Source organism: Podarcis tiliguerta, assembly GCF_965153285.1.
Source record: "Podarcis tiliguerta genome assembly, chromosome: 4".
NCBI lineage: Eukaryota > Metazoa > Chordata > Lepidosauria > Squamata > Lacertidae > Podarcis > Podarcis tiliguerta.
Genome location: NC_139537.1, coordinates 40,835,073 through 40,907,161, shown reverse-complemented (window position 1 = coordinate 40,907,161; position 72,089 = coordinate 40,835,073). Strand labels below are relative to the sequence as shown.

Here is a 72,089-nt window from a genome sequence, read left to right as displayed (position 1 = left end):
AGGAAACCAAACCTTGTAGTGCTACTCTGCCAGTGCCTCACCACCACTCCAAGTGGGTTGCGTGTAACAGTAGGAACAAGTACTACCTGCAACAACTTGGAAAAGGTCCACCATAACTGCACAAATCATGACAAGTATATGTGTCTAGGGCCCATAAAACTCATTTGGGAAGACCTTCCTGTTTAATGAAAGCCTTTGATTGTTAGTGATTTTAGTGCACTTCGACTAATGGGTTTTAATTGCTGTTCTTATGGTTTTATCTTTCTGGGTTTGGCTGCCCTGTTTCTCCTTTTAACTAATAATGCCTTGGTGATTTAGTGTGTCTTATTGTATTTTTATACACTGCATTTATTTGCTAGCAGCCATAAACTTTTTGGAAAGGAGAAATGTGAATGTTTTAAATAAATACATACGCATGTAATAACTGGTTCATACAGCTGGTGCCTTCTGCAGTTCCAGGAGAGTTGTGAAGCTACTGGCAACTCCACATAGTCCTTGGGGCAATTCTGCAGAGGTCACCAACTCACAGAGCGCATTTCCTGTTGCCAACTCCATTCACTGCCAAAGAAAACAGAATCATATAGTTGGAAGGGACCTCAAATGCATCTAGCCTAACAACCCAACAACACAGGAAACCCAGTTCTACAGCATCCCTGATAGGTGGGCATCAAGCCTCTGATCCATCTTTATCCTTTTTCTGGCATAGAATAAAAGTGATCAAAAACTTGTGATTTTCCAAGATTCAGGGAAAAGGGGCTCTATTGGGCTAAGATTGCAACAGTATAGGAGCACACAAAGCTGCCTTATACTGAGGTGGAGCGCTGGTCCATCTAACTGGCAGCAACACTCCAGGCAGCGGACCTTCTTAGCCGTACCCAGAGATGCCAGGGGTTGAACCTGCAACCTCCTATTGCAAAGCTGATGTGTTACCACTTACCTACAACCCTTTAAACAGATCTATTTCAAATTGTAGGATCCAAGCCGAAGTATGTTATAAACACATGCTCCTCTTGGATATAAAATATAATAGTTGCCTTGTTTAACTGCAAATGGATATTTGTATTGAACTCATTTTGTCCGTGCAGTATATTTATTTTTATTTTATTTTTTGCCTCATGAAACCCCCATAGTGTTTGTAAATTGTTTACTGCCAATAAAATGATCTTTTGTTCACACACGAAAATGAAAATAAATGGTGGGTAGAGAAACTGGTTGATTACAGGGAACAAGGCCATAAGGCTGTTCTGAGGTAGGTACAAATTAACTGCTCTTGAGGACCCCACAAATTTAGGGGCCACTCTCACTGTCAATAAAGGATTCAGTAGTAGAGGTGAACCAACATTCTCTTCTACAACACTTTTCAAAACAAGACTGTGTTCTGTGGTGAATTGCACCTCATCGCCATAACTATGCCAAAGGAATAATTTAGGAGGAGGCTGTTCTTACACATACCTGAAGATGGAAGTACCCACTGGAATTCTCCCACCTATGGCAGATGTTTGGGTTTACTTAATGGGTGTATGGGATGCAGTTTCCATGTTCAGCATAGCTGCACAGATTATCAGAATGCTAAAGGAAAGTACAGACCCCCAAATTCATCGTAAGAATTCTGGACGAATATTACAGATATTGTACTAAAGAGCATTGCAATTTACAGCAATCAGTAAACCGTTTCTCTCCCCATGAAACTCATAAATCATGAATCTATAAGCGGGAATGTGACTTGATTAATATGGTTCTATGAATGTTTTATGATGCTATAACTGCGAAAGATGCAACAGAATAGGAATCATAAACATTATTAAAATACGAATTACAACTAAGTGCTTCCAACACTGAAAATTATATTAATCCTTTGGAACCTAAATAGATCATGAAACCAGCTTGTTGCCAGCACCAAACAATGCAAAATAACTGTCATGATCTCACTGCTTAAAACTGTGTTTTGGTTCATTTGGTCTGCAATGAAGGAGTTCTAAGGTTCAATTAATTTAAAAATCAAACCCTCTCTCTTAGAATTCCCTTTTCTGGACCATAGAGAAGATATATAGCCTCATTCTATTATGAACAGAAGACTCCACACGTTTTCTGAGGGTGTTGGACTTGTATTGCTAGGGTTCTGGAGCAAATAAATAGCTGATTACTATGTAAGTGATATAGGATTATCAAAGAATTATATAGCAAAGGCTTGCTTGTGTTATTTTGGTACTTCTGGCTTACTTCATATATGAAGTGCTTGAGGCCATGGTAATCTTATTCCAGTTCACACAGGTGACAGGTACAAGTATAGGCCCAGCTCAGGCTGTTCAGTCTGTGCGGCTTGTATCCCTCAGTGAGTGCAGGGTGTCCTGAGTAAAAACAAAAAACAAAACTGTCTTTCCTTGAAAATCTTCTGATACACCCTGGCCATGCGCTACAGTGCCAAATGCAGAAGGCATCCATAATCTGAATAGGCTTACTTCCCTGTAGAATTGCACAATGACTTTGGCTTTCGCTATCATCAACCTGTAGTTTTCTGGGTATCAGGAGAGGGTGCTGATAAAAACTATTCTAAAAGTACTCCTTGGGGAAGTGAGGTTCATGTTCACAACTGCTTCCATTTTCATTGGTTGACTTAAAATAGACTGCATTAAGTAAAGGTAAAGGACCCCCGGATGGTTATGTCCAGTGAAAGGTGACTATGGGGTATGGCACTCATCTCGATTTAAGGCCAAGAGAGCTGGAGTTTGTCCACAGACAGCTTTCCGGGTCATGTGACCAGCATGACTAAACTGCTTCTGGTGCAACAGAACACCATGACAGAAACCAGAGCACATGGAAATGCTGTTTACCTTCCTGCTGCAGCGGTACCGATTTATCTACTTGCACTGGTGTGCATTAGAACTGCTAGGTTGGCAGCAGCTGGGACAGAGCAACGGGAGCTCACCCTGTCACAGGGATTCGAACCGCCGACCTTCTGATCAGCAACCCCAAGAGGCTCAGTGGTTTAGACCACAGCGCCACCCACATCCTACCTTAATAGACTGCATTGTAGAGGGTTGGACCAGATGGCCCTTGGTCTCCCTTCGAACGCTATAATTCTATGACACCATTACGTATGTTTTGAGAATGTGGGGTTGTCTAAAAACCACTCAAATCCTCTGTTTCTTCCACCTCTTGGGGTGGGTTGCAGGAGGAAGGTCAGAAATAGGAGGAGAGGATAAAGCCCAGTGGTATGCCATTGTCAATGGAGTTAGATTCCTAGTCAGCTCTCCATGTTACTGTTGTGTTGGCACCTGCCCTGGTGTCACATTTCACAGGGTCACTAGAAAACATGAGTGACTCTAGTGGTGTTTCTTCTCAATCACAGCTTCACACAAATATTTTTAGGAGTCTTCCAGATGGGAATTTTGTATGTGTCTGATGAGTGCCAATTTGACATGTTGTTTGACATGCACAAATTGTACAGGAACAGCTGCCAATTTCCATGCTGATCCTCTGTGCTGGTCCAAAGAGCTGATCATGCTCTAGTGCAGGGATTCCAAAAGTGTGGTACTCATACCCTTAGGGATATGCAAAAGGGTTTCAAAGGGTACATGACAGAAAATTTAATTTTACTTTATCATATTTGTTTCCGCTGCAGAAAATATTTCAAATATAAAACAGTATTTTTTAAACTACCCCAAATTTTATCTTCACCATAGAAGGTGTATGCTGGTAAGACTAATCTCTCAAAAGGGCCATGTGATTATTGTAAGTTTGGGAAATATAGCTCTAATGATAGGGTACCATCTGCACTATGCATTTGAAGCAGTATTATACTACTACTACTACTACTACTACTACTACTAATAATAATAATAATAATTTATTTATACCCCGCCCATGTCTGGTTTTCCCCAGCCACTCTGGGCAGCTCCCAACAGAATATTAAAAACACAATAAAACATCAAACATTAAAAACTTCCCTAAATAGGGCTGCCTTCAGATGTCTTCCAAAAATCAGATAGTTGCTTATTTCCTTGACATCTGATGGAAGGGTGTTCCACAGAGTGGGTACGACTAGAGAGAAGGCCCTCTGCCTGGTTCCCTGTAACCTCACTTCTCACAGTGAGGGAATTGCCAGAAGGCCCTCAGAGCTGGACCTCAGTGTCCAGGCTGAACAATGGGGGTGGAGACGCTCCTTCAGGTATATGACTTTGACCAGTCATGGCTTCCCCTCAAGAATCTTGGGAACTGTAGATTGTTAAGGGTTCTGAGAGTTGTGAGGAAACCCATATTTCTCTCTCAGAGCTAAAATTGTCAGAGTGGCTGGCAATCAATCCTTCTTCCCTGGATACACTGGCTCTGTGAGAGGAGTAGGTGTCTCCAAGAAGCTCTCAACACCCTTTACTAACTATGGTACTCAGGATTCTTTAGGGGAATCCATTACTGGCATGATACTGCTTTAAATGTATGATGCAGATGAGGTGTAGGAAAAGCACAGGCGGCCTAGTAGCAAACAAGGAGGTAAACACAAAGATCCTTTGCTAGTCAATACCTATTCCTTGAGGTAAAAACATAGGAAGCTTGCCTTATACCAGAGCACACTATTCATCTATCCCAGTTTTATCTCGTCTTATCCCAGTATAGGCAGCAGCTCAAGGTTCTTAAGCAAAGGTTTTCCCCCACCCCATCATCTTCCTAGCTGGAGATGCTAATGACTAGACTTGGTGCCTCAGAATAATAGAATTGTAGAGTTGGAAGGGACCCTAAGGATTCTCTCGTCCAATCCCTTGCAATGCAGGAATATGCAACTGTTCCATGTGGGGATAGAACCTGCACCCTTGGAGTTATCAGCACCACGCTCTAACCAACTGACCTATCCAGGCTCAATCTTCTGCAAGCAATGCATGTGTTCTGCTGCTAAGCTAAGCCCCTTTCCTATTTCCTACCAATTCCAGCACAACTTCACAGCACTAAATGAGCCATGAAGGAACTCGTCTAGATGAAGCTTTAGGGCAAATGTTGTGCCTGCTGTATTGGCCTGTGTGACTTCCATGTAGTTGAGCCCACATATTATACCTGCAAACCACCCCTGAATTTGCTAATCTCTCTGCAAATCAATGGCTTGAGGGTCAAGCCTATCATCTGGAAAGTACATCTTCCTGTTTAATGTCCTGTGCTAGTGCTATAGTCACGGGAGAAGCTGCTATCGAGAAGCATCCTTACAATGGCAGCAGGCTGCTATGCATATCCTGTTTTCTGAGGGAAAACACCAAATTAGGAATTGCCTCATGGCCTAGTAATGAGAGCAGTTCATGGCCTATCGAAAAGGAAAGGAATTTTTGGGTAAGCATAAATATTGAGAAGGGGAGGGAAAAAATGTTTTTCTTTAGCAGAAAATTCATTAAGTCTAAGAAACCAGTTTCTTTCCAATCTATTAGACTATGCAGCTGCTCTCAGTTCAGCACTCAGTAATGGCAACACACTCTGAGGTTCCTTTAATCTCGAAAGAAGAAAACATTTTCAAAAGAAGAGGATTCAAGTCAAGCACATTGGGAATTGGGTGAGGGATGATGTAGCAGACTAATGCCTATAGCTGTTCAGCTTGATATTAGACAGAAAGTAGGATCTGCTTGGTTTTTGTCACCATAGATGACTATTATTTACTTAATATGTTACAATTTGTTTCTTAATTCACTCAATTTATGCATTTTTTACAAGAAAAACCTGTAAATATTAAAACACACATAAAGACTTGGGTTTAGCCGTAGAGTTGTTGTTTCTGTTGGTCCCCATTCAAATATCTTTCTTTGAAGTCTCACTTGAAAATCTGGCAGCCCTATCTAGCAAGGAATGGAATAGAAACCCAAGGGAAAACAACTTCAGTAATTCTGGAAATAGTTAATGCTTGACCATAACTTGGTGAAAACTCAAATACTAGTATAGCTCACACTAATGCCCAGCGATATAGACCACATAGTTGTCATGAAGTGGCTGGATGCTGAGCAGTACAGTGGTACCTTTGGTTGCGAACGGGATCTGTTCTGGAGGCCAGTTCACAACATGAAAAGCCCGCAACCTGAAGCGGCATATCTGCACAGGTGCACAGTGCGATTTGGCGCTTCTGCACATGCACGAGCAGCGAAACCCGGAAGTAGCCCTTTCTGGTACTTCCGGGTCGCTGTGGGACGCAACCTGAAAAAACGTAACATGAAGCAAACGTAACATGAGGTATGACTGTAGTGGGAGGCACTAGATGAGGGACCCCCCAAGGAAAGAAACTGAATATCTAGAATGCTAGGAAACATTTTGGAAAATGAAAATGCCTCTCAAATGGCATTAAAGTATTACTCTGCCTTTTACACGGTTTCAGATTTGTGGCCTTTACTTCAGGAAGGCTGTGTTTACAAGACCTCGGAAAGTCAGAATGCTTTTATGATGGTATATCCTTCCATTGTGACATTTATCTACACTATACATTACATGAAGCTTGAATTGTGCAGTTCTTAATAAACTGCTACCCAGGCTTAATACAATCAATCAATCAATCAATCAAAAATAAATAAATATTGGGATTGGTCCTAGAGAACATGGCACAGGGGGGGAATGCCAGTTATTCAAGGCATTTGCAAGTGGATCTTTTGCTGCTTGTTGATTTCTACAAAGAAAAAGGAAACTGTCAAAGGGACTCTTCTGGCATTTGTGCAAACCAGAGAAGAGCTGTCAATACCATTTTCAGCTTGACATTTCACTCACTGTGCTTTCAGAGGAGGGTCCATAATAAAGTTGGTCTTCTTTTTCTTCCCACCCATTCATGTAGATTCCTAACATTTTCTACTCGGGCACCAGCTGATCTTAACGTACTGAACATGTTGACTCCACAAGAGGTCATCATTCTGGTGTGTTGACAGCTCTTTGGGAACACCTGAAAAAGAAGTCCCAAGGCAACTGTGATGCATGAAGCCACTACAATGAAGGTTAGGGGGCTTCTGACATCTCCTAGGGTACTGTCAATCATGAAATTCTGAGCTAGAGCCAAACAAGAGAGAACACTGTAATCCCACTGGATTTTCTTAAAGGAATAACAAGGCTTCGCCTTTGCCTTTTGCACACGACCCAGCTCTGTTTTCCTCTAACTGCTGCAGGCTAACAGCATAACGTTGTTAATTTGAACCTAATGGGAGTTGATACAAATTGGATGTTAATTACGTTGTGGCTGGTGGTATTGTTCTGGTGCTAAGTGAAGCCAGGAGAACCAAGTTAACTTTTCACACACAAAAGCCCTCCCACTGCCTTCAAATGCTTGTTTGGTGGCATCTGAAAGATGCAGGCTTCATAACATGTGCTCAGTCGTACAGCAAAATCATCTGGTTTATCAGCGAAATTTCCCTTAAACTGGCAGGCAAAAGTGTTTCTAGCTTCTGCCCTGAGGGGGGCTGGAAGGGCGCTGTTTGGTGCACTCTAGTGATTGACAACTGTTAAAAAGAATGACAGGAAGATATTTTACATCTGTTTAGTGTCTTGTCTTGCCTGTCACCCATTCTTGCCATGCTGGCCATTGTCCTACTTGGTATATAGCCAGGAATCCCACTTACCCCAATGTAATTCCAGACCACTGTGGAGCTATAGTACTATACGCCATGCCATACATTCTATGAGAAATAATGGATCAGGGTCATTGCATAATGGAATTCAATAGCCCTGATCTTTCGAAGGCATTTTTTCTGATCATGAGCCTCCAGACTGTAATGCTAAAAAGTGGACATTCTGCCACAGAGCAGCAAGTGTATCAATTAACAGAAAAGATATAAAAAGGATATGCACTCCATTTTGACTTGATAATGATCGCATCAGCCATTTGGAATTGCAAAGCTATTCATTTAAATTTGTTGCAATTCACAATTCTCACAGCAAGGTCAAATGAAGCTGGTGTACACAATGGAGCTCAGAATCACTCCCTTTCTTACAAGATACAAGAAAAGTCTCCTCTGTTGTCAAGCCACCTCGAGGGGAAAATAACATTTACATCAAAACTCATGAGAGAAGCAGGAGGAGACAGATCTGTCTAATTAATCTTAATGATCCTTGATTGTACAAATGACCACATTCCAGAAAATAAAAGTCAAAAGCTCTTGAAGTCCAGCTTACGATCTGATATAGGCATGACCCTGGGGAAAGTTCTAGAAAGAACTTGAACAATTTGTGATGCTCCCAGGCAAATGTAGCTGTCCATGCATGTGCAGGCAACCTATCAGGGACTGGTTTTGTTGCCTTGCTGCCTGGAAACTTCAGAGAAGGTGGCTTGTCATGCCCCCAGCAAGTCTCAGTACATAGCTGGCTCTATTCCTCTTGGTGAATTTGTGGACATTTGATATTAGGAAAAGTACCTTGGGTTAAGTACTTAATTTGTTCTGGAGGTCTGTTCTTAACCTGAAACTGTTCTTAACCTGAAGCACCACTTTAGCTAATGGGGCCTCCTGCTGCTGCCGTGCCACCGGAGCCCGATTTCTGTTCTTATCCTGAAGTTCTTAACCTGAAGCACTATTTCTGGGTTAGCGGAGTCTGTAACCTGAAGCGTATGTAACCCGAGGTACCACTGTATGTAAAATAAGTAAAAAACAAAAGAGCAGATGGTCAGGATTATGTGAACCAATATAGAAGAAGATCTAAATTACCAGAATAACAGGACAAATGCATGTGCGGAAGAGTAGAGGTTATGTGAAGAGGAAGCAACACCCTACCCTGATTAATCTTCACAGTTGTGACACTTCTGTTTTTCTCATAGATGGTTTATTACTGTACAGCTTTATGGATTTTCTTTTTGCTGCCAATACAATATTCTATTATCCAGCATCTCAGAACTCTGACTGACTTACAAGATGGCACCTGATATAAAGAAGGAAGAGCCCTTTTCATATGCGTATCAAATGTACAATGATTCTCAGGGACAGAGCATCTGTTTTGCATGCTTTACATAGAAACAGACCATTGGTCCATCTAAGTTCAGTAATGTCTGCCCTGACTGGCAGCAGCTTTCAAGAGTGTCCAGGCTTTTCAGGCAGGGGTATTTCCCAGCCTTATCTGAGAAGACAGGGATTGAACCCTGAGCCTTTTGCATTGAACAATGACCCTGCCCAAAGCATTTCAGAGTTGTTTGCAATCCACAAACAGGGTCTCTGCTTTCCTTTGTGTTATAAATAAATTACATCTTATTGAAAATGAATATGGTATATGTTGGAACTTTTTACCTCATTTCATGTTTTGCAAGTGCTGAATAGCACCTCACTTTATTGGTGTTTTTCTACACTATTTTATTTTTTAATTGTCTTGTTTTTCTACTTTGGTGTTCACTGCCCTGGAATGCTTTGAGAGGAAAAGTGGGATAGAAATGTGATAGACAGATGAATAAATGCATAATAAAACACCACTACTACAAATAAAAAATAAAACTAAAAATGTTTTTTTTTGTTTTAAAAAAAATCTGTGAGGAACTTCCACAGAAAAACATGAGTCAACAAAACACACAAAAAGAAAATCCTCTAGAGTTACTCAGTAATGTCATTTTGGAATCCATGTTGGCTTCCATCTGCAAAATATGTCCACCCCAAAATGGTCCAAGGCTGAGCTTTCAGTGGAACATTTGAGCTTCCCAAACATTGAGGCCTGCAGTACATTAAACAGTACAAGCTGCTTTGTAATACCAAATCAAGCTTTTAATGTTAATGTATCACCAAATGATGCCATCATTCCAGTACCGTTCCAAAACATGCAAGATAATAGTACTGAAGAACAATGGAAAATAATTATAATTCAAGATGTAATTCCTTCCATTCAGAAGAGACAGCGATGGTGCATTAGTTTTATTTTGGCAGAAGGGGTATTGTTACATCTACAGGACTGCTGCATTTATCTGAACAGCTTTGAAAACATCCAAAACACACACAATATTGAATTTAGGAGCATGATTATTTATTAAAAGTGGTCTCAAAGAAAGTAGACTACATGGGCGTCAAACACAGTGCCATTTCAACACCACGAATTAGTCCCCCGGTGAGTTTGTAGGCAGCAGGTGGCAGCAGCCACGCAATCTGGGTGGGCGGCTGCAAGCTGTCTCTCACTGTAATTATTTATGTCATTCACTTATATCTCACCTTTCTTCCCTCTTATGTGCATGGTGCAATGGGCATCTGCCATCCAGGCATTGTCCAGACCCACTTAGCAAGGCACCTTTCTGTGGTGCACTAAGACCAGTTCAGGGGCCAGCTTCCCACAATGCCCTAGTGCAATGTTTCTCTCTAAATGTTGCGGGCAATTTAAAATGATGGCTTCTAAGCTGCCTGTTACTGTCACTCAGAAATTCAGGATTCTGGAGTGTGACTGAGGGGATGGGTCCAGAGCAGGTGTCAATTCAATTCCAGTGGACCCCAGCAGCTGCCTGAGGATGCTGGGTGCTAACGCTAGACCCGCAAGCACTTAACAAGATGGTTAAACATTTGGCTTTGTCAAAAGTTGTACAGACCTGATATAAACCACCTGTGTTAAAGCAAAGGTGGTGGCAGACTTCTCTTTCGACCTTTGTCCATTCATCACAAAACTCTGAAGAGGGCTTCTATGGATTGTTCAATACACTTAGAAACTTCCCCACAGTCAGGAAACCTGATAACCCTGTACAAGCGGCCTGGGACCTGTGTAAAAACATGTTGTGGTACAGTGGCACCTCGGGTTAAGTACTTAATTCGTTCCGGAGGTCCATTCTTAGCCTGAAGCACCACTTTAGCGAATGGGGCCTCCTGCTGCTGCTGTGCCACTGGAGCACGATATCTGTTCTCATCCTGAAGCAAAGTTCTTAACCCAAGGTACTGTTTCTAGATTAGCGGAGTCTGTAACCTGAAGCGTATTTAACCTGAAGCGTATGTAACCCGAGGTACCACTGTACTGTTAATTCAGATGTGTCAGGAAGCTGTAAACGTGTTCAGGTGTTTGAGCTGTGCAACTTCACACTTGCCGGCCATTATGGAAACTTCTGCTAGGCTGGAATTCTATTAAATACAGCAGTTGGAACAAATACAGCAGTTGGAACAAAAGTCACAGCAATATTGAGCAACCCTGACTTATCACATGTTTTCATTAGAAACATTTCATACCACGTAGGGAGCCCCTGAATTCTCATACATGAAGTTTCTGGCAATGCTGGTGACTGTTTACAAGTCAATAAGTTTATCAATAGGGTATAGATCAGCGGGGAGCTATGCGTGCCAAAGACTGTGGGTATGTAAGAGTGTGAATGGTCACACCCACTGCTAGCAAGTGATTGGTCAACTCCACCCTCAGACAAAAAAAAAGAGCCACACGTGGTTTAGAGGCAAAACTCATTTGGTCTTATGGCAGTATCTATGCTGTTCCCATGGACAAACTGGGCACATAGGTCCTTAAACTCAGCTTCGATTTTTACCTTTAAAATGGGAATATGATCTTTTTAGTAACGGAGAAGTGAGACTTTTATCTTCTACCAGTAGTACTATGTAGCTTGAAAATAAATGCTACTGACATATTAGTGCCACACCAATTAGCCTTCATTTTGTTTTTAAAAACTGCAGAACAGCTGGCTTCTGTACGTTTGTCATCCACAAATCATCCCATGCTGAGACACGTCATGGTCCAAAAGACTTGGGAGAAAAATAGGATTTAAATCCAAATAAATCAATTGTACAAATCTGCAAAAGCAAATTTTCCCTCAGAGATGGATTTTACATTACAGCATTAATAAACACAGTAGGGTTGGCTCTTTCCATTGGGCTAGCCATGCTAATTTGCACAATCTACACACAGCCACATGGCACCTTAAAAATGTGCCATATGATTTTGGAGAACAGACCCCAATTGATCTGATACATGAAGTACATCATCAGTTAGCAGGTAAGATAGTATTATGCCCAGTGAAGTCATACTAAAAGTAGACTGATTGAAACTGATGGAAGTAAGTAAGCCAGGGATTTCAGGGGGTCTGCTCTGGTTATCAGTACCAAAGCACCCTATCTGTGTCTGTAGAGTGTCCTGGCAATGACGGTATGTCATTGAGTGACCAGGTTTCCCAAGTGTGCAACAATATGCTACTGAGCTATGGCTTCATTTGAACATTGAGGGGAAAGAGAAAATGGCAAACCCTCGGCCCTCAGAACACCTTGCAATACAGTAAGTAAATCACCCTTCTGAATTTCAGAGAACTCCAGACTACTCCACCAAATGTCTCAGAATTTCTCCCCTCACCTTCATTTCTGTGCAAAGACCTGGCGAGGGGGAGGAGGGTTTGTCACTGCCATAGGATTGTATTCAATGCTGTCCTTCCACTCACACAACAGACTCTTCCTTCTACAACAGAATTTCCCCTCGTCTCATCTTCCCTGCCCTCCCCCTGCACCCCCTCAAATGATTCTCTAGAGGGTTGGGGGCTTTGGGGTTCATAAGGAGAGGAAAGGAAATTATCATTGCACAAGTGGAATGGCACACCAGCATTTGATACAACCCATAGAAAATTGTTTTTAAAATTCATAAAGATAGATAAATAGTAGTGGGGGGTTTTTTCCATTTCTTTGAGCTATTGATTTCATTTTATTTTTATGGTGATGACGACTTTCTGAAAGTCCACAGATTCCAAGGGGAAATATTGCAAATCTAATATTATCAGTGCCACTTTGATTAAAAAGTTCAAGAAATATGGAACTCCTAAAACTGGGGAGAAATTGGTGAGCATGTCTAGATGGGAGGAGTATAAAACCACCCAGTGAAGCTCCAGGACCTTTTTTTTTTACAGTTAATATATTCTGAACTCAGGTATGACCTTTCCAATTACTACAAATGAATTTGAAACATACTTAGAAGGCAAATAATGAAGGTAGCTTTGAGTTAGTACTTGACCTCTGATCCAAGTTCAGTAGTTCATTTAACTGCATTGAGAACAAAAATCTACATCATGTCTGGATCAGGAAAATATTCAAGGAGATAGTCGAAGCCCAGCATTAGAATAAATATAGTGGTTATGAAATGTCATATTTCTTATACTTATGATATTCTGTTATGGACAGGCAGAAATATTACATCAGAAGGAATAAGTTGTTCTAAAGGTAGATTAAAAAAAACCAAACCAACAGGTGACTGCAGTTGATAGGAACTGATAAGTTACATTTCTCCCTTTTAGATCCAAATGTACAATCTGGCTTGACACAGAAAATATGCTAGGAACAGGCAACAGCTGTGCCCAAATATCAGCAATTTGCTGTACCACTGAAGTGGAGGCTGGGCATTAAAAGCTGCTCAGAAAACGTTCTCCATGATCTGAAGTCATTGTGTATCCCTACTGAGAACTAAGACCAACAGGGTTCACTTGGAGGCCAAGTACATAGGACTGTAGCTTCACACAACAATATAAAGCAGGTTTATTTGGAAATTAGTTCCACCAAACCAAACTGGATATGATGTTAAATGTGTTTGGTGCGTGTGTTTGTAAATGCAAATAGCACCCACTGAAAGACCCCTGATAATTATTCAGATCTTAGCAGGTTGGTGTGGAAAACTTAACCTGTTCTGCCCAGGCTAAAGTCTTTGCATTGAGAAAATATTTAATTATTGAATGAATTTAAATGCCTCTGTATTTTCTTTCTGCAGTGACTTACAACAAATTAAAAAACATACAAAATTTACAACCATATAAAATATACAATGCAGTCTGTTCTCCAAAAAGCGCTAGATTAGCTTCAAAGGATGGGAGTGAAATGATGTTAATGAAAATGAATATTAGGATATTGGCTACTACAATACCAGTCCAACACATTGGTCACAAGTTGATCTGGAGAGAGGGTGTAACCTATTAGAGGTGGAATGAACATTACTCATTAAAGATTTACCAGTGCTTTGGGTAAACCCTAAGCATATTTATTTGGAGGATAGATAGCGGCTAACAGAACGAGGTTGAATTCTGACAAGACAGAAGTACTGTTTTGGGGGGACAGGGGGTGGGCAGGTGTGGGGGACTCCCTGGTCCTGAATGGGGTAACTGTGCCCCTGATGGACCAGGTGCGCAGCCTGGGAGTCATTTTGGACTCACAACTGTCCACGGAGGTGCAGGTCAATTGTGTGGATCTGGTTACTCCCAGTACTTTCCCAAGCACAATTCAAAGTGTTGCTGCTGACCATTAAAGCCTCGGCCCAGTATACCTGAAGGAGCGTCTCCACCCCCATCGCTCAGCCCAGACACTGAGGTCCAGCTCCGAGGGCCTTCTGGCAGTTCCCTCACTGCGAGAAGCAAAGTTACAGGGAACCAGAGGGCCTTTTTGGTAGTGGCACCCGCCCTGTGAAACACCATCAGATGTCAAGGAAATAAACAACTATGTGATTTTTAGAAGACATCTGAAGGCAACCCTGTATCGGGAAATTTTAAATGTTTAATGTTTTACATTTTTTATGCATTGTAAGCTGCCCAGAATGGCTGGGGAAACCCAGCTAGATGGGTAGGGTATAATTATTATTATTATTATTATTATTATTATTATTATTATTATGTAGCCATTGAAATTAATGTGACAACTCTATTAAGTAAATGGGCTGAGGGTGAGGACATAAGTCTGGTTTTCTAGTGGTAAAAGGGCTGTCTTCCATGTACAGAATGCTGGGTTTTTGTCTTCTCTTACCATCTGTTATGAATCTCCTTCAGATGCAAAAGAGGTGGAGCAGATTCTGTGGTCTGAATGAGAGAATAACTTCATAGCTGCCAGCTCATTCCTAAATAAGCTTTTTTTTCTTTTTACCCATTTCTTCAAAGCGGGCGTTTCCCTTAGTGTGCAAGTAATTAACACACAACCAGAAATACTTTTCTTTCTTGCTATGCCGTGGCATTAGAGTGACATAAAATGTATCAGAACACTTACAGTTAGGCAACAGATATTTATCCCTGCTGACAGCACTTCAGCCCAAGGGCCTGCACACATAAAATGTTATACTTACAGTTGAACTGACACTGAGAGCGGCCTCTCCATGGTGAATCATCCCTGACCCTTCAGAATGACTGCAAGTACTCACCAGGTGGACCAGTGCCATCAAGTTACAAGTCTCTATGGGTACCATTTCATCTGTCAATTAAAGGGGACAAAGAAAGATATTTCAGTGGGAGGCTGGGGTAGGGCTCTCAAGAAAATGCTATGGCCTGCTCTTTGATCTTTGTAAACCTAACAAGCCAAAAGGAGTGTGTATTTTTTAAAATAAGAAAATGTGTTGTGGCTACTTTTCATAATAATAATAATACAGTGGTACCTCCGGTTATGAACTTAATCCATTCCAGAGGTCTGTTTGTAACCTGAAACTACTCATAACATGAGGCGCGCTTTCACTAATGGCTCCCCCCGCTCAGCGGTGGAGGAACCCTCTCCGGCACGCGGGGCGAGGCAGCCAATATGGAGTGTGCAGGCAGCATCCCATATGGAGTGCGCATGTGCGACATCCCCCACGTGCACAATCCATACGGGCTCATGCCCTCAGCCACTCTACAGCTGGAAGAGGCAAGGGCCATCTTGTCACACACACAGAGTGGCACCTGGGATGGCCTCCCCCCTCTGCCCCCCTTCCTACGCTCCTGCTCCCGCTGCTGCTGCTGCACCACCAGCGCACAACTTCCACTCGCATCCCGGGGCAAAGGTCGCAACCAGGAGCATCTACCTCTGGGTTAGCGGAGCTCATAACCCGAAGCATTCGTAAGGGGGACGGTACGTAACACGAGGTACCGCTGTAATAGTAATAGTAATAATAATAATACCTCGCCCATCTGTCTGGATTTCCCCAGCCACTCTGGGCGGCTGCCAATAGAATATTAAAAACACAATAAAACATCAAACCTTAAAAACTTCCCTAAACAGGCTGCCTTCAGATGTCTTCATAACTATGGCAGTGCTATCAATACAAATCTAACATGTGCGCACACACCTTTTCTTTTTGAAGGGATTTGTGTCTTTGAATGGGTAACTGGAGCCTAGACTAATGTTTGAAAATACTAGTTATGTGCCAAAGATTTTTCTCCATTTTGCATTTGAAAAATATGAAATGGGGGTGGGGGTGGAGAGAGAGAGGAAATAAAAAAGGAAATAAAAAAATTAAAAAATGCCCTTTAGCACCTTATAGACCAGCTAAGTTTGTTCTGGTATAAGCTTTCATGTGCTTGTGTGTCTGGTGACTTCTGCTTCAGTGTATCTGAAGAGGGTTTTTGCTGTACTTACTTTACTTTTGAGGTGGCTGAAGGGTGTTTGTGGGTGTTCTACAAATCATCTAACCAGCTGCTTGCCTTCCTGGGTGCCACTGATTCAATTAAAGCCAGGGGAAGGTGTCATGTGATAACTCCTCCTTTGGGGCTTTTTCAGATCAGGAAGTGTGGGCAGCCAGGGAGGCTGCAATATTTAGTATTTACTGAAAAGAAAAAAAACACTTCTCACCCTCAGGTACCTAGCAATAGTAAGGTGAGCTCAAAACCCTGCAGCAACTGAAATTCTAAATAAATTCTCAAGTGCCCTGAATAGAAAAATGGAAGCATTTTATTTATTTATTTTTTTACAAAAAAAGAAAACTTTGAGGAAATCTAAAGATGGATTTTGGCACAGAACCAGAAAATACACACTCAGTGTGTCAAACCTGTGAGTTGTTAGGAGCTATTTGTGCTCTTGGAAAATAATCAGATGTGGTCTGCAACATGTGGGAGGATATCTGTATGAAGATTCTGAACAGAACATGGCATGGAGATGTGGACAGTCACAATATAATGGTGCAGATCTAATATGTAACCAGAAGTTGTAGAGATACTTGTAGATGCACTGCCAGATGGTCAGGATGGAAAGACATTTGGAAGGGGCTAGGTTTGTCGGCCTTCCCATACCATGTGTACTCAGGCTCTAAGACTGTGTGCACACCATATATTTAAAGTACATTCTCCCCCCCCCCCCAAAAAAAAATCAAAATCCTGGGAACTTAGTTTACCTCGTACACAGCTCACAGTCCCCAGTACCCTTAACAAACTAGAGTTTGCAGGATTCCTGGTGGGGGAGGGAAATGTGCTTTAAATGTATGGTGTGCATGCAGTCTAAATCTCCCTGCCACATTGAGCTTCTTGTTAGCTAGCTATTCATACTTTCCCTTGGGGCTCAGCTGGCCAGTCTGGCTTAAGTTCCAAATATCTGAGGGGACGTTTTTCTCTCGAAACAATCTCTGGCTCAGCAGTAGTGTTCCCATTCCTTAAGAAAGGACAACACAGCTGGACAAGTCCAGGATTCAGTGTCTTGGTGTTTAAAAACAAAGGGATGAGAGGCAAACACAGTCATACATACCGTATTTTTCGTCCCATAGGACGCTCCGTCCCATAGGACGCACCTAGTTTTTTGGGGGGGAAATAAAGGGAAAAAAAATTTCCTTTATTTTCCCCCCAAAAGCAGGTCCGGGAAACCCAACCAGGTCGAGGAACAGCGGGGTGGCGGCGCTGCGCCTCCCTGCTGTCCCCCGAGCTTGTGGGGCTGGCCAATGTCTGCCCGGCGTGAGGGGCGCCCTGAAGCAGAGCGCCCCTCGCGCCAGGCAGCAGGCTGCTATCTGCAGCGTGGGGAGCGCTGCGGGGAACTCCTGCAGCGTTCCCCATGCTGCGGGTGTCTGCCTGGCGTGAGGGGCGCCCTGAAGCAGAGCGCCCCTCGCGCCAGGCAGCAGGCTGCTATCTGCAGCGTGGGGAGCGCTGCGGGGAACTCCTGCAGCGTTCCCCATGCTGCGGGTGTCTGCCTGGCACGAGGGGCGCTCTGCTTCAGGGCGCCCCTCGTGCCAGGCAGCAGGCTGCTATCTGCAGCGTGGGGAGCGCTGCGGGGAACTCCTGCAGCGTTCCCCATGCTGCGGGTGTCTGCCTGGCGTGAGGGGCGCCCTGAAGCAGAGCGCCCCTCGCGCCAGGCAGCAGGCTGCTATCTGCAGCGTGGGGAGCGCTGCGGGGAACTCCTGCAGCGTTCCCCATGCTGCGGGTGTCTGCCTGGCGTGAGGGGCGCCCTGAAGCAGAGCGCCCCTCGCGCCAGGCAGCAGGCTGCTATCTGCAGCGTGGGGAGTGCTGCGGGGAACTCCTGGAGGGCTCCCCACGCTGCGGGTGTCTGCCTGGCGTGAGGGGCGCCCTGAAGCAGAGCGCCCCTCGCGCCAGGCAGCAGGCTGCTATCTGCAGCGTGGGGAGCGCTGCGGGGAACTCCTGGAGGGCTCCCCACGCTGCGGGTGTCTGCCTGGCGTGAGGGGCGCCCTGAAGCAGAGCGCCCCTCGCGCCAGGCAGCAGGCTGCTATCCGCAGCGTGGGGAGCGCTGCAGGGAACTCCTGGAGGGCTCCCCACGCTGCAGGTGTCTGCCTGGCGTGAGGGGCGCTCTGCTTCAGGGCACCCCTCGCGCCAGGCGGCAGGCTGCTATCCGCAGCGTGGGGAGCGCTGCAGGGAACTCCTGGAGGGCTCCCCACGCTGCAGGTGTCTGCCTGGCGTGAGGGGCGCTCTGCTTCAGGGCGCCCCACCCGCCGGGCGGCAGGCTGCTATCCGCAGCCTAGACATCCCTGCGGGACCTCCTGCAGGGCTGCCTAGGGTGCGGATGTGTTCCCCAAGCGCCGGGCGCTCTGCTTTCAGGGCGCCCGACGCTCCGGGAAGCAGGCTGCTATCCGCAGCCTAGACATCCCTGCGGGACCTCCCGCAGGGCTGCCTAGGCTGCGGATGTCTTCCTGAAGCCTGGAGAGCGAGAGGGGTTGGTGCGCACCGACCGCTCTCGCTCTCCACGCTTCAGCGAAAGCCTGCATTCGCCCCATAGGACGCACCCAGATTTCCGCTTCATTTTTGGAGGCGGAAAAGTGCGTCTTATAGGGCGAAAAATACGGTATCTATTTACGTGAGGACATATTTTCATATGAATTCTGGAGCAGAATGTAGCTCTCTCACCTCAAACACACACCTCTTTTGTTAGGCTTATCAAACAGTGTGAAGATTCTGAGTCAACCGTTTTGGTGAACCATTCTGTGAAGTTAAAGCTGGTCCTTTAAAATGTAAGATACAGCTCTTATTCCCCCCCCCCACTGTGCATTCCCCCCTCCCCGCCAAGCCCCCAAACCTTTTATGCAAATCAATCTCAGATTTATCTGAGACATATTGCAAAAACTACTCTCAGGAAATATTTGTTGTTGATTAAAATTCTGTGATTGAATAAATATGTCAGATGGTATCTTTGTTATTCACTGGGCCTTTTCCCAGTATGAAAGCTGTGAGTTTCTGGAATGCCTCCAGAAAAGATTTCCAAAACATAAAAGTGGTCCTGTTTGCTTTCGCAGTGGTTTGAACAGTTTTGTGAAATGGTGATTGCAACTGCTAGATGTGGGGGTTGGGAGGAAATGGCAACACAGCATGTTTACTTACATGTGAAAACAGCCTTCTCTACAGTCACTTCCTTTCCTCATCCAGCCTTATCTGGATGAATTCATTCAGATGCCGTTGACTTGATGACATGAGTTTGTCATTGTTACATCCCCAGTCCCCCAGTGATCATACCTTTTGGGTAGCAGGTCTCACCATATGGCATCCACTTAAAATATCTTGCCCGTCAACTCTACCTGTGTCAGGAATTGATAGTGTGTATAACCAGCTCTCCACTTGTTTAAAGTTGACCAAGGCTCTGCTGATATTTTTGCCCCATTTTTATTGGACCGTGTGCTGCAGGAAGGGTTGAAAAGGCGTATTTCCGCAGATAGGGGCATAGCCGGGCCACCAGCTGAAGAGGATGGAAGGCACTCCATGCCACCAAGGCCACCTGGGCCTCAAGGGACAGCAACGGGCCTAGGAGGAGCCCCCCCCCCAGCTATGTACCTGTTCCTTTAGAGAGAATGTAACACTATAAAGAGCAGGCCACCTCCAATCTACCTGGTCTAGGCGACTATGCACTAACAGTGTGTCAGTCTTATCTGGACTGAGCTTCAGTTTGTTGGCTCTCCTCCAGTCCATTCCTGAGGCAAGCCAGTGGTCCAACACATCTACTGCCACACCTGCAGATGCAAATGACAAATATAACTGTTTGTCATCAGAATATTTGGCCCACCAGGCCAAAGAGCACTCTCCAAGCATCACCCTCTGGAACCTTCTATCTAAGTAGGACCAGAACCCTCGCAAAGCAGTGCTGCCTACCCCCAACTTGGAGAGCTGCTCCAGAACGATGCCATGGCTGATGGTATCGGAAGCTACTGAGAGGTCAAGCATAATTAACAGGGACACATTCTCCCTGTCTCTCTTCTGACACAGGTCATCTGATGATACAGGGAGACTAAAGTAGTTTCTGTGCCAAAACTGGACCTAAATCCTGATCGAAATGGATCCAGAAAATCAGTTTCCTTCAAGAGTGCCAGGATCTGGTCCATGACCACCCACTCAAGAACCTGGCCCAAGCAGGGAAGATTGGCAGCTGGCCAGTAATTACTTAGATATTCTGAATCCAGGGAGGGTTTCTTAAGGAATGGTCTTACCACTGCCTCCTTCAAGCAGCAGGGACCGCCCCGTCTCATAAGGAGACATTAATCACCCCCCTGGCCCAGCCAGCTTTCACTTCCCTGCTAGTTTTAATCAGCTAAGAGGGGCAAAGGTCCAGTGCACAAACCCTGACTGATCCAATCACTTTGTCCACATCCTCAAGCCTTACCAACTGAAGCCCATCCAACACAACAGGACTAGCCAGTGCTCTGGATACCCCTTGAGATTCAACTGCTGTACCAATGGGGTCAAAGTCCTGGAGGATGCAAGCAATCATATCCTCAAAATGCTTTGTGAACAAATCAAGCCAGGCTACTGTGAGTTCTGCTACCTGTTCCAATCCATCCAGCCTCCAGTTCCGAGCCAAAGGTATGTGTTTGAAATCTTCAGACAAGAAGCTATGAAGCTTCTGGACAAAGTGCAACAGGAAATAAGTCACTGTGGTCCTGGGGTGCAAATGCAGTGTCACTTTTGCTTCAGTAGACTTTGCATCAGCAGACTATTTGGAATTGGGTAGCAAATGCCTTTCTCTATGAGAATATTATTCATGGGTTTCGTAGAGAGATGTTGTGTGCAAAATACTATCCAGCTGGCATAAAAATGAATCTTTGCACCCAGGGAAATGCAGTGTAAAGAAAGTCTTCTGAAGACAGCATCCAAAGAGCTTAAAATTAAAAAGGCTCGGAATCCAATGGAGGAGATGGATCTTTTTCCTGTAGGCAGTCAGGCTGCTTCAAAAAGAGTAAACAAAGAATATTTCTTACTGACGGGGTCAGTTACAGTTTTCTGTAGGCTGAGAAGGGGATTGCAAAGCCTGTGAAACTGCAGTAGACTTTTGTTCCTCTTCCCCCACCCCCAGCCCAGCAAACACACATGGCTTGACAAAATGCCACCAGAACATGCTTGAAAACAGTGAGCTCATTGTGAAAGCTCAAGCCTCAGCCGAGTTGGTTGATTGAGAAGCACAACATGCTCAACAGATGTAAAAAAGGAGGGGGGTGGAGGGGAGGATATAATTCATGATTTTCTCAAGTGCAGAATGAGTTTCTACAGCCAGTTTCTAAGCCACAGCAAGAGGTGTAAAATATCTAGCGATTTCCTATATGAGTGCACCAGCTATTCCAGACATATGCTTGGGTAGTCTGGGCCACCAGGATTCATTTCCCCTGCTCTGCAGCTTACTTATAGTAAGCTATTTTAATGAGTGCATGGAGACTTCATTCACAATTTTAAGGCCCGTTCAAATGAAGACTTTGAATTATGGGCCCGCCACCTGCCTGTAGGTCTTGCACGTCAGCGGGAAGGTCTGGCTGGCCACACGAGCTCACTTTTTGGAGCTCAGTCTCAGACCTCCCTGAGAGAAACTGAAATTTCCACAGGCTGTGGGACCATTAACTCCATTAAGAAATCTGATAGCTAAAAAAGAAACCCTAAAAAGACACACACACACACCCGCAGTGTTATGATCTTCTAAATCTGAGAAAGAGAAACTCTTAAAAATGTTTCTGCTAATTGCAGAACTGAAACAATAATGTACAGTATTGTAGATCCTATACAATACAGTATTTGGCAGATACTTTTGCAGTATCTGCAAAAGTCAGATATCAACAATATTATTATTATTTCTCTCCTAATGCTGAAACAACACTGTGGTTCCTTGCTCCAAACTTTCCAGCTGCCAGAGGTGCAGCAGGCAGTGATGAGGAGCAGGGGCTTCTCAGTGGTGACTCCCACCTTGTAGAATGCAGTTTCACTTGAGATCCATATTGTCCCTTGACTTTTGCTTAAAACTTGTTTTTTAAAAAAGAAGGCTTTTGATTAAGCACTGTATTTCCTGTTTCATCTTATTTTGTCTGGTATGCAAAACAAATATTATAGCATATTTCCTACCCTCTTTTGCCTGCTGTTTCCTTTTCTGATCATTGTTTTATTAACAGCTGTTTTCGTTCTTGAATTGATTTCTTGTTATCTTAGCTGCTCTTTGTTGACCATTTTTATGTGTTGTAAGCTGCCTCGGGTTCTTTTTTTGGAATGTGCAAGGTATGAGTTTTTAGAATTAGTACAGTGGTACCTCAGGTTAAGTACTTAATTCGTTCCGGAGGTCTGTTCTTAACCTGAAACTGTTCTTAACCTGAAGCACCACTTTAGCTAATGGGGCCTCCTGGTGCCGCCGTGCCGCCGGAGCACGATTTCTGTTCTTATCCTGAAGCAAAGTTCTTAACCTGAAGCACTATTTCTGGGTTAGCGGAGTGTGTAACCTGAAGCATACGTAACCTCAAAAGTATGTAACCCGAGGTACCACTGTAGTAGCAGTATTGGTAGTAATGGGGGTGGTAGTCGTAAAACCGTATTGCAATCATGTCTTAAGCATGCCAGTGCACCAGGCCCATAGATCAGTTGCTTAACTAGCTGTGTCCTCTAGATCACCAACAGTCTTATTTTTTTATTTTTACAAATCTAATAATTTTGGTGCATTAGGGAACAATTAATTAACCAGTGGGGGGAAATGCTATTGTAGAAGAGCTAAGAAACAGTGACTTGACATTATTCAACATTCATTGTTCCCAGTATTGAAATGAGGCCACTTAAATGCAGCTGTTTGAATGTCTACGTATTCCCATGCTTCTCATCCAGTAAGTACCATAACAGGAATTGTTACTCATGTGACAGGAAAGATTTAAGAAGTCAAAAGGGCATGGTGAACAACAGGAGACCCAATACCACTGGGACTCTAATTGATCTTTATTAGTGAATCCAGATATCCTTCGTAGTCCTAATCCATTTTTCCCATAGCAAATTAATACTTGCTAACAATTGTGAAATTGTGCCATTCCGCAACTAAAGGATGTACTAATGTGTATCTCTCTGTGTGTGTTTAAGTTAATTAGTATACTGTTTGGCACATACTTTCCCTCACTGAAACATTTCACATAATGATTGGGGTTGGGGATTACGGGTGAGGTATCTCTCTCTCCCAGGGTGCTATTTCATAAAATAAAAACTCATGCTTTGAAATGTAGGATAACTGCTCCCCTTCATAGTCTTCCTGCTTTCCCATTTATCCCCATCTCAAAATACTAGTGATGCAACAGCTGCCGGTTGTGTACCATTGCATGTTTTACTGCTTTGTTTTTGAAGATATTATTAAATAGGTTTATTAAACAGATACAGAAGATAAATACAGAGATGAATATAGCAAGCACATTGTTAGTTATGGCATAGTTTGTGCTCATGGATGTTTGATTTGCATAGCTGACACTGGGACAAGATTCTACTTGTGGTTTTCTGGATCAAAGTCATTCCTGAGTAAAGCCTTCGTGCATGCAAACACAATGGTCATAGGACTTATGGTCTTAGTTTAGTATGGTCTATCCTTCTCTCTCTCTCTCTCTCTCTCTCTCTCTCTCTCTGTGTGTGTGTGTGTGTGTGTGTGAGAGAGAGAGAGAGAGAGAGAGAGAGAGAAATTATGACTGCCAAAAGGGGAGGGCATTTGACTATGGAACACATGTTACCTTTTAGAACATACAATTGTATTCAGTTAAACCCTACTCAGGCACTGACAGATTTATAGGCACACACAGTATGTGCAGAATTAGGGCCTTGTGCAGCGTAACTGGGAGGATACTTTTAAAATGTGTCTACAAACAATGAATTGTCATTGCTGCATACTAGCATTTTAGTTGGTCCATACTGTGTCAAATATCAAGCACGTTTTTAAAAGGTTTTCCCTCAAAATCCTCCACAAACTACAGAGGCTGAGGAAAATATTTCTGTCAATCTCTAATCAATCAGTTTTCTGCACTACTCAGCTAATCTCAGTCCAAACATTTGCTTGGGACAGGATGTCTCACCCACCTGTCTCCAAAACAGTAGAATAGTAAATTCGTATGTTAATGGAGCTACTAGGTCTAAGTCCTGGTTGTGCAATTTCTCCTTCCCTCCCATTGTTATGATGGCAATCTAGCAAGTCTAGTTTTCTGGTAGAATCAGTAGCTAATACATCTGTTCTAAGCATGCTCAGAGCTGTTTCCTTGAAGGCCACACCTACAAAGTAACAAAGCTAGGTGATTAGCTGCCTTGCCCGACCTTGTTGTTTGATTCTATAGCCTCTGGGGATTGTATAGCCTCTGGGGGTTTTGCTGATTGGTGAAAGAGATTTGTGATTCCATATGGTAGGGGTAGAATCTTGTGAAAGCAAGAATTTGAGGCCTCAGCATTCTAGTCTCCCCAGTCTAACCAAAAGTTCTTCCATTATCCCAGGGTATACACTCAAAAGGTTTCCCAGCACTTGGTTTAGTTTTATGTTCCAAAAAGGAACATGGCTACAAACAACCCAAAACTAATGGAGACCCATGGAATGACACTTTCTTCACATGACTGTGTGACCTCTTTTTTCTTCTTCTTCTTGAATTCTTCTGTAACAATCAACTATGTTAAAGCTTTGTTGGTTATAAAGGGGTAGAGGAACCAAGCTGTCTTGTACTTACTTTTTGAAAAAACTGATAATAACATTTTTAAAAATAATTATCCCGGGGCATAGTCTAAAAGCACATGAAGCCAAAATTTTGCTGAAGCTAAGCAGGTCTGGGTCTGGACAGTGTCTGGATAAATGACTGCTTGGGTTATCACATGTCTTACCAACTTGACTTCCATGATGGAAGGTAGACAGAATATAAATGTAAGAAAATGAATAAATTGTACCAGGCCATACTGTCCACAATCCCTTCAAACAAAAACTCCTCTTCCTGCCACCTCCCCACAACCCCAAACAAGGTTGAGTAATGCTGTTTTGTGCACATGAAAAACAAGAAGTACAGGCAAGCCTTATCTCAAAAAATGACAAGTATATGTAACCTGAAATATCTTTCTCATTACTGAATATCACCATGTTCAGTTTTTGCCCTTAGCTTGGCAACACCTTTCTCTATATATTGCTTTTTATGCACTACACTGTTGCACAAAACAATAAAAAGAAAATTAAGCAAATAAACAATTACATATCCTCTGTGCAGAGCAGGTTGTATGCTCACTGAGCACAGAGAAACATAAATCATCTTTATAGCAAAGTATTTATGTCAAAGCTGCAAATAGGGTACTTCTGCATGTCTCATCAGTTTCTGTAAAATTAGCCCTGATCCAAGTATAAATATTTCAGATGTTTGCACAAATACCTTCAAATATCTTTTACATGTCAGTGGCCTAATAAACTCCCATTTATAAATAGGGAGACACATGCACCAAGTGACCAATTTCATTTCAGGAGTACGTATCATAGTGTAATACCATTAAGCCTCAGCTTAGGTTGGCTACCATCACCTAATGAGGCTGAAAATATCAGACAATTTACCTTAGAGTAATTGTGACTGCACAAGCATAAGCAAACTATGGCTGTTTGCTTCAATCTGACTATAAGGTGCCCTAGGCTTTGCATTTCATTTTCTTGTACAACAAGGATAGGGAGCAGATGACCTGTAGGTTTTAATGAAGTACAACTTCCATCTACCCAACCATGGGCTATGCAGGCTGTGGCTGATGGGAGTTGGTCCAGCAACTTCTAGAGCAGGGGTCAGCAAACTGAGGCCCGGGGCTGGATGTGGCCCCCCAGGCTCGTAAATCTCCCACAGACCCTGCAGCCCACTTGGTCAGTCCCCACGCACTGCGGATGCCTCGGCTTCTGTGTGGGCGGCAACGCTGGCGTGGCTTCGGATTGGCTGCAGGAAGCTCCTGCAGCCAATCCGAAGCCGCGCATGGCTTTGGGCAGGCGGCGACACTGGCGCGGCTTTGGATTGGCTCCAGGAAGTTTCTGCAGCCAATCCGACAGTTCGCTGCCCGCGGCTGAGGTAAACCCGGTGCGGTCATGGACGGAGAAGCCGGCGGGCAGGCAGCGGGTCTGGGCCGTGCTGTGGGCATCATGACAGGCATGTCACAGGGCTTCAGTCGGAGCTTGGTGCACCTGCTGGCCCCGCGCCTGGTGCCCAGCTCAACACTACTGCTGGTGGTGAAGGACACAAGAATGTGAAATAAAGGTCAGGGGCATTGCTTGGAACATGCAAAGAGAAGATAAGAAAAATGGCCTGAGTGGAAGCATGTATGGGCGGTGCCTGCCTTAAACAGATTATATAAAATTTGCTAGGCAAGCTAGGCAAGTGCGTATGTTCAGAGAGGGTGGGGTCAGGGACCAATGAACAAGGGCTAACAGGGCACTACACTAGCCAGATAAGAGAATGAGTTGAATTGTGTAGTATGGTTGGATAAGGAAAGGGATGATGATGGATGGGGTGATGAGGAGGGTATAAAAATGGCTTGCCAACATGCTGTAAGGCCTGCCAGCCTTTGGAAGCGATTCCGCTGGCTGCCTCTGTGCAGAGCTGAATAAACTCTTTCTCTGTGAAACCTCACCCTGGCGTCCATTGACTACTCTATCTTCTCACCCTGGGGCAACGCTCAGAAGGGAAAATGGCTACAGTGGCGCGCTCAGCGGCTGCGCTGGAGCAGATGGAGGGCAAGCTGCGCGCTGCCTGCCCGTCACTCCGCGTGCGCAGCCTGCCCGCTGACCAGGCCACGGTCAATGGGCCCAGCGCATGGTGCATGCCATCTGGGAGCTCTGCAGGGACGGGCCGATGGAGCGGCTGCTGCTCGTCAACAACGCCAGTGAGCGTGCAGTGCCGACATGTGCTTCTGAGCGTGTGCAGAGTGTGTTCCTCCTCCAGGTTCAGAGGCAGCTGTGGGACCGGCTTGCAGGGTATTTATATTTTTTAAAATATAGTCCAGGCCGCACAAGGTCTGAGGGACAGTGGACCGGCCCCCTGATGAAAACGTTTGATGTTCTAGAGGGCCAGTTTCCCCATCTCTGTTGTGTAGCATCCAAAATGTTTCCAGAATTCTTTTTTTCCTCCAGCACACTTCCTACTTGTAGAATCATCAGGAGAGAGGTAGATATATTGTATTTGATTTCTATGTGTGTGATTTCTAAGCTTCTTCTACCTATGCCTATGTATTGCAAATTTTATGCAAATCGGTGTCCCATTTTCCCTATTTTTGTGATACATTTCTTTTTACTGCAGCTAGATAGTCATCACCAAAACTTTCCTATTCAACACAAGAAGGTTGGAAACAGAGAGAAGAGGGGCACTGGGAGGTGGCATGTGCCGCCTCAGGTAATTGTTCTTGCATAGGCATACGTAATAACTGTGTAGTGCTAGAGAAATATACAGTTCTGGAAATGTCCTTGGAACCAGAGCAACAGCCACCAGATAGGCCAATGATGTGATTCAGTAAAAGGCAGCTTTTGGTGTTCCTTAACAGATGTTTGAGGCAAGCAGAGTCGTTTCACATTTATACTCCAGGAAATTTGGGAATAGAAGGAGTGGTCAAGGAAAGAAAGGGGAAAGGACGTTAAAATGACATGAGAGAGACAAATAGCTAAAGTGTTTGTTTAATCTTTCTTTTTTTAAAAAAAAAAAGAACTTCTAACGGCTTTGGCATCTGAACTGAAGTGTCTAGCATAGCAACACAAGGGGAGAAAATGGAGTATCATTACCATATGTCTTAGTTGTTGTCAAAAGAAAAGCTGGTGAAGCTTAAGGAGTGCTGGGCTTCAAACAGCTGTGGCTGTGTTTGTTGGCCTAATCAGCCATCTAATTATATTGGAATGCAGCTTTAAAAATTATTATTTTTTGACAGCTCAGGGTTCATGTTTCCCAACAGGCAACTAATTAGGCTACAGAGGAAAAGAAAGTTACCTTTAAAAAAATAATTATCTGCAGGATAATGGAATATATGGACTGATTTCTGTCCTTAATTCCAGCCTTACTGATTGCTACAACCCAGGGAAATTATTATTTTTCTTAGGGCATATGAGTGAACGATCCTTTTGTCAATTGCTACATTCTGCTGCTTTGGGATTTGAAATCTTAGACTGTGCAAACACCATTCATAAATATAACATGTAGCCATTAACTTCCTGTTGATAAGGCCTTAAAGCTAAACCCTGTATAAATCAACTGAATGTTACTGAAATGTGGAACCACACTGGTTGGCTTCAGATGAAGTATCACACAGTTTTTGCATATTGATTTTCTGATAGCAAAATACAGTAAGTACTGAATAATAAGAGTCAAGGTCCCCATGAAAAGAAAAGAAAGAAGGCGGCAAGCATGACTGTGGAAGAGTGAAATTATAATGGGGCCATAGCTCAGTAGTAGAATGGAAGCTTTGAATGCATAAGATTCCTGGTTTTAATTGTTACATCTCTAGGTATGGCTGAGAAAGACTCCTGTCTGAGACCCTAGAAGGCCTCTGCTACCAGTTTACACAAGTGGTCATGGTGCCCTCCAGAAGATGTTGAAATTGCAACTATTGAATTATTACTATTGTGCCGCTTGAAGCAATAGGATGAATAAAAACTGAATCCTCTTCGAATAAAAATTGTTGTGATGGCCTGGGAATTCGATTCAGAGGCTGAACCAGAGGAATCCCAGCCTGCACAGGAGTCCCCGCCTCCAGGGCCGGCTGAACTGGGGCAGGGCCTTGATTCTGAAGCGCCTGCACCTGTGCCGGATCCTCAGGAGCAGGCACCAGGTGAATCCACTCTGGCTCCAGAGGTGGTTGAGGACACAGTGCCTACAGGTGCGCCTCTCCCAGCCTTGTCAGGGGAAGGTGATTCTCACCCTGGGTCCAGTAACCCTCCAGCCTCTCCTGAGCTGCAGAGGCTCAGGGCAGAGAGGCGGAGGGAACTGGTTTCTCCCAGGAGAAGTGCTCGCCTTAAGGCCAGGAGAGGCGGGTCTCCTGGGGGCCAGGACCGCCCCTGGCCTCAGAGAAGATAAAGGCCAGTCAGGCCGGTCCCAGGTTGCGGGAGCAACGTCGTTGAAGAGCTGTTTCGGCCATCACCCAGTCCTGTTCCTCCAGAGTTCCTGTCCTTGCCAGGCTCCTCGCACTGGACCCTGCTTCACCCGTGGAGGACTGTCTGCCGACCCTCGACTCAGGTCCTGGACCTCGCCCCACGGTAACCTGCCCCCCCCCCCCCGGGACCAGCACAATTGTCCAGACCATAAATATGGTTCAAAAGCTTTACTAACGGAACTTATTCCAAAACAGACACAAAAACAATCAATGTAACAAACAGATAGTTGCATAAAATCATGTGCTTGTCCAAGCACAGGTACATCTTCTTAGTAATATTAAATTACTCCAAACAGACCTAAAATCAAAGGTCTTTCTCTTCTCACAGAGACTCCATTAGCCTGCATTCCAGCCCGAGGCTGTTTTCTCCAACAGAAACTCATTTGCACACCTTTCTTCTATGGTGTCTGAGAACAAAGGCAACTCCCTCAGAATGGACATTTGCAACTGAAAACTCCTCCCACTTGATCTAAGTTAAATACCACCTGAGAGAGCAGACCAGCGAAACATCCTAAATTAATTATTAACCCATTAGGCACTCAGAAAGTTCTTCTTCTGGAATTTCCCCTATGTTCCCTTTACTAATAGGGTCATTTTCCATTTCAATGTACAATTAAAAACTTATACTTAATGGCAACTCCCATCAGCCCTAGCCAGCATTACAAATGATCAGGGATGATGGGACTTGTAATCCAGTAACACATTGGGCAATTCTGGGCAGGATGAACGAGTGGTCTGATATGGAAGAAGGCCATTTATTGCATTCCTAACTGTATTATTTTGAGGGTATACTAAGAAATGGAGAGGTCATTGCTCTGCTCCCTATGTTTCTGACCATTTATATTAGGGATTGCAATTACCCAACGAGCCGCTCCTTATGTAACTTAAAAATTGAACTGTTGTATAACTCCTTGAGTAGCAATGCAATATAGCACTTTATTATTCCCAGCTTTCCCCTCCACGGGAAAGCAGATAAGCTAATAGCAAATAATAGCCCCAATTTCATGACTGCTTGTGTCTGCCAGTGCTTTTTGACAGTTAAATTCAAGCACACAGTGCTTGACACACACAAAAACCCAGTCAAAACAGTAAATGAAATTGACCAAATACTCTTGGCAGATTAAAAGTATTCATGGGAGCTTTGGTCTCAATAGCAGTGTTGAAGGCAGGGTCAATTTTCATCAGAATCTCTGTCAGGAAAAAGGGCTAAGCCACCCTCCATGCTAACTACTGTAACAATCTTGGTTATGGGGGCATGAGGAAGCCATTTCATTTAAAAGCATGAATGTTAATTGCAGCAACACATTTATTGTCATGTCTAGTTTGGTGCATAGTGGTGACGTAAGGATTTTGCATAAAAACTTGGCAATGTCGCTAAAGTTTAAAAAGACCTGAACAGAAGGACATACAAATACTGAGAATGTTTCCAGAATTACAGACTTCCGGGGACTCCATTACCTAAGTTATGTTTTCCTCCCACACTTGGTATGATTGCCTTTAATGGAACAGACACACATTCTTTTTGCAAACCATAGATTTGTTTTCTGAACTCTGCAGAATTAATGGGTCTTAATGCAGATTCCATTTAACTTTGGATCAGGATATGAAAGAGTCCTACAAAAACATTTACCAACAGTTAAATGCTAGAAGAAAAGAGAAGATGGACACAGGGGTGGAGGAAGGGGGGTGCGTTAGGTACGGACTGCCCCGGGTGTCACCACTGAGGGGGGTGACAAAATGCCAGGCAGCACTCACCGCAGGGCCTGCAGCATGCCCAAGCCACACGTCTTTCCTGGGAGAGACACGGTGGCTTGGGTGCGCGCAGACTCTGCGCTGCCCAAATGGTCCACCCCCTGCTTCCTCCCACCAGCTGTAGGGCAGCTGAGTGGGAGGAGGCAGGCAGACTCTGGAGGCCCCACCCTTGCCCCACCCCTATGGGCAGCTTGCCCTGCCCCTGGGCGCGCCGCCCCAGGCGCCCGAGTAGCTTCCTCCACCACTGGATGGACCACATTTAATCTGGACAGTGAATTGCCAGCCCCATGGCTAGAGGAATATACAACTGGAATCTGAGAGTCTGATTCAACTGCATGGTTCCATTAGCAGAAACCAGTGTGTGGACTCCTGCTAGTGCAACAGGGCATCCTCCTCACCTCTCCAGAGTTCCCTCAGAAGAGGGATTGATGGTTAACCTACTCTAAGAATTGTAGCTCTGGGACAGCAAGAGGGGTCTTCTAACCTGTATGGGGAAAAGGCAGGGTATAAATGAATAAACAACAAGATCAACACTCAGTACCCTTAACAAACTACAACTACCATAATTATCTGGGGGAAGCCATGACTGTTTAAAGTGGTACCATAGCACTTTAAATGTATGGTGTGAATATACCCTAAGAGGAATGTCTTGAGGATTGCAGTGAAGGATAAAGAGAGATGGAGGTTCCTAGCATATGCACAGCACTTCATACTTTAGCTGTCGCTTGCTCTAGCTGCTGGCTTCACTGTGTGAGCCTGGCTAGAATATGAAGTATAGTAAGACTGTCCCTGGTGGGGAAAACATCCTACTAGAAAGCATTTCAGTGTTGTTCAGCAATATATTTTTTCACCTCATTTAGCCCCATCTTCTCCAAATAATAGCTGGCGACTTGGAGCTCTTCTGCTGCTCTTACACCCAGACGGCACACTGCGTCCAGCCATTGTTTCCAGTCATCAGGACTGTTTCATACACACCCTGACAGCTGCAGAAGTTTTCAGCAAAAACAATAATTTGACTTTTCCTTTCCATCCGCTTGTAAATGGTTTAAGCCTGATCTATCAAAGGAGATAGCCAGCGGTTTTGCAGAAAGGAGACGGGGAGCGGAGTGGGGATTCCTGCTGTGGTAAAATTTTAGCACCACTGGTTTCCTATTTTAAAAAATGGGACACTTGTGGCTCTTTCAGGAGGGTTTGTGTCATTGTGGAACATAGTGAAGCCACGTAGCACTTCATTGCCTGCATTTTCCTTTAAGAGTTCTTCATGCTGTTCTTTCAACCAGAGGAAGAATCATCAGAAGTGCCTGAATTTGGCACTGCTGGAATCTTTAGGATTGTGACTGTGAAGCCACTTGCCATATAATTCTCCTTTGCTCACAGTCACTGAAATACAGTGTAGGGTGAAAAAAGGAACTACAAAGAGGCTTAATGTGAGGGTTGTATTGTACCTGGCTGAACTACTTGACTGAGATATAAAAATCCAATTAAACAGACTGCATTTTGCAACACTGCCATCTTGCATACATTGCTAAACAAGTTTGACAATGAAACCACAAGGCCGTAGATTATGAAAAATTACCATTGTGTTGGACATACCCAGAGAACGACAACCCAATCATGGGGGCATAAGCCATGAGGCAGGTAATTAAATAAACTTGGTGGGGTGTGTAGGATGTTTTGATTTAGTTTAAAAAAACAAAACAGAATGGTCTTTTAGATTATTTTTCATAATGCTGGTTTTAATGTAAGTTTTTGTTATTTATAATAATTGTTGCCATGGGGTACCATAGTGAAAAAGTGACCCAAAAAATATAATAATAAAAAACTTAAAGAAGGGTTAGCTCTAAGTTTGAGGGAGCTCTCATCAAGGTGACCCAACATCTGCTGTTCTGTTCCAGTCATGGGCTTAACTGGAAGCATGTATGGGTGTGGGAAGCTACTTGTCATGCTAAATTTCTCACAATTCCCCACAGTATCCAAGTAGCAACATAGGGAATGTGCAAATAAGCTCTTTCTCCTTTGTAGGAGGCCGTATGCTTTGGAATTCCAGCTGCTGGAAACTGCAGGAGTCCTGCTCATTTCCTACAGGCATCTGGTTGGCCACTGTGAGAACAAGATGCTGGGCCACTGACCTGATCCAGCAGGTTCTTCTTTTGTTCCTGCATAGGCAAGAGGACCAGGCACATTAGCATTGATGGGCAGCTACCAAAAACTGCCAGGTGCATTGCTTGCCCAGGTAGATGTTCCACACATATTCTGTTCTATGCAAATGTTCTTATCTTGTGGGTCGGTTGACTTGAATGTGATACATGGAGACAGCCTTCCCCAAATTGGTTGCCTCCACGGGACTACAGCTCCCATGATATCTGACCACGGGCCATGCTGCCTGGGCTGATGGGAGTTGTAGTCTAAAGCATCTGGGGAAGGCTGACATGAGGAATTAGCAAGCCAGTGACTGATGTCCTGGGCAGGTGCACCACCAGAAGACTGTGCATGGGACAGCTTATGTGATAAGTGCATTTATATGCAATGGAACACCACATGAGAGCATTACATGAGCATGTTCCATGTTTCTTGGCTGCTGTCAATGTGTTTTGGCTCCAACTCTGGCTCCTGAGAGAGCACAGCTGTGATGAACCCCTGCATCTGCTCTGTTGCTCTAATTCTTCTCTGAGGAAACCAGGCACGGGCTGATTAGGCTCTGATGTATAGGAGCTAGTAGGACAATTACTATTATTATTATTAGTCAACTCAATTTCTCTTCTGTTCAGTTATCACCATACATTCAATCAGTGCATTGAGTGCAAGAGATGTGAAAATAGGAATCATTCAATTTTAGAACTATTCATTTTAAAGAATTACAAGACTAAGGAAACTTCTTGTGTATGCAGGAATTCATGCATGTGACAGAACTATCATGCAGGTAAGAAAGTCAGACTGGGCTGCTGAGAGGTGGCACTTTGGCTTCTGTAGAAGGTCGGCTCTCTTACACTTTACAAGCTTCTCCTGTGCTTCCAAAATGGAGAATTGCTCCAGAAATAAAAAGGTCTCTCTGTTACATATGGGGATTTGCATCATTTAACCTGTTTTGAGAAGGTAGGTTCTGTTTTACAAGCATGCTCCATCCTGCTTCCAGGGCAAAGCTGCTGTGCCATCATCTGTCAAGCTAAGTGTCTGCCTGTTTTGCAGGGAAACCAGTGGAGAATTACGCAAGCCCTTCTCTTGTCGACTGAGAGAACATCCCACAGCTGTTAGCCTTGTTTTGCATGTTTTGCATATTTACATACCCCAAATATTTCCAAACATCCCATCCCAGTGTTTATTTTAAAATCCATCACTAGTATGTCTGGCAATACAGGCCTTTGTGGATTACGTATTCCCAAGGTGAGATTTTCTGGAAACTGATTTCTTTCTTTAAAAAAAAAGGAGTAGATTCAGCTTTGCTTCCAGTAAAGTCAAAGTCAAAACTAATGCTGGCATTATAAGGCAGTTTTACTCAGAAGAAACATGTTTGTACTAAAGAGGCTTTCCAAACCAGCCTCAGCAAAAGTGAAGATGCAATTATCTGTTCCAGTGATCAGGCTCCGGTTCAGCTTCTATTCCTTATCAACTTCCATTATCCCCTCTGATGGAACAAGTTGTAGCCTGCACCTTCAAAAGGAAGGAAGGCAAACAAACAAACCACCCAAACAAGCCTTTCCTTTTTCTTCACTGTTGCTACCAAGTAGATACCTTTCTTTTTCTTTGGCTGTCTCCACTAAACAGCCCAACTCAGGCCTTTTGGACTCCCAATAAGAGCCGAGTGGTATGACACTTTAACATGGGGTGAGTGCACGTTTCTGTAATTTATCCCAACACAAATTACACTATTTAGTAAGTACTGTACTTAGTAAGGCCAAATAATAAGCAGTTTTCCAGTAATTATTATTTGGGTAACTACTTTTTTCTAAGATTCTAACCAAATCTATACTTACCCATTTGCATTCATCACTTCAGCTTCTGGGTCCCTTTGTGGTCCTCTCCTGGTTCCATCAGCTTCAGTTTCTGACTTCTCAACCTTCTGACTTCTCCACCACTACCCTATATAAGTCTAGCTTGACTTATTTACAAATATTTTCCTGAGCAAAACATTTTATTGTATTTTTAACCTTCCTGTAAATGTTTGACCCTCTTAAGCAAGACAGCCTTTGAAGCAAAAGCAACCAGTTGACAAGCCAAATTTGACAATGGAAAATTCAAACCCCCCAATGTTCAAAGTCATGAATCTTCTGAGGATTGCTTCTTCTTTTTTTAATGAACAGAGACATAAGAGGCAGAAATCAACAGGCAAAGTTTTTCCTGCCATAGAGGTGCCATGAAGAAGAAGTTCATTTCCTGGTTCCTGCCTGTTATGTAGTCACTGTTAGGCACAGAAGTGATATCCCTATCCTCATCTCAGTATGAGGAGATAAAAGGGCTGTTCAAAGAGGCTTTGATGGGTGGGAGTTGCTTAGACTTGGTGACTAGATTGCTTCAGTATTTCAAAATTCATATTGGGACAATACTTTTCTTAGGCCAACCAAAATATCAGAAAACAGTGTGCATGATCTCAAGGCCTGCTAGAAACAAGAAGCATGGGATCAGCCATCACTTTGCTTCTTGTTTGCTAGCTCCTCCTTCATTCCACTGGAAGACTGCAACCAGATGCAGATTTCATGGTTTAAACATTACCCAGTGTTTTTTCTCCCCCTGCCTCCATTGCTCTATTTATCATTTAGTGTGATGAAGAATACTGGAGATCTCAAAAGCTGGCATGCTTTTTTGGTTGGCTTAGTGAAATTATTGCCTTAATATTGATTCTAGATTTTTTTCCCTTATTTGCCAACATGGCTACTTTTACATTTTAGATAAACAATGTGTTTTACCTTGGGCCCAAATCTCCAGAGTCTCAGACATCTTCCTCCTGACTGCAGGGGGGAAGGGAGGAATCAACAAATGTCTTTAACTTTTTAATTGGGGGGGGGCAGACTTGGAAAAAGAAATTACGTACCCTCCAACATTTCTCCGATGAAAATAGGGCCATCCCGTTCCATAATGATAATTTTACTATTTATACCCCACACATCGTACTGGGTTGCCCAAGCTACTCTGCCCCAGCTACAACATATATAAAAACATAACAAAACATTAAACATTTTTTTAATAAAAAAAAAACCTTTACAGGAATGCCTTCAGATGGCTCAGGGGTCGGATGACTTCATACTCTCCAACATTTATCCAATGAAAATAGGGGCATCCTAAGGAAAAGTGGGACATTCTGGGATCAAATCAGAAGCCAGGATAGCTAATCAGGGATGTCCCTGGAAAATAGGGACACTTGGAGGGTCTGAAATTGCCCATTACAGTTTTCAAACACATAAATGAAGAGGTTCTTATACTACATGCCTTTAAAGTTTAAGACTTTTTATCTATGTTTGACGCAAATCCTTGTGGTTTTATGAGACATTTGCATAAATATGATGTATAACATAGATGTGCTCCTAGATAAATTTCAGAAGAATAGGCTCAGGGGTCAAGGAGCTGTAAATATTTTGTTAAGTACATTAGCTTTTTAAAAGTAATTATTTTATTTTCTGGTCAATCTGCACCTACGTAGCAAGAAGTGCAAAGTTGACTATGTTCTTTCAGGGAATGCCTGAGCCTAACCACAGAGAAGAATCCCAAACAAACACAGTTCAGATGTTGGTGAGATGTAAAGGAGAGCATCTCAAAAATTTGAGAAAAAGAGCACAAGAAAAGAAAAGAAAAGAAAAGAAGAGGGAAGCACTTCAAATGAACAAAATGAAAAGGGGGACAGACTCCATGACTCAATGATGCAAAATACAGTGGTACCTCTAGTTACGAACTTAATTCATTCTGGAGGTCTGCTCTTAACCTGAAACTGTTCTTAACTAGAGGCGTGCTTTCGCTAATGGGGCCTCTTGCTGCCGCTGCGCCGCCAGCACACAATTTCCGTTCTCATCCTGGGGCAAAGTTCTCAAGGTAACTCTTCCAGGTTAGCGGAATATGCAACCTGAAGCGTTTGTAACCTGAGGCATTTGTAACTCGAGGTACCACTGTACTACAGTTGCATCAGTGAGCAACAGAGCCTGTTCTCCAATTTGTTTTGCTTGACTCATTTTTTTCCTGCTAGCACAAAATAACAAAACCAGTTTCAGATGTACAGATATTGGGTACAATCCAGCATACATTTGAGCATATGCAGGTCCTGTTGAAATCCATGGATTCAAAGTGCACGCCCATTATCAAGGGCAGAAGCTTTCTATCACAGATCCTTAGAGTATGTAAACAACTGATTATTTGCCGTCTTTGAAAATTCAGAACATACAGGATGGCTATATATTCCAAAGCAACAAATCAAAATATTCCCCAAAGAAAACACAATTGGACTGGGACGAATTCTTACCAGATGTCTTGGTCTCCATTTGGCATACTGTTTTAGCAAGTTAAAGGCAAAATGGTGTTTAAATTATGGACTATAACCCTAAAAAGAATCATTCATATCTTAGGCCATTAAATAACCTTTTATTGAGGGTGAAAGAGAAGAGCACAAAATATGGTCAACATCAAAAAAATGAAGATCATGGCCACTGGTCCCATCACCTCCTGGCAAATAGAAGGGGAAGAAAAGGAGGCAGTGAGAGATTTTACTTTCTTGGGCTCCGTGATCACTGCAGATGGTGACAGCAGTCATGAAATTAAAAGACGCCTGCTTCTTGGGAGAAAAGCAATGACAAACCTAGACAGCATCTTAAAAAGCAGAGACATCACCTTGCCAACAAAGGTCCGTATAGTTAAAGCCATGGTTTTCCCAGTAGTGATGTATGGAAGTGAGAGCTGGACCATAAAGAAGGCTGATCGCCGAAGAATTGATGCTTTTGAATTATGGTGCTGGCACCTATCCATTCTGAAGGAAATCAGCCCTGAGTGCTCACTGGAAGGACAGATCGTGAAACTGAGGCTCCAATACTTTGGCCCACCTCATGAGAAGAGAAGACTCCCTAGAAAAGACCCTGATGTTGAGAAAGACTGAGGGCACAAGGAGAAGGGGACGACAGAGGACAAGATGGTTGGACAGTGTTCTCGAAGCTACCAGCATGAGTTTGACCAAACTGCGGGAGGCAGTGGAAGACAGAAGTGCCTGGCTTTCTCTGGTCCATGGGGTCACAAAGAGTCCGACACGACTAAACAACTAAACAACAACAACAACAACAAAAGGCCATTGGGATCACAGGGAGAAAAGATGTCTCTGATGTCTCTGAGAGCCTAACAGCTTCTGAATCTTCAAGATAAAACTGCGTAATTGTGAAATTTAACCTTTCTTCTTCTTTTTTTGGAAAACATAGTTTCTGAGCTGGCATAGCCCAGTCCCCAGTTTGGGAGTATGCCAGGATATCAGGAAGGTGTTAGATCTTTTGGATCTGAGCCTTTTCTGGTCTGCATTGGCACATCCCAAGAAGGCCTGTGCCACTGGAATTCCCTGCAATCTCATCTACTCATATTATGCATCTCTTTATGTATGAGATGGTGATAGGACATGAATGAGTTGAAATTCAGTTAATTCCACAATGGCATCTCTGGGTAATAATTGTGTTTTAGTCTGTTCCTAGAAATAAATGATGTGCATTAAGGAGACACCTTCATGTACATGGTGCAGAACATGTCACACATACAAACAGCAGCAGCAGCAACAGCAACAACAACATAAGGTGGGATTCAGATACAGTGGTACCTCAGGTTAAGTACTTAATTCGTTCCGGAGGTCCGCACTTAACCTGAAACTGTTCTTAACCTGAAGAACCACTTTAGCTAATGGGGCCTCCTGCTGCCGCAGCGCTGCCAGAGCACAATTTCTGTTCTCATCCTGAAGCAAAGTTCTTAACCTGAAGCACTATTTCTGGAGTCTGTAACCTGAAGCATATGTAACCTGAAGCGTATGTAACCTGAGGTACCACTGTAATTAGTTCCACTATCAGAAGCCCACATAAGGACTTCTGCTTTCCCCTTTATCCAAGCAGGGAGGCATGCTACTTGTGAGGACATTGGGGGCAAACTGCTATCCACACTTTGGCCAGTTATGTGTTCAAACACCTGGTGTCACTGTAGCAGTATTCTCTGCTAAAGAGACAAATGGCTTTGAAAACAAAAGATATTTGTGTCATTGGCAATGGGAACTTCTGTGGCAAAGATCTCCAGCATGATATGTACATGAGATTCTATGGCATTTGATTGTTGCTGTTGTTTTCAGACAGCCCTATTTCTATTAATAGAAATGTCAAGTGGGCTTTGAAACAGATCTACCAATGCTGTCAATGGCACATCAAGCTACGCTAAATTAGAGACCTAATTTTTATGTGGAAATAAAATCAGTTCTTTTTCTCCCTCCACTTGTGAGTCATGGAACAACATGGATCATTAATGTGTGTAGTGTTTATCACAACCTTTATACCAGGAGGTTAGAACGTCTGTCAAAATGGATTACTGGCTCTTTGCATCTTGATTTCTAGGGCTGATCTGAATATGACATGTCAAAACCATGAACATTTGTCAATAATAAATTTGCAGGCTTACTGTTTCCTCTAACCACTCAGTGTTTCCTTTTGAAATATTTTGAATTTTACATGTATCAAAAGCTTCACAAGGCCAACAGAAGAGCATTTGTTAGTGAATTTATTTGCAAATATCCTTATTTCACAAATTAATGTATCTGGAATGAATGTACTCACAATTAATGGAATTGTGTCCACTACAGTGATGATACAGATGATCACAAATGCAAGCCTGCATTGTTAATGTGAACTTTGGATTAATATTTGTATCAGCTCTAGTCATCTTTTCATGCTGGTGCCTTAAATGTTTCAAGAGAACATTCTGCTCTCTAAATAATGAATACCAATCCCACATCTGTGTTTAATTAATACTTTTGCACCATTCATTTTGAGATACTAACAGAAGTATAAGCACACAACTAATTATTGCCCTTTTGAGTTTTCATGATTTAAATCAGGGATGTTGAGGAACGTGTGGTCCTCAACATGTTATTGGACTACAACTTCTATCATCACTGATCCATTGCCCATGATCTCTGGAGCAGATGAGAGTTAGATTTCAACATCTGGAGGCTCACAGGTTCTCCATCCTTGATTTTAAAAACAGGAGGAAGCTATTAGTGCAGCTTTGATTTATTTTTCCAACGCCATTATTAGGAAAAGGATCAGTGCAAGTGCTGTTTAAGAATCTGATCCTATGTATGTTTACTCAAGACTTATGATCCACTGAGCCCTAAAGGTCTTATGCCTTGGTAAGTGTTCATAGTGTTGTAGCCTAAATCGCATTTAACAGGAAGATATCTCCATTTCACTTTCATTTTGTAGGCCCTTTAATGTTTATAGTCAGCAGTAAGTTTACATTGGGAGTGTGTCATACTGACATAGTAGAATTTGCTGTTTACTTAGCAGAAAAACATGTCAAGTGTGCCACACTTTAAGTGGGACATAGACTAACTGGAATCAGTTCAAAGGATGGCAAAGGAAATGGTCTGGAGTATGAGGTTTATGAGAAAAGGTTGAAGGGACAGGTATGCTTATCTTGGAGAACCTGAGTTGGGGACATGATTGCACATCAAAAACTTGAAGGACCGTCACACAGATGAAGACAAGGATTTGTTCTTTGCTGTCCCAGAGAGCAGGGCTAGATATAATGATTTGAAGTTGAAAAAGTGTAGATTTGTGTTGAACATTATTTATTAACACTAAGAGCAGTTCAGTTGCCTAGAAGGATGGTTCTCTCACTGGAAAGCTTTGGATTTGAAGTTCCTGCTTCTTGCATCCATCAGAACCATGGCCTGGACCCCTGTAACTACGATTTGGTGAACCCCTGATAAAGGCAGAGGAGGAGATGATTATATATCTTCTGGCTGTGTCTGTTTACTAACAATCCAGAAACGGAGTTCTGTGACTCTGCATACAGAGTGCCTTCCCTTCATCGCTTGACTAATCCTGCAACCTTTTCTTCACACTTTGGGAAATGGTAGGGTACTTATTTATGCTTGTGTTTATTCATTTTCACAACCCTGAAGCAGGGGTCCCACTTGCATAGACAGCCCCACAGACATGCACTGATGCATGTATGGAGCTGAAGTAAAAATGCATAAGTTCCTGTACGCACACAAAACTCACTACTCCTGTGAGGAATTGTGACAAAAACAGAAGCAGTGCTTATCATGTACTGATTCGCTGTCTACCATTCCACTGTTGACTGACTGCAAGTAGTTATCCATACTTGGCTCCAGAATGAGGTTTGTACCTCCATCAAAGCATGTGGAACCCCCATGACTCTGTACATTATGTATGATGTATAGCAATGTCTTAAATTGCTGATGTCTCATACTGAAGTTTACAAGCCACCTATATCACCTATTACATGTCCTCCACTGGGACATCTATTTCCTCCCCCCTCCCCCCACCAGCCAATACAAAACATTTTAGTATTTTGAAAGCCAGATGTAAGACACTTAAAGTGTGCTGGTTTATGTAGGGGAGGAGATGCTTTTTAGGCTGTTGAAAAATGTATTGTCTAATATTAATCATTCCAAACCTCTTTGTCAGGGTATATCAGTAGAATTTTTGGAATGGGTATGTGGTTTGCTTTCACCACAGTGCTACAAATGAATTGTTCCCTTAATGCAAAACAGCCTGCTTGAGAAAGTACTTCAGTACTGTACTGCAAGGGATTCCAGTGGATTGAGATTGATGCAATCCAGATAGGCTTTGGAGGTGATCCTACTGGCGGTTGATTCAGAGCTCCAATCTCCTCAGAGATCTGATGAAGGCTCCTTTGTGACCTTTATGTACCACTGGAAAAACAGTGACTTGGCAGATATTTCCAGATGCATAGCGATAAAAGCTGAAGTGAACAAAGCTCTAAAATAAACTTTTCTAAAATAATAACAATAGATTAGTACTCTGCTAGTCATTTTCCTCGTGATATTTCAGTGATTTTCTTCCTAGGCCCAGTCAGATTCTATACTTTTGACATTTGCAGAAAATCAAAACCAGAAACTTCATGTGTTCTCTTGACAGTATGCAATGTTTCTTGAACACTACTCAGAGGCTTCTATTAAAAAACGAACCCCTGCCTATCCCAGCCACAACCCCATACACACCCATGCTGCAGTTGGCACCAATGTAAGCATTTTCCTTGAGACTAATTGCTGCATGGAGAAATATTTGTTGGGCTCAGTCCTGGGGTGGAAAGGATTAAACCTCTCTTTCCAGGGCCCCCTGAACCTGTAATCAAAGAAAGGGGAAACCAACCAAAGTAGTGCCTAGTTTTGCACTAACTTCAGCAAGTCGGCAGCATCAATTTTGCAATTTTGAGTATCAGCACTGGGGCAGCAGAGATTTTTACTGCTAGTGTAGGCACAAAGGGACACCACCTATCGTGTGTCTGAGCTACAAACCACCATTATGATAACAGCGAGTTTAATCTTGACAGGGATTTTTATCAATGCCTTTGGAGGTTCACTGAAACAGACCTGACCTTCTTTCTTGGTATAGGCACAACTGTGTGATGCAAGTAGAGAGGTTTGCAGGTGTTTGCAGAAGCAAGTGGGATAGATTGTATAACTCCACTGTGCCTGGACAAAATAGAGTACTGCTTCATAAGTTATGGTATAAACTTTTGTTAATGATATCCCAGTTCAATGGCGTGATATGTCTGGCAGAAAATTGCAAACAAGAAGCAACTGGTGAGTAGTGGAGATTCACATTTAAGATGTACTAACTAGGAGTTGCCAATGTGGTGCCTTTGGGCACAGTACTGTAGTGCCTTTGAAATATTTTCCTGGTGCTAATGAAGCCTTTAAGCTCACTGTCCTTGATTAGGAAATGGCAATGGCGGTTAACCTTTTATCCCTTTAAAAGATGAAGGTGGAAGTTGGAAGCACGATGATCTGCTGGATTTCCTTTCAGCCCTGTGTGTTTTTCAAGGTTCAGGTTAATTATATTGGACCGACCAAACTTTTATCAGCTTCTTGAAAAAGCAAATTGTGTGTGCCTACACTGTCTGTCCCTGTGATGTGGGGAGACACTGATCTGGAAGAGGAGGAGAAGAAGTGGACAGGAGGTGCACACCCCATAACACTCACTCAGAAATCCTAATGCACCCATAGGCACAACTCCTGTTTAAAAAAAAAAAAGGCTGGCAACTCCTGCATTACACATACTTGAAATGAGCAGAATGTAATTTATTTTATTTTTTGTAATAACCATCATCCCAAGGAAACTGAAGAAAAAGACTGCACACAACAAGGAGCTTATGTTTTATTTTTTCCAATTAGGAGGAACATTCCCTGCATTGGAATTTCCTTCAAGTTGAAGCAGCAGTTTGTAGCACTTAGGGTTCATCAGAATTCCTTTTGTGCTGTGCTTTCCAGATACAGTTATGTGCTTTAAAGCTCTGTGTCCAGTAGGTGGTTGTTGTTGGGTTTTTTCCTGGCTCTTTCTCTGGGAAAACCCACATTTTACTGCCGAATTGGAGCAAATGGTAATCTGTGGAAAACCCAATTGCTGTTTCAGCGGTATAATGTGGGTTTTCACGGGGAAAGCACCAGGTCAAAAAACAAAGAAACAAAACCAATGTTTAAATCTAAAGTCTGGAGCAGGGCCTAGAAATGTGGCACAAGCAGAAGTCTAGACGAGCCCTAATAAGTCATGTTTGCATGCATGCTGCTTCATGTACCTACATTAGACCTCAGACTACTGAAGAATCTCACCATAGGTTTAACTTTAGCACATATTCTAGAAATGTCTTGCTGCTTATGGATCCATGGGCAAATTCGGTTTAGCCAATGACTTCCTAATTTAATTGTATTGAAGAGTATTGAAGGCGGCACTCAATGGACTGCCAGCTGACACCAGATTGTGGAAAATGAGTAGCTTTATCCCAGGATTTGAAAATACTGAGCTTTTTGGAATATACAAAGTTTCTGCACCAAAAAGGGGCCGATTCAGAATGCAAAAGCCATTGGTGGAAAGGTCCCCCCACGACCTATCAATACTTGCAAAATATGCTTCAGACTCTATAATTCCTGTTAGATTTTTTTCCTCATCACAAGAATGGTTCATTGGAAATATCATCCCCCCCTCCAAAAAAAAAAAAAAACCCCAGCCCAATAATAGTATGTTTGGTTATAAGCTAGGTAATTAATAGTCTTGATACCTATTTGTGTGCCCCATTGATATTCAATGAATTTTTCAGTGAAGATCCTGTTTCTATGAACAGCACAGCAGCTAACAGGCCTGTGCTACAAGGTGCTATCCCCAGAACTGTGGCACCAGCAAAAGCTTACTGTGCTGTGTTCATGCTTGTACTTAGACAACTGTACTAGTGTCTTTGTGCAAGGCATTTAACATGCTCCATAGACCAGTGCAATTCTTGGCTAGCTCTGGTCTGGATCCAAAGAATGGTATGGCTAGGGAAAGATCTTCTAAATCAGTCTCCCCTTCAAGAGGAAAACAGTGATAAATTAAATGGTGCACACAGTCCCTTGAAGACACCTAAACTTGCTCTTGGAATCCCACTCTATGTTCTAGCAGGTTATAGGTGGAGGTTGGCAGGAAAGTAGGGTATGTACCTCAAGCAACAAGGTGCTGCATCTCTCTTCAGCTACTGTCATGTTAACACTGCAGCTGAGATTAATTTAAAGGCTCAAGGCTACCCATCTGTTTAGGATTTCAGTTAAAAGCATCTGTACTTCATTGTTTCAACAACATATTCTTATCAGGTACCCAGTTCAAAGTTGTCATCAGAAGCAGCAAAGCAAATAGTCATTTTTCAACGAAAGAGCACTGCCGTAGACACTATTTTACATTTGAACAATTGCTTAAGCGAAAGGCAAAGTACATTCAAGATCTTGTGGGGTTGTTATATGGGGGATTGAACCATTTGATCATGACAAGATACTTCAGGTCACAACAACAAAATCTCATACAACCACATCAGACATTTAAAAACCTATGCATTTCAAAAGATTTGCCAGTGCGTCTCTGAGAGCAAGTTCTTTAAAACAGAACTTAAAATTTTCAAAACTTTAAATTTTAAAAAATACATTGTTCTAAAATAGCCCACCAGTGCTGATGCAAACTTTCTGTATTTCTACAAAAATAGATGCATAAAGAACTACAAAAACTGCATTCCTGAAGGAGGACTCTAGGTCAAAGCTAGGTGTCTCCTGACAGTCAAGGGTATGCGTTAGTATATAGACAATGGCACACATCTAAGCAAAACACTGTTAAAAGGAGCATAGAGAAGTTAGATTGGAGAAATGCTTCAGCAGGCTCAGATGACAAATGATATACAAAGAAAGGTTTTCGATTTTTTTCTTAATGTCCTGGGACTTTAAAATGACCTTCTGGAGGTAAAGGCTCCATCCAAAATAACATATGGCTGGTTTGCTCATCATCTGCTTAGTATAATGTTTATTGCCACTGTGAAGAAACAGTAAAAAATAATAATACTGTAGTATCTCCTTCACAAGATGGGAACTCTTTTAACACTGGTTACTGGTAAAATCCATTTTTTGGTACTTCAGAACCATGATGTCTCCTTACTTTTGTCCTGATGTTGGATGCCTATTTTGAAAGGGAAGAGGAAATAAGTTTAAACTTGCATTGTTTGAGTGGCTTAATGTGATCAATCAGTCATCATCTTACATCCCACCTTTCTCTCACCATGGAACCTAAGGCAACATACACGTGGTTCCCAGGTGGTCACCCATCCAGGCATCGCCCATACCTGCTTAGCTTCAGTTGGATGGTGGCCTCAGGTACCATCAGATCATACTCTGGGACAAAAGTTAATTACACCTGTGATAGACTGTACTGTAGTTGACTCCCCACCCCCTGTCCAATTTCAAAAAGTAGTACCTGACTCAAAACATATTGATTTAAATCATCTGACATAAACATCCATTTGGTTTCATTAAGAAATGACATTTATGTGCCTGAGATGCATCATAATTTTCAGTTTAAAGTAGTCTGAAAGAAGAAGAACTGCATGTACATTCATCCCACTTTTGCTTCTGGTACACACATTTGGCAGATTTTTGCATTATTTCTGAAACCTGCACTGCCTGCTTGACCAGAGGTGAGAGTAGGATAAAATCTGGCCAACCAACTGACCATCAGGCTAAGTGAAGTGGCCACCTCAGATCCTGAGGGACAAGGACTGAATAGAGATGCACTGGCCACACGTCCTCCAAAGGACCTGCTTTTCTACATGGAATGAAGAGAGGCTTCAACTTGTCTTTCACCTCAAGGAGCAAAATGTATTTGGACAGCCCTAATAAGAGAAGAACCCCATCAGAAATGTGCCTTTCAAACCACTTTTGCCTCCCCGCCCCCCATTATTTTTAGTTGTTGCAAACATAAAAACATAAAGAATAAAACAGTAAATGATTACAAAATGTCATATAAAAGGCTGCCCAATGCAATAAAAAATTGAAAGAGCCAATGAAAAACAAGCAACTTCCTAAATGCATTAAAAAAAAAAGCTTCCCCAAAAACTTTACCAAAAAGATGAATCCATTAACAATCATTGAAAATTTTAAGCAAAGAGGCAACTGAAAGAGCAAAGACAATTATCTGTTCCATCTTAATAAATTAAACATAAATATTTCTGTGATATTATTATGAAAAAATGGGTACCTTTTTGTAATGTTTTGGAACATACAAGTTCCTTGATAATGTCCATCCTTATACTGATCTCAACCTGCTGTAACAATATTTCTTTATGACCTTTATCTTTGGTCTATTTTGCCTTTTAATAAAATAAGTTATTAAAAACATTTATGTGAAATTAAAGATTATGCTGAAGTTCCTGCACTAAAGGGGGTGGGATGGGAACACTCTTGAAATTACTTACTGTTGAATCATTTCCTTATGCTTTTGTGGAACTGGCCCAGATTCATTTATGTGCAGTTTTGTAATCTTTTAACATTAACAAGGCTATGTAAGGGTATTCATATCTGGTCTGCTGCATCCTCATTTAATGAATATGTCCTTCTCAGGAGCTAGGAGTAATCTAGCCAGTGATTCTTGAGAGCAAATTCGTAGTCTTAAAAGACACATTTTACTTTTTTTCCTCATTAATGCTCAGTGAGATAGATAGATATAGATAGATAGATGATAGATGATAGATGATAGATAGAGATATATGCATGGAATCTTGTCCCTGATAATGTTAATTTTCATTTTCAATCATTATGGATGTAGGTAAATAGAGATTTTGCTGTATTGATGCAGACTCAAAAAAAACTTTGCCACTTGTGAATGTTGGGTGTGCGGAGATGAGTCTGGAGCAGCTGCTTCAGTCAGAAATGTGTGTGTGAATTCTCCCTGAGCCCCAGTGTTTATTCAATGGTTACAGATCTTTTGTGTAGACTGTGGAAATCCCTTCCCCCAGGCAGTGTTCCATGAGTGGACATAACATTTCAAAGCTCTCTATGAGTCATCACAATTGCATATAACATCCACATGCAAGCTCTGTTGGGATTAGGGCAATGACCACGGTAAGGAGCACTTAAACGTTGTATAGTTACCACCAGCCCCAGTCCAATGGGCAGGGGTGGTAGAACTTTTAGTTCAATGTCTAAAGAGCCACAAGTTCCTCTTCTTCCACCATCTTTCCATCCCTAAAGGATTAATAAAAAGTAAATGCACAGGAACTTGTCACTGTTTTACATATGTGGGAAAAGCCTACCCTGAGTTCAAATAAATGCAAGCTAATTGATTAATATACAGCACGCTATAATATGGTCATTATCATTTATGTTTGTGTTCAGGTAAACCTGAAGTCAGTACTGCATGCATAATTAAATGTCACGCATGCATTTATGGGCTGGATCCATCATTGACGATGCCACCTCAGTTTTGACCCCTGGACCCAAGCTCTGAAACTGAAAAGCTGGACCGGGCCATTAGCATTCTATTCTAATAATAATAGTTAAATTAGAGCCATCCCTCACTCACCCCCATCCCAAAATATTAATTCATTTCCTTCCTACTTTCACTTACCCATGAACAAATTGCAGCCCCTTTCAGGGTTTTTGAGCCTGTCCTTTTTAAAAAAAAATAAAATCTTAAAATAAGATTCCTTATGCAGCCTTGGACAGACAATCCAATTGTCTAGACAGCAAGGAATACTGGAATTGCTATCAGATGCACCTTTATGTTGCCTTCTATGACAAGAGTCATAGACAGCTGAAATTTGCTCATAAATACACCTTGCCAAAAGGCAGACCCCATGAAGGGGCTAACAATTGCTCCTAGTCATAGCAGACGATCACTTTACAACCTGCAGCATGAAATTTAATTACTCTTGTGTCATCTGTACAGCTGCAAACATAATTAATGGCCATAAAATTGCCCAGATCTTTTAAGGATTCAGTTGTGCTGTTTTTTTCTTAATTTCCCGAGGCAGCAAAAGCAGCGCTGTTTTACTCTCTCCCCAATAAAGGAGAATGTGAGAATGAAGCTTGCTAGGTTGTAGCAGTTAGTACAAGAATGTGAGACAGGGCATTTGCACTGCTCTGTTCTCTGAAACCCAAATCCAAAGAACCTTCTAAAAGAAACAGACTATCATCTAATACTATGTGAATGGTACAACTTTTATATATATATGATATATACTTGTGAGAGCCATCTACTGTACTATTTCCCATATAAACTCTTATATTAAACCTGCAAACAGTAATGTCAGACTTGTATGGAAAAAACAAGGTGGGTTTACTATCCTTGATGGCAAAAACTGCAGTCTGAGAATTGGAACAACAGCTTTATTTTTAAGTACAGGAAAATCAATTTAAGATGTAGCATTGCTTGCTAAAGTCTGTAGTCTGCTACTCTATATTAACAGGCAAAGGCAAGCAAGAATTACACATTATATGTGAGCCTTGATCTTTTGCCCAATCTGCCCTTGGCTTAAGCATCACTTGAACTAGGTCCTAACCCAGTAAGTTTAGCCTGAGGTTCTGCCACTTCTCCACATCTGGGAGAAGTAGAATAAGCAACTTTTTTCAGATCTATGGCTGGCAGGGCTCACTGCAGTTGAATTAGCTATGCAGTTGCATGGGCCAGTTCTATACAGAGTTATTTCATGGGACATGTGCTCCTTTTTTTCCAATTCACTTTTCAGGTCGCCCTTTGATACAGTTGAGATATACTAGTGTTCTCCACTAGAAGTGTAAAAAGACAGGCACAAGCCCTCAAACACTCTGGGAGATGTACAAGGTTCTTTTGATGCCACCCTCTGGACCTCCCATGGAGATGATGATCACAGGATCTGAGGTGGTTTGTGTGAGGAGAGGTGATCCTTGAGCATATTGGGCTCCAGAGATGCATAAAGCGTTGCAAGTCAAAACCAGCTGCAAACTCACCTGCCACATATCATAACTTAGTGATAGCTAAGTAAATGAAATGTCTCAACTCAAAGGCAGTATGATGCTGAATACCAGCTGCTGGGAGACAAACAACAGGGTGGGCCTTTACCCCTTCTATCAGTTAGGAGTGATTTACAGATTACTGCCTACGCCAAGTAAGGCCTTTGATTTAACCTGACCGCTTGGGATCTTCAGGTTTTTTGTGGTAATGACATCTGCCTTGAAGACAAAGATATCTGAATGAAAGTTGGTACACATTCAAGACACGGCTCCAGCGTGACTCTCAATCCATTTTAGGATGGCTGTGTATCATACTTTATAGAGGATGGCTCTGTTTGAAGGGCTGTCAGAGGATAGTCCTCATGAAGGAGTCCTCTGTTTAATGTGTGAGGAACCTCTGGCCCTCCAGAGGTTGCTGAACTACAACTGGGGCTGATGGGAGTTGTAGTTCAGCAACACCAGGAGGGCCAAAGGTTCCCCATTCCTGCTCTATTTGAAGGGCTGTTTGTCTACTCATGCCATGTTTAAAGGTAAAGAACCAATAGATTGGTAACTTATTTCTCATCAACAGTTAGCATCCAGACAGGAGACTGAGCAGGCAAAATGATCACCTGGCCACAGTCTTTCCCAGATATATTATATTTCTATTATTTGTATTTATACATAAAACCAGTATAGGTAAAGGTAAATGTGGTGGCGCTGTGGTCTAAACCACTGAGCCCCTTGGGCTTGCTGATCAGAAGGTCAGCAGTTCAAATCCACACAATGGATTGCTCTGTTCCAACTTCTGCCAACCTAGCAGTTCAAAATGCATACCAGTGCATGTAGATAAATAGGTACTGCTACAATGGGAAGCTAAACAGCAATTCCATGCGCTCTGGTTTCTGTCATGGTGTTCCACAGTGCCAGAAGTGGTTTAGTCATGCTGGCCACATGACCTGGAAAGCTGTCTGTGGACAAATGCTGGCTCCCTTGGCCTGAAGCGAGATGAGCCCCGCACCCCATTGTCACCTTTGACTGGACTTAACTGTCCAGGGATCCTTTACTTTTTTTACCCAAATCCAATAAATGCAAATCTGTGTCCCTTTTTTTGGTGATGCATAGCTTCTTTTTTTAGCAATACACAAGTGGCCACTTTAATCTATTTTCAAGGGACCATGAAACATAATGCATGAGAGAGAGAATGAATATTGAATTACCACAAGGTAACGTGATATGTATACTTAACATGCAATTCTTTGTGGTTCAAATGCTAGCTAGACCTGCTGGGATGTCTGCAGCAGGGTAATGGATGAGACCAGATGTCATTCCAATGGTACAAAGTATGGAGCTCACAGGGAAAAACTTTTGTCTTCCAATTCAGAGAGCATCTCAAAGCGCTGAAATGAGATTGTATAGGTGCGGCAGAGCCACATCTATAAAAGTAATTTGAGAAAAAGTGTTTTGTGCTTGGAATAAATTTATTTGGAAGACTGCCCTGTAGAATGACAGTTTTCTTTTATGCTGGGTTGTTTTGGGGAAGTTTTATACATCACATTTGGGTTGGAAAACACTTTATGATCTCTTGGGTCCACATTGAGTGAATTCAGAACATCTCATTCTCAAACAGGATTGAGTAAGAAACCAGATTCATTGCAGGCTTACAGAAAGAAGAATCCTAAGTTTGTCTAATTTGAAAAAAGGAACAAGGAAGGGTATGTAGAACTGCAAAACAAGAAAGCCAGTATCTGGTTCCTACTGACTTTATATAACAACAGGATGTTTGTGGTTAAATTTTTGCTACAAACAATAGAGCTCTGAACCTTGGGATTGTTTGCCTGTATTAAGTGTGTTATATGTTTTTGTCTGCTTTATGATTTCAGTGGGAGTAAAGAACTAATTCTTCAAGATCATCATTGCAAATCTTAGCATTCTTGCAACTTCAACCCTTTCTAACAACATCAAGGATTCATGTCTAACAGATCAGGTGAAAGAATCAGGGTGGGGAGCTTGTGACCCCCTCAGTTGGTCTTGGACTATAACTCACCATGGTGGCTGATGGGAGATGGGGGCCCAGCAACATCTACAGTGCCACAGTCCCCCCCCCCCAAATTAGTGGAGGTCTTGAGAATTTGCTTGGTTACGACGTATGTTTCCTAAAATACGAACCACGTAAAAGAGAAAGCTGCAGCTTACCTGCGTCAAACCCAAAAGTTGGCACAATGTCAACTGTTCCATGGAAGGCTCCTGCCCATGCTGAGGTAGCACTGGTGACAGCAGTAGGATCTGTCTTTGTTGCATCACACTGTGGTGGAGGAATCTTGCCTGCGCAAACTGAAGGCATCAGCAAAGATCTGTACCGTGGGTCAAGGTGCGAAGTCGGGTGGTGATGATGATGCATGTGTGCATGAGGATGGTGACGGTGCATGTATACATCATGCATGTGTCCATATGAAGGGCTCACCTGAGATGCTAATGGATAATGCCAAGATTCTGGCATACTCGGCGGAGGAGGTGGAGCAGTCTGATGCAGAGTATGTCCTGGCCAGCTGCTGGGATCTGCTGCTGAGAAGGTGCCTGGTGCAGTAACAGGAAAGTCATGATGCACTCCACTTAAGCATGGTGGAGGTGGAGTTTGATAAGAGCTGGTCCAAAACGAAGCTGGGAAACCACTCCTCTGGCTTGCGATTGTTGCATTCTCTTTTAAAAGAAACATCAAAATGATGATAAATTCTTCCATGGATCTTGAATAATAAACAGCTTTGCTAACATGAATAAAGAAACGAACGTTAGTTCCATAGACAACTCTTTGAAAATGTTGGTGAAAGCACAAATAACTGGACCCTGCCAGAAACCCTTCTTCATGTGCCTCCTCAAGCTATAGCTTGAAGGACAACTATGAGAAAGAAAGCCTTTTTGGTGGTGGCCCCATGACTATTGAATGCTCTCCCTAGGGAAGCTCACATGGTTAAAATGTTTATGTTCTTCCAGGCCTTTTTACGATATATGTTTAATTCACAGTGGCAGTCTTAATATATGCATTTAAGGGCTATTTACCATAAGTTTTTTGCTATACACCAGTTTGTTGTTTTGGTTTCATTGCGCTGCTTTTGTATTTGGGTTTCTGTGTTGTTCGTCTCTTAAGTTTATTGTGGATTTATGGTGTGTGGTTTTTTTCTATTTTATTAAAATTCTTTTTAGACCCCAGGGCTCACCAAAAAGGGCGTAAGTAATTGGCCACTTTAGTGTCTAATCAGCAATTTTTTTAATGTGTTTGGAAATATAACAGAACAGCTGATTTTAGACCTAAGCAGATTGCAATTCAAACACAGCTCAAGTCCAATGCCATTACATTATGAAATCACATACTTTAAATCCCATCTTTCTAAGGAGTGGTAAATGATTCTACTATGTAATGATAGTGCTGGCAGAGATACTACTAGTATTCTTGCCCAAACATTGATTTGAAGTAAAGTAGAAAGGAAGATGCTTTGGGGGAAATAAGGGAAGCTAGAGATGTTGCCATGGAAGAAGATGCCTGTAGCTGATGGTGAGGAAATAAAGTCACAGAAATATCACAAAAATAAGAACATTTCAGTGGGGTGTTTATCAGACCCACCCATATCTATCTGTCTGTCTGTCTGTCTATTTATCTGTCTGGCAATTGCAAAGGTTTATTTGTTTTATTAAGCTAAAGAGCTTTCATATCTAATAAATATATCTAATAATATCTAATAAATTGCAATATTCAATGGATTTACTCATTAACCTTTTATTTTTATTTTTTTAAAAATAAGACTTCAATTTTAACAAAAGTTAATCAACTGTACATCAAAAAATATACATGTGCCCCACTGAGGCCCTTGCTGTATGTATCCCAGTAGAGAGCTGTGCAGGGACCAGCTTAAGCATTCTACTCAGAACCTATCACACCTGAGTTCAATAGAACTTCAAGATGCCCTGAAGAAAAACCTTATCTAGCCCAGTGTACTTTCTGATGAGGATGGCTCAGCAGAAGACGAAGGCTTTGGAAGGAGAACCACAGAAAGGGAAGCAACACAGTCAAATCCATTTCTCCCATCCTTCGGGAACTCTGGAGACCTTAAGTTTGCCTTCGCATATAACTGATGGGAAATGGTTTCAGTGTCCAAGAGATAAAAGTGCACTCCTCTGTTCTGTGCTAAATGTGCATGGGGAATGTTAGGTCTGTAGAGCTTTAAAATAACATTCTTGAATATTTGTGAAATGTCATCATGCTTCCACACCCAATTCATAAACATTTCACCTCTTGCACAACCAAATTCTTGGAGACAACTTCTTAATCTCTTTTGGTTGTTGTTTTTAAACAAAAAACCTCAGAAAAAACAATTTTGACACTTCCTATCTGGTGAGGTGATATCTTGGCATTTTTACATATATATTTTTTTAATTTCTCAGAAACCATCTCCTCTCTGGTGAGAGTCACCTGAGAATTGCATTAGGATGGCTAGTTAAGATGCTAAAGCAGAGGTGGCAGTAGGTAAATCTGCATCTACCAGTAGATCTCTATGTAACTGCAGTAAATCGGAAAGGATTTATCACTCCTAATTGTTAAGCAGTAGCAGCAACAAAATGGCACACTCATTGTACTGCCAATATGAAAAATATGGGATAGCTAGGAGCAGAGTTTTGTATAGAAGGATGGTGAGTTCTGTTCAGTTCCTTTACTCAGTAGCAGACAACATGGCCAGGCTGCATGGCTTATCTGACGTCCCTTCTGGACAGCGGCTGCGGAAGATGGCGGAAAAACTGAGGTTTTTACACAGAGGCTGGATGACCATCTGTCAGGAATTCTTTATTGCATGGGGTTGGACTAGATGACCCTTGGCGTCCCCTTTCAGCTCAACAATTCTGTGCTGTGTACTGAGATGAGAAGGGGTGAGGCAGCAGAGAGACTGGCACAGTGCAAACACACCAGCAGGAACAACAGATTAGATCCTCTGGCACATTTGCACCCTGCCAACCTCACTCCTGCTCTCCGGCCCAGGATGCAGCAGTGTCTTGGCTGGGTGGGGCGAGGTCAGGTATGCAGTGTAGCCCCATCATGCCATCCGCTGTTGCCCATCCTCATATTATCTGTCACCAAGGTCAGAATTCTTCCATTCTAAGCATAAAGAACTTAAGGGTGGATCATGGGGTTTTAGTAAACAAAAAACAAACAAACCCCTAAATGGATTCAATATGCCTGCAATCTGCCCACACTTGCGCTAAAGATAGCCAAAGGAGTGCAATTCCTTCTCAAAGCTATTCGGCAATGTAATAGTTCAGCTGTAAATGCGGGACACAATCATTTCAGGCATTAAGTGTTCATATGTTCTTTGATTTAGGTTTTGAGATTTCAATAAAGTACTTAAGTGACTTGATAATATTGATACTGTTTATACCCATTTTGGTAGTATTCAGTTGCTTGGAGAAAACCAAATACATCCCAACTATCACTCCCATTTCATTTTCCAGGTTTCATTAATTTTGTAAAACTAAGCAATCCCATCTGTCTGGAATGGCCAGCTCTTTCCGAAGTCATGATGCTTATCCACCCACCAAACTATATAGCATGATGATAAGATAGCAATACCTGCATTGCCACACTATAATATCTTGCAGGAAAGTGACATTTTAAAGGTGTGAATATTAAAGAATTTTCCACATGGCAACCTCCCATTCTCTGAGACTAATTCCGTAACGTGAGAGTCACACTCAACGCAACACATAAAATCCACAAGCATAGGATCTCCCTGTAGGTTTTATTATTACCAATTGGGAGCCCCATATTTCTGCTCTGAAGATTTAAAAAGTGGAGCTGGACAAAGTGGGGCAGTTAACATGTCTGGTACCTGCATGGTTTCCCCATTGCTCTAGTTACAGTTGGGAGGGGCAATTCAGAAAGGTAAAATAGCATCGGGGAAGCAGGTTTTGCACTCTCTCTAAGTACTATTTCTCTAGTTATCAAAGCCACTGCACGAGGCTGCTAGTTAAGAAGAGGAACAGAAGAAAATGCTAGTTACAGATTTCCTGCATCACATCTCTTTTCATGGGTGAAAGCTAGGAGCTGATTTCAAGCAGACAGTTCCACTAGTGGGAGCCAATGCAAGACGTCAGAATAGCATCCAGGAGGAGAGTGCAAAGGGGTCCCCTCCCCATTGGCTCTAGAAGTGTTAGGACAGGCATGTCCAAAGTCTTTTAATGTGGCCCCCTGGCCAGTTTTATCTGGCCCCTGTGGCAGTTCATTTATTGGGGTCAAATCCTTAAAAAAGCTCAACAAGTTCAATTCTTTAAAATGCTCAATAACTTTGGTCGGCCCTCACGCATGTTCACTTCATCAAATCCGGCCCTCTTTGAAAAAAAGTTTGGGCACCCCTGGGTTAGGAGAATCGCTATAACAGCATGCAGGAGAGGAGATTGTTCCACTAGTGTAAGGGAAAACGCTTACACTAGTGGAACAATCATAATGGTGTGATGTTGAATTCCTCTCCTAATTTTCCCCAGGAATTTCCAAATTTTGCATGTGGCTCATCAGACTGCATGGGTAACACTGGTTTTGCAGGTCAGATTTTTGTGTATCTGTGTCCTGCCGTCCAGGTGTTGTATGGCAACTTAATTTTTAAAAAGAACGTATAACTGAAGGCGTATATAAAACCCAACGTGTGTGCTCAGAAAACCAAAGGAATAAAGTCAATGAGATGTAACCAAGTTTTGCTTATAAACCTTACCTCTCCATAGCCCTGTCTTGCTTTTTGAAATGGCAGTCTCTGGACTGAAGCGACTAGCTTGGTTTAAAGCTCTTGAAAAGTGTTCATCCACTACTGACCCAATATCACCCTGAAAGTAAGTGAAAAGGACGCAGCGAGAGTTAAGGTACTCCATATCAGTAGGCTGGTCTTTCTCATCTTCCTCTTGTTTATTAGGAAGGGTGGCTTCCAGAGATTCCTGCATCTTGCTGTATACAGCTAGCTTACTCTGGTATAAGGGGGAAAAAACAGAAAGAAAGAGAGTAAGATAACTTCAAGTACAGACCACAGAAACAAACAGGCATTTAACGTATGGCAATGGAGATACATTTTATATTACTACAGTGGTACCTCAGGTTACATACGCTTCAGGTTACAGACTCCGCTAACCCAGAAATAGTGCTTCAGGTTAAGAATTTAGCTTCAGGATGAGAACAGAAATCGTGCTCCGGCGGCACGGCAGCGGCAGGAGGCCCCATTAGCTAAAGTGGTGCTTCAGGTTAAGAACTGATTCAGGTTAAGAACGGACCTCCAGAACGAATTAAGTTCTTAACCCGAGGTACCACTGTATACATTTACTTGTAGCCAGCCCTATCTGTTCTGTAAGTGCCTGCCACAGAGAATGGCCATCCATATTGCGTCATATAGGGATTAGATAAGTAGAAATGCAGACCAAATGAAATTAACTGACCTAACAAACACCACCAAGATTAATGCACAAATCAAAACATAACCCCTTCCATTATTCAGTGGCCAGTGAGGCGTCCTCCAGATATCCATAGAATCATAAACTGTCAGGTTAGAAGGCACCCTTGGGGTCATCTAGTCCAAACCCCTGCAATGCAGGAATCTCAATATGTTTTTGAGCACAGCTCCTATGATTCTTCAGCATTGGCTGTTCTGGCCAAACTAATGGGAGTTGTAGTCTAACTAAAACTTGATGGTTCAATATTGACTATGCTTGCATTTTACCAACAGAGTCATGTTGGTCTTGTTTTAAATGACTCAAGTGGCTCAATTTCATGCGGTTATAGTGCAGGCCTATGCACACCTATCTGGCAGCTTTGCATTGAACTCAGCAGGAATTCCTCGTGATAACCATGCTTTTAATAGTATTGCACTGTTCCTCAATCAGCCACCTGATGAATTATTACTCTTGTTCAAGTGAGGGATTTTCCCAACCCTAACTTATGAGCGAAAAACGTTATAAAATATTCCAGCTTTATAATTCAGTTTCAGGCATTCTTCACTATCCTCCACTTGTCATAGTTTTCCTGGGCTTAGTTATCATTTGTGGAGGAGGAGGATGCTACACATAGATGTGGGTAGCAGAATCGAGCCATTTGTGAGCGGGGAGAGGGAGAGTAAGCATTGCCAAAGATACAAAACAAATCTGTGCTCTTCCCTCATTCAAGCAAATGCTGCATTTTTTTACATAACACCAACTTATAAAAACATTGCATATAAAAGATGATTAAATGTGATGAGATTGCTGTGAGATAAACAAACCCTTTTAAAGTTCATAAGGGGGGGGGGAGAAACATAATTAAAACCAATGTTGGATGATGAAAGCCTCTGCGTATCTCTCCACAATTTTTCTGTCAAATCAAACGAAAATGTCAAAATAAATTAAGTGTGAAGATCAATTTTACATGGAACATATTTTTCAGATGTTCCATGTTACGAATGTTTTCCAAGAAGCCCAGATCCACACCCCTCTGGCAGTGAGCATCCCTTTGTGCCCAGCATGGGGGAGAGAAGGGAACGGGTGTGATTGTTGGCTGCATGGCCAGTGGCTGTTCATCTTAGGGTACAATTGCCAGCCATGCCACCTGCTATGGAGGCCTCAGCATTTGGCTGACTTGCTCATGCAGAGCTAGTTGGCTGGGGGACCAGGATACATACACCAAAGTGGAGGCTCCTCTGCCCTAGTCTCCACCTGATTCTTGTCTTACCTCCTCTCCCAACTCTGGTATCATATGTCAATTATCCAGGGCTATTAGTTCCCCTTTCTCATATGAACTTGTTGTGCATATATTTTGGTTCATGACAGTTTGTGCTTTTGTTTCTTAACTGCTATAACTGGCACTTAAGCATTAGACACAGACCATAGTTTGGGAAGTAAGGGGCTTCCAGGAACTGGCAGGCGGATGAATCCCCCTCCTTGGTGGTGGCAGGCAGCAGGAATGGCTCACATGGTATGTTTGTTCTAAGTCACTCCATCCCGCCCCCCAGTAATTTCCACGTTATTTGCAGAAGGAGTTGTTATTAGCATCAGATTGTCCCTGCTTGCATTACACCATCCTCAGGCACGCTGCAATCAAAAAGGTTGCAGGTTTTTAACTCAGCTCTCTGTGGGCTTATTATCCACACTTACCTTTCATCCACTGGTACAGCCTGTGCTTTAAAGCTCAGGGTCCGAGCACTCTTTCCCCCTCTGGAGCTTCCCCCTTGAAAATATACTCTTTAATGCTCAATCGGAGCAAATGTTAGTCCGTGGAAATACCAAACCAACATTAGCTCTGATTGAGCAGGTTTTCACAGGGAAAGCTCTGGAGCAAAATAGGGAGGGGGTGGGACACGGAGCTTTAAGGTGCCGACCTGTGCCTGGAAAGAGTGGGGCAAAAGGTATGTATGGATAAGCCCTTAGTGTTTCCCATTCTTCCCCTTCACCCTCTGTGCAGCACAATGTTTGCCACCATTCTTAGGCTCTCAAAGAAGTAGTCTGTTAAATAGCATTTTAGCCTGACCCAGGCTTTTCCAACCTAGTGCTGCCCAGATGTTTTGGGCTGCAAACTGCCATAGGACCTAGTCAGCACATCATGCTGCCCGCAACTGATGGGAGTTGTAGTTCAAGTACATGGGCGCATGAGCAGCTGGGAAGATGGATATGAGGATGTGAGAGAGTATGCAAAAGAGGAAGAGTCCAGCGTTTTATAGCTTTCACTTGTTTCATTTCCTTCAGCTCAGCAGCATCAAGTTAGTATTTTCAGTTTCTTAGAAATAACACATTGTTACTCACATCACAAAAGAACAGGGTGAGCAACCACAGCCCTGGGGGCAAAATGTAGCTCTTCCTCCAGGCCCCTTGGTACTCATACCTCACCCCCCAGTTTACACACCCTCTTACATGGCAAACTGTGTCATATATTAGCAAAAAACAACGGGAAGAAAATTGCATTGCAGTGTTCACTGTCATACATTATCATCTCTATTTTTCATCATGGGCCAGTTTGGGCATCATCACACTCCCTGCAAATGTAGCAGTTTGACTCTGCCCTTTGCAGATTTCATTTTATTGTTATTGTTTTTAGCTTATTGAGATCATTTTCAAATGGCGAACCAGGAAAATTTACATGTGAAGGGTAGGCCAAGGGGACAATGTGGAAACTTGTTCCTGGGATCCAGATGCTACTGCCTGGAAGTCTGCTAGCGTTTGTATATAGTAGGTGGAATTCAGGAAATTAAAACTCATATCCAGAGCTGCTGCTCTGTGCAGGAATGCTCTTCGTTTCATGGTCAAGGCTCTCTCACAGCATTTGCATTTCAATCTTTCCTGTTTCTCATCCCAAGAGTTATTGCTGAAAGTTATTTTGGTTAATTTTAGAAAATGAAGCTGAATCTTTGATATTCCTATTTTATCCTGAGATGCTAACACTTTACCAGCCTAGTGGCAAACTTTCTCTACATACCTAGAATGTTTGTTTCAACAACAGGGTAATACTTGATATACATTTTAAAGCAACAGAAACCAAATGAATTCCCCCCCCCTTAAAGTTTTCACAGTAGGACAATTCCTAAGACATCTCTTTGAGCCTCAATATTGTTCATGTTATGAAGTTAGATTTTCATTGGCAGTCTTCAAGAGATGGGGGAATCCTAGCCATAAAATTAAACTTTACTAACACTTTTAAAGCAAATTATTCCTTATGGTTCTCTTCCAAAGCACCTTGATGTGAGTACATACTAAGGCTTCTCCATTCATTTCAATGAATAAATTGACTAAAATGAATGGAGAAGCCTTTGCACACATGAGAGTTCTGAGAGTGCATTTCAGAGGATGGCTGCTATTGCAACCCGTGCCATTTGACCAGTATTAACAGATGACCCTTTGTCAGCAAAGTGGCAACAATACTGCGGAGTCAACATTGCTGTAAGCATAACCATGCATCATCTGTGGCATGAACCATAATAGCAGCAGGGCACGCCATGTTGCATAGCAGAAATAAGCAAAGCCATCTTGCAAAGATGCCACAGAACAAAACCAGGAATTATTCCCCCATAGGTCTCTCTGCCATCACTAAACACACCCTCACTGGTACAATGCCTTACAAAAACAGACCAAAGATCTATGTAGCCTGCCAGGCAATAGTCGTCTCCTGTTCTGGTTCTTCACTGACTCCAAACCTCGAGGTATATAGGCATCATGAATGGTAGTAAGTGACAGCCCAATTCTCCATGAATTTGTCTAATTCCCTTTCAAAACCATCAAAGTTGGTGACCATCACAATGCTTGTGGTAACAGATTCCATAATTTAACTGTGTGTATTTGACTACTCAGCTTCATTGGAAGACCCCATGTTTTGATATTGCGGGAGGGTCCATTTTCTCTACACCATATATATCTCTTAACATGGTCTCTATTACTCATCTTTTTTCTAAACTATAAAGGACCAAGCTATGTTATTTCCTCTTGCAGAAGAGTAGCTCATAGAATTGCACAGTTGGAAAGGATCCCAGGGGTCATCTAGTCCAACCGCATTCAATGCAGCTATTTCCTGGCACCTGCTACATTATTCTTTTAAACTGGAGACTGAAACTGGCACCTTCTACATGCAAAACATGCCCTCTTGCACTGAGATACAGTCTAGCCCCATATTATAAAGATATCCTGGAGCTTTGGAAAACAGATCCCCATAAGCTTTAAGGTCTTTCCAGCGATGAAAAATAGGACAAGATCAATTTGCAGCCCCAATAAAATGAACTGAATAATAAAAGGACAAGAACAAGTGTGTGTGTGTGTGTGTGTGTGTGTGTGTGTAAAGAGAAAGACATTTACAAAAGTGATGTACAAATTGCATGTCGAATGCAATCACCCTGAAAATTCCTAAGTCAATGCATTCACATAACTTACAGAACAGAATTTTAAACTACAACCTTTTTATAAACTGTGTGACATATTTCAGTGCTTTCCCCCTTTATTTTTTAATGGCATCGTATTTGGAAACAAAAAATACAGGTTTTAGCCTATTGTGGTTCTCAGCTCTTGGAAGGCTCTTAAAACTAGCAGAAGTTCCCATGAACTGAGGGGGGAGCAGTATTTGATGATTTGCCTTCCCTTTTGCAGCCCACTGTGCCCACCAGAAATCTGCTCCAGAATGTTGGAAGGCCCTCTGGAGCACTGCAGGAGGTGACCAGGGTGGGGGCAGTTATAAAAGAAAGGTGTGATTTGCAAAAACTCTCTTCCTCCCACCTCTCATTTACGGAAGCCTCCACTAAAGGAAAGAGCCTTCCAAGAGCAGACATACATAACTGGATATAACCAACTGATGTTTTTGTTTACAGTTTCAGATTAGTCTCTTGGATCAATGCTTATAAAACTTCTTAGTGATGAGGTGAAGTGTCAGAAATTGTTGAAGGCATAACTGGATATCGGCAGCAAAGTTTAAAGCACACTTCCTGTGAGTGTTGATATGAATAAATTCGCATTGGTATGAAAAGGATGGTCAGGCCACAGGCCAAACGTGTCTGGTTCAGTGCTGATGTCCATCTGCTGGCAATTGCAAATGTTTGGCTCTCCTCTATCGTCTTTTCTCCTTCCTTTCTCCACCTACAGCAGCATGCCCCAACCCCCATCCCCTTCCCACCAATTAAATGCAGCCTGTGTTTTTAAAATATCACCTGGTTAGCAGGCATGACAGGTAAGTAAATACGGGGATATGGAACAAGAGATTCTAACTACAGTACAGCATATGAAATAATCTAGTGCGGTTTAGTCACTGCCTATTTTCCAAAGGCAACAATGGCCAACCCCAAGTAGCAGGTAAGCAGTTGGGTTGGCCATTGCTGCCTATGGGAAATGAATGCCAGTTTCTTTCCAATCTATCATAAGAACCATCCTAATAAGCATGCAAAAGGAATTACCATCAACCCCACCCAGTATAGCTAATAGTCAAGGGTGATGGGTGTTATAGACAAACAGCATTAGGAGGGCCACAGGTTGTCCATCTAGGGCATGCTGCAGTCTAAAGGTGTACTCGTCTTCACCATACCAGTGGTTCAATAGGAAAATATCTAAACATGTGCTGAAGCATCCCAATTGAAATCAGTGGGATCTGAAAGTTCACTTTGGCGTGATCAAGGCTAAAGTAGTGAGTAATCTATTGTTCAATTTTAGTTCAGAAAACATCAGCTTGTTGCAATATTCATGATTAAATTATAATTAACAGAAAATGAATTTGGAATTCTTTTCCCATTGTATTTTGTCAACACCAAAAGCAGAACAGGCTAGACAGAGCCAAGGGAAAAGGGGAAAAATGAAACTGTCTAAATCTGTTGTTTATGTTAGGATTTATGTAAGCCATGGTTGGGATTATTAACATATTTTATTTTTTATTTATAATTTTCATTTATATAAATTATAACAATTATTTAATCATAGTTTTAATATTTTCAAGTTTTGACTCCTTTTCCCCTCTTTCTGCGGTTCCTTGCATTTATTTTCATCCTTTCCTGCATACTTCAAATTGCTTTTAATCATCTGTTCTCATATATATATATATATCTCATAGGTAAAGGTAAAAGGACCCCTGACCATTAGGTCCAGTCGTGGCCAACTCTGGGGTTGTGGCACTCATCTCACTTTATTGGCCGAGGGAGCCAGTGTACAGCTTCCAGGTCATGTGGCCAGCATGATTAAGCCGCTTCTGGCAAACCAGAGCAGCGCATGGAGACGCTGTTTACCTTCCCGCCGGAGCGGTACCTATTTATCTACTTGCACTTTGACATGCTTTTGAACTGCTAGGTTGGCAGGAGCAGGGACCGAGCAACGGGAGATCACCCCATTGCGGGGATTCAAACCACCGACCTTCTGATCGGCAAGTCCTAGGCTCTGTGGTTTAACCCACAGAGCCACCCACGTCCCATATATATCTCATATATATATTTAAAACTGCAGGTTTTCACAATACTGCCAATGTCTTGATCTGTTTACAGCTTGTTTGTAAATACTCAATAAACCACTTCCATTTCTTTCTAAAACGTTTGTTGTCTTGATTTCTTATTCTTCCAGTAAGTTTTGCTATTTCTGCATACTCCACTAGTTTCTGTATCCAATCTTCTTTTGTTGGGACCTCTATATCCTTCCACTTTGGGGCAAATAACATTTTTGCCGCTATAGTCCCATACATAAATAAATTTCTATATTGTTTGGGTAGTTCTAATCCTATAATTCCCAAGAGAAAAGCTTCTGGCTTTTTTTTACTAATGTTATCTTAAACATCTTTTTCAATTCATTATATATCATCATTTCCCAGTAAGCTTTAACAAGACCACCACATGTGAAAAAGGTGCCTTCTTTTTCTTTACATTTCCAACATTTATTTGACTTTGATTTATACATTTTTGCCAATCTACTAGGTGTTAGGTACCATTTATATAGCATTTTCATATAATTTTGACTTAAACCATAACATGCTGTAAATTTTACATCTGTATTCTATAATCGTTCCCATGCTTCCATTTCTATATTATGCCTAATATCTATTACCCAGTCTATCACTGAAGATTTCACTTGTTCATCCTTTGTCTCCCAACCCAAGAGCATCTTATACATTTTAGACATCACTTAAACATTACAATTTAACATGTCTCTCTCTAATTGTGATAGTTGTTCCCCAAACCCCAGCTTCATATCCTTTCTAAATATTTCATTCAAATGATATTGTTACCATTTTGTTAAAATTCCTGGTAAATCCTTAAATTCTTTTAATTTAAATTCTCCACCCTCCTCTCTTAGCAAATTTCTATAAGTCGCCCAACTTTCCGGCATATTTTTCTTTTTCACTGCTATGGCTTCAAAAGGTGAAAGCCAAAGTGGTGTTTTGGTTCCCAATAAAAAATTGTATTTGTCCCATATTCTATACGAATTTTTCCTAATTATATGGTTTGTAAAACCTTTATGTACTTTCACCTTTTCATACCACAAATAAGCGTGCCAACCAAAAATATTATCGTGACCTTCCAAATCTGGGGTTTTTATTGTATTAGGGTTTGTTTGTTTTTTGCCTGCTACGGGCTTATAAAGTATTACATAGGCAAACAAATATTCCAAATCCCCTAAAATATCACTGGCAGCGTCTTCTGAATTTTATTGACTTTAAATGTTGCCATTCTATAACCATCAAGTGTGCAAAGGTAAAGGAAGTGTGATTGTTTTTACAATTTTTAGTCTTAGACCAAAGATTCCCCAGACACATTTCCCTGCATGTCGACTTCCATTAAAATCTATCCACATGCACCTGTGAAACAGATGACCAGCACAGTTGGTGAAGCTCTGAGAGTGCCCATCACCTGTTTGAGGGAAAGGCTAGATTTGGTCCTCTTCTCCCTAGAAGGAACCAGTGCTTTCAACCTCGCCATGCTGATGCCAACAGGGATGTATATTGGACTGAGTCAGAACATACCAGCATACAGCCATAGGTGCCATACACAGAAGATTTTTACGGTGTGTAGCAAAAGCTGCAAGGAATGTGACCCAGCAAAGAAAACAGTATGTGGAAGCTGCTCCAGGCACATTACCTCTGCTAGATAGCAGTGAGAGTCGGGGTTCTTCTCAATGTTACGCAATATCATAGTTATTACCCTCAGGTTTTATTAAATCAGAAATCCATAAATACATGAAAAGAGCAGAGTCATCACCTCTTTACAAACTTGCCAGCTTGGAAATATAAAAAAGTGGGGGGGGGGGGACATGCCAAACAGAAGTAAAGTGTTTCCTAAACTAAACTGTGTTCAGGCAATGAAGCATACCTGTGTTCAGGCAATGAAGCATACCTGTGTTCAGGTTGTCAACAATTAAAGTTAATCACCGATTTCTTATCGCTGTTAAGATTCATATAGAAAAAAATGAAACAAAAACCCAAGGAGAAAAGATCAAGGCAAGAAAACATAGGGACAGTGGCATATAGAAGAAGAAAGATCTAACAATTTGCCAACAAAGAAATTTACTTGCTTAAATAAATGCTACGCTCTACGGACTCAGTAGTCTCCTAAAAAGAAAGCGACTTCTTAATTTTAAAAATACATAGATGAAAAAAGATGCTCAAAACCTGGAACTGTAAAAAGAAAAAGTAGAGATGAAGAAATTTAAGGTATATAAACCCTAAATTTTCCACTGCTACACTGTATTTCCAAATATGATAGCAAACTGGAACATCTGTTCGTATTTGATCTCTTAGCAAAGAATACTTGAAATTGTGGAATGCTTAAACAGTAAAACTACAAATCAGTAAAATGGTTTCAGTTGCAACTGTAATAACCCAGATTGCAAAATAAACTTCAGTATACTTCAATGATGATGGTGATGGGAAGACATCCCAAATTCTACATGCTCTTACTGTCCATGTATAATGGACCTGAAAAGGTTAGCCAAGCATTGCTCAAACTGCCTTGGCAATGAATAAAGAGGAAATAATAAACTTGAAAAAGGGATTTTGTATTTTAGCCCATATTTGTGTCTCCCAGGCAAGCTGGTATTAAGGGTCACTTCCCATATACGGAGAAAACAATTTTTGTGGATAATAATGATAAAACCTTATGGAATGCAGCAACAACCAAAAAATGTATTCTCAGATGACTGCATTGGGGCCAAGTCAATATTAGTCCCACTTCACCCACGCACAAGCATAGTCTAAAAATGCTGTCAGCCTGATAAGAATTTCCTGATTTACTTTGTTACATCAGATTCTTCAGTTAAAGGGTAAAAACAGCCCTTGCCGCTTTACTAGAAGAACAAGATGTTTGACTGTCTTTAAACAACAACAACCCTCTTCTCCTTTATTTCTGCAAAAGAACTCAGTACTTTAAAACAGCACTGTAACAAAAAACACAGTATTGGGGCTTGTTTTATCAAGTGAGGTGTCCTGCACACCAATTAGACATCCTGTGCAACTTTGTGAATGTTTACTCAGAAGCAAGTTATACTGTGTTCAGTAGGACATGGTACATGTGTTCAGGATTGCAGCCATAGTAATAATATGCAGAACGTACAACTAGGCCATTGTTGTAGTTAATTACAATGAATTATGCTTGGTATAGAAGTAATACTGTTTACACCCACAAAGCAATGCTCTCAATTAAAAACCCAAATGAAGCAATTAAAACAGCAAAGGCAGTAAAGGTTGCAGTCCTATACAGACTTAATTCCCATTGAAGTTAATAGGGCTTACTCTTGAGTTGACCTGTGTAGGATTACTGAAAGGCTTGTGGCACCTCAATGTAACAGATTTGTTGCAGCATAAGTTTTTGTGTAGTAGAGCCCACTTTATCAGATACATCTGATGAAGAGGACTTTCTTCAGTTCACAAAAGTGTAAACCCAAATTAATCTGGTAGTCGTAAAGTACCACAAAACTCTTCTGTTGTACCTTTTGCTCCAACATACAGACCCATTTAACTCACTGCAATTACGAAAATGACTTTCTGGCTATGCTCTTGAACGGGGCAACACCTACAACTGACCAGGATAGCAAGTTCAAGGAGCGCACATTTACTTGGAAGTAAACCCTTACATACCACAATCCCAAATTGCATTGTATGGACAGAAAGATCTCCCTCCAAAGCAACTGTGTTCCGAGTATGTCTGTTAGAATCAACGAAACTAACTCGCAAACAAACAGATCTCGCAATCCATCCCATTGTACTTAGAAATAAGTTCCACTGAAAGAAATGGAGCTTGCTTTCGAAAGCATACCTTCAGAAGTCAGAGCACAAATGCAATCTTCCTTAAGGGCACCATCCCAGCATTAATTCAGAATTCGGGGGGCGGGAACCAGATGAGCAAAACCAAGGTGCGATGATCGAGCGCCCCAAAGGTGTCTGCGCCCAGCGATCTCGTCAGGCGCCATGCCCAAGTAACGCGGACGAGCTCTCCTCCGCTTTCCCGTGGGCAACTTTAGCCAGGACTCAGCCCTGCGCGATCTTTTCTAGGAGCGGGACCGAGCCCCGGGGCTGCCCTGGGCCTCAGGTGCCGGAGGATGGGAGCAGGCGGCCGAGGAGAAGCGCTTCCTGCTTACCTGGCGAGGCTCTCGCAACCCGAGTGGCTGTCGAGAAAGCGAGCCCCGCAAGGGTCCGGCCCCAGAGTCGGGGCAACCCGAGTCACTCGGCTGGAATCCAGAAAAGGACATACACTCCAGACCCTGGGGTCCAAAGCCGTCTCAAGTACATTCACACGCACGCCCAACTTTCCCCGCTCTCACGCGCGCTTTTAAGACGCACAGACACGCGTCGTCGAGGTCCAGACGCTCACCTCTCTCATTGCCGCCTTTCCACTTCCTCACAGTCACGAGCAAGTGAGGTAACTCGCCAGAGGGGGCAATCCTGCGGGCACCACTAAAGGACACCGTCCCATCCAAGAAGTCTGTTTCTGCTATCTGAGTTTCTGGAAAGCGCCAAGAAACTTCCGCGTCAGATCCGAAGGTGACTTGGAGCGCCTCTGCTGCTGCTTTCAGGGAGCGGGAGGTCGTGAAAACCCGCTCCGTCTAGGTCCCAGTCGCCGCCTGTCTCTCTCCTGCCCCACACCCCTGACCCCCAGGTGTGCTCTCTGTTCACAGGTCGGCGCGCCTGACATTCCCCTCTCGGCTGGGGCTCGGTCCCCCTCTCCGCCACCCCGCCCAGGTACACAAACACACACGTGGTGGCAAACAGCCCCGATGCCTTGTCTGTCACAAGTAGTGACAGGCAGTGTGTGCCGCACCCAAGGGAATGTATGTGCCGGCGACGTGGGAGAGACAAAGCGGGCGTCTGTGCGAGAAAGAGCGGGTGACCGTGAAGAAGGACATAAACATTCCTAAGATACGAGGAGTGACGCACATCGACGTTTATGTCAACACTCGCTTAGAGGCACAAATACTCAAGGCACAGGTCGTCGCACGCGCTTAAGACATAGCGCACGCTGGAGCCTCGTTCACACGTGCATCACCCCCTGACCGCTGCATCCGTCACTCGCACATACCGGAATCAGGGCCATGAGCTGGCCACCTGGGTCAGGTTCATCACAAACACGTGTAAAACCAGCGGGAGAGTCGCTCGGAGAAGCGGCTCGCTTCATCCCAACTGAGCCGCCCCGTCTGGTCTTCTCCCACCCCGCTCCTAGAATGGAGCCTGTCCCGCCTCCTGCGCCCCCGGCGAGGGTCTCACCTGCTGGCTGTGCGCGAAGGGCGACGCAGGAAAGGCGCCGGGGGCGGCGGGACCCGCAGCTACGGCGCCGGGCAGCTTGAGCTGGGGCGGGCAGCACGTCGCCTGCGGCTGGTGCCTCACCACGTCGGAGCAGCTCATGGCAGCCGCCGCGGGACCAGCTAATGCCAGAGTCCGGAGAAGCGGGAGCCGAGCCTTCCAGCCGCCGGTGCCGGTCGCCGCGCTGCCTTCTCCCATCCGGGCTCGGGCGCGGAGCCTCGGGCTGCGGAGGCCAGTGGCGGAGGCGCCGTCATCTTCGGGAGTCTCGGGGAGCCGCCGCGGCGCTTAAATAGAAGCCGGGTTGCCTTGGGCGGAGGAGGCAGCGCAGCCCAGGGAGGCAGAGCAGGGGCAGCACGCCTCCGCCGCCCTGATTATCATAGACACAATGCGGGGCTGTCGCGCTCTGCCAATAGCTGCCCGGGCGCGGGGGAGCCGCGGCCCAACTTGGCAAACTCCGCCCCGCCGCCTTCCGATTGGCTCAAAGTTGGTATCCGGACAGAGCGGGCTGGGAAGGGGATTGGTCGAGAAAGAAGGCGCGGAGGGAAAAAAGAAGGCGCGGACCCCGCCCCTTTTGCCGCGTGAGTTTCCCACGTCGCCCGGGAAAGCAGCGGCGCCTGGAGAGAACGAGGGAAAGCGAGGCAACCGAGGCGCGGGAGAAGGGGAGGCGAGCTTGGCAACTGGGATCGTGCTGACAGAGCGACTTGGTCAGTGTAACTGCAGGTGAGGTGAAAGAAAGTGTTGGGGAAAGGAGCTGGGCAGGTCGCCAAAGACCCTTCACCTGAGTCCCTGTAATTAAGGGTTTTAACTAGACAATATGAGCCCTGCCACTGCTTTTTTTTCCTTAAAAAATGTTTAGGGGTAACCTCATTTTGACTCAAGAAAATCACCAAATTTTTAGTTCAAATCCTGGGAAATAAATACAGAAAATAGACAAAAGTACAAAGATTCACAAAATGTGTATGGAGTATGCGTACCCCTGCGTACCCCCCAGAAAAAAGCCCTGGGTCCTGCTATCTCATGAAACAGGGCAGGCTCAAGACATTTTGGCACCTAAGTTGAAGATCTGCATCAGGAACAAGGGTGGGAAGAGACCAGCAGCGCCTCCTGTTGGCCAAGCGCCTCCTATTGGCCAGCAGAGCAGCAGCAGCAACAGGCGATGCATTCCTTGGAGCCAAATCTGTTGCCACAGTGGATCTTGCCACCTGAGGGGATTGCCTCACCTTACCTCATGGGTGTGCTGGCCCTGTCATGAAGAATTCCAGAAAAGCTCTTCTTCTTCCTCATTTCTGCATAATGAGATATTTTGCATGGCATTTTTAGCATTCATTTACCCAAAGAACCTCTTTCTTTCCTGTTCAGGATTCCTGTTCCTCAGCTTGCAAACTTGCCATAAAAAGAGGTAAGAGATGATACAGTATCTTCCCTTTAATGTTTCACAGTAATTTCAAAAAGCAACATTGTTCTTCACTGAATGCAAGCAGAATATAAACTCTGAAGCCGCACTCGGAAGGAGCCTTATTTTGTATCCATATTCAAGAACAAGTTTGCACATCCTAACCTAAAGCAGCGTTTAGTGTGAACAACCAAAGGTGGGTGAAGCAGCTTTCTCCCTCTCTGCCAGTCTTGTTGTGATTGCACTACCAAGGGCTAAGCAACAGTTTGCCTTAGCATTATGTCCAAACGCAGACTGTAGCTAAGGTTGGTTACTGGTTTACACTAATCGTTCCTCTGTGAGCCCGGGTTCAGATGTAATACTTAGCCAAGTGTAACACAGCAGTAGCAGGACTGGGAGAAGGATGTTGGAGCCACGATCTTCACTCTGGGAGCCATCCTGTTTACATGTTCATGCTAAGGAAAACTGGGCCTCACTGAGACAGTAGCTTTGTCCTCAGTATACAAAACTGAAATTCTGCATCATCTGTGCAATGCGATGAACCAAACTCGTAGCTTCCAAATTCGTAGCTTTTTCACTGCTGCACACTTGTCAGAACTTCAGACTGAAGATTATGCTGATCTATAAGGACATAACATGAATAATTTAAATAAAACCTTTCCAGACAAAATTAAGATAATGTATGCTTCCTCTTTTCCAGATATGTCCCTTGTACGGCCATCTGAGCATTTTTGCTAAGGTTAAGTAACATTCCTCCAAAATGAAAGCGAGTTCAGTAAGACTTACCGTAAGTGATTTAAGAAGGCTCAAACACTTCCCCATTTCTGTCAGGTGATGTTCTACTCTGTGCAGGGCAGCTGCAATCTTACAGGTCTTTTTATGTTGGCCTTTCTATTTATTATAATTATAGGGTTAGAAATAAAGCGTTTTAAAAAAATAAAAGAGCATATAAGCTAATATTTTTTATTCTAGAACATCAGAAATAAAATCAGTTTTCTCACAAAATTGTTGTTTGCCTCATTTGCTGCTTCTCTCACTTTTATGCAGTTTTATTACTGACATTTTTGCCCTGTTCATTCATGCCCTGAAGCATGAATAGGATAGGGTGGCCTTTACTCACATGAAAGTTTCGTATTTAAAAGTCCCCGATCTTCCTGCACTGTATGGGGGAAAGTCCTTTGAGGACTTTTATCCATTGTCTCTTGAACATCAGGAGAAATCTCCACATGGTTGGGGACCCTGCTTTATTGGGGTCCCCAAATGCAAAGAGGCTTACTTTATTACTTATTTAGACTACACACAGACACACACACAAACATATGCAATGTACTGAAAACAAAAACAGCTACAGACAACTTAATAACTTAATGCTACAAAAATACAGACAGTTCCTGTAAAAATGCTGCAGTCATACAAATTACTGATAAATATAGAACAATATCAATTCCTTCTGCTTCTAACACACACCCTGCATAATGCAATGATAGGGCTAATATCTGGTACACTGCAGGGTTAAAGAAGGAAAGGACAGAATAGTTAGACAAGGAAAATGGGAGAAAGAAGGGTTTCTGCCCACCCAACCTTCTTAAAAAGAAGAAGGTCCTTCTCACACGACCACCCTCCTCTAACAATGGACCAATCTGTCTTTGATCCTTTGCCCCCAAACTCCCAGAGTGTGTAACTTATGCCCACTGATTTCATTTTCCTTCTCTGGGGCCTGGCTTTGGGACTCTATGCCCAGACATTTTTGCTGGCGCTGCATGTTGTCTTTAAGGCACCAGGTAAACCCCTTTTCATTTCCCCATAAATGGTTTATTTATATCACAGTATTTATATAGCTGCTGCATAACAGAAATTCTTGGGGTGGATCACAATG

General features: G+C 42.9%; 1 protein-coding gene across 4 annotated transcripts; it reads right to left on the bottom strand.

The window, feature by feature from the left end:
* Positions 1-44,104: 44,104 nt before the first annotated feature.
* Positions 44,105-69,342, bottom strand: VGLL3 (vestigial like family member 3). 4 transcript variants are annotated; one of them, XM_083439294.1, is made up of 4 exons: positions 68,785-69,342; positions 56,351-56,459; positions 51,798-52,301; positions 44,105-45,816 (listed from the first exon to the last, which is right to left on the bottom strand). In XM_083439294.1, the coding sequence occupies exons 1-4, from the start codon at positions 69,016-69,018 to the stop codon at positions 45,773-45,775; spliced, it is 891 nt and encodes a 296-aa protein (XP_083295420.1). In that variant the 5' UTR covers positions 69,019-69,342; the 3' UTR covers positions 44,105-45,772. The 4 variants fall into 4 exon arrangements, with proteins under 4 accessions (XP_083295420.1, XP_083295417.1, XP_083295419.1 ...); XM_083439291.1 differs by having other exon boundaries at positions 56,351-56,597; positions 68,785-69,341; XM_083439293.1 differs by lacking the exon at positions 68,785-69,342 and adding an exon at positions 68,600-68,735 and having other exon boundaries at positions 56,351-56,597.
* Positions 69,343-72,089: the final 2,747 nt, after the last annotated feature.

Bases quoted from the DNA above. Each gene is read 5' to 3' on its own strand.
- VGLL3 (XM_083439291.1), bottom strand. From the start codon at position 69,018: ATGGGAGAAGGCAGCGCGGCGACCGGCACCGGCGGCTGGAAGGCTCGG. The intron at 56,598-68,784 runs GTGAGACCCTCG...CCCTTATACCAG, and splicing joins CCTTCGCGCACAGCCAGCAG to AGTAAGCTAGCTGTATACAG. The intron at 45,817-51,797 runs GTAAGCTGCAGC...CTTTCAAAATAG, and splicing joins AACTTTTGGGTTTGACGCAG to GCATCCAACATCAGGACAAA.